The following is a 72,089-nucleotide window of genomic DNA, read 5'->3' on the forward strand; positions in this document are numbered from 1 at the left end:
CACATTAACACCTGCTTACAATGGTTATTATGTAAATCATTCCCAAAGGGTGTTTAAAACAGCACAGCGCACTTTGGCCTCAGTTTTTGGATTGCAACAAAAGCTGGTCGAACAATAAATGTTGAACTCTTTGTTTGGAATTCTTACTTTGAGCAAAGCTATTACTGTTTTGGCTTTCCTTTTTTTTGTTGAGATTCGACATTTTCATTCACTCATTGCTGGTGCACACATACACACACAGGCACTCATGCCATATGTATGCATGGCCTTTATGAAGCATTTTGAGTACTAAATGAACGCACTTACCCAATCTTCAGGCACCTCCGAATGCCACCGCCCATCCCGGCCATTTACATTGAGTAATGATTTACCCATAAACGTTAGCATTTCAATTTCTCACTTTACAGGATATTCATAGACACAAAGGTACAGGATAACAATCACACACACACACATACATATTCTAATGCATACATACTCGTCTGTTTTGTATATGTAAGCCTTTGTTGTTTTTCTTGTTGTTTTTGTTGTTGGGTTTTTATTGTGGCGGAAATTGTGTGTTTTTTAATTCATCAGGAAATTGCCAACATTTTTATTGTTTTTGTATTCGGTCGGTGTTTGCTGTGGCTGTTCTTGTCTTTGTTGTTACCTCGGCTGTGGTGCCAATGGTTGGTTTTTGTTGCTGCTGTTTTTGTTGTTGTTGTTGTGGTTGGCAATTCATGAGTTGTTGGCCTTATTGTAGCTGCTGCCATTGTTCTTTCCTTTGCATGCAACACACCACATTCATCAGGATTTTCATGTGGGACCCCATGCCCGTGTGTGTGTGCGGGAGAGTGTTTGTTTTTCTTATTGCTCTGAGTGTAATGCGAAATACAAAACGTTGTTGTTATTATTTAAGTTGTTTTGCTTCAACTCTCTAATCGAGGCAATAGGTGTGAATATATGCAAGCATATTTTTTGAACGTGGAGTGTTCAACATAGGGGGGAACGAAATGTGGGTGATTTTGGAAGTTTAAGTTTATTTAGTTAGACAATATCGGCGCAAACGTTAAACTTAAATCGGAAATTATGAACATAAACAAATTTTGTTATTTTTATAAATATTATAATTCTAAAAAAATTATATTTCTTGAGGTCAATTGAAAAGTTGGGCGGGGCCGACTATATGATACCCTACACCACTATGCATATTTAGTAGAGCTCCCGTAACAAAAGAATTTATTTGACTTAGATCATACCACCTATCAACATTTGGCTTTAGAGCAGTTATAGTTTGATTTCAGAGAGATCTAATATATAGGAGACATATCCAATTCTGAATCGATTTTCACTAAATTTGACGGAGACATTTTAATCTTTTATACCAAATAACTATAGAGTGCATGATATCAATTCGAGGAGGATTATATTAAAAAATATATTTCCGAGCCGAATTCCACAAAATGGAAACGTAAACGTACGTCACTCTATTTGGGCTGATATTAGCCATTATTTGCATAATAAACCTGAAATAGGATTACGGATATATATGGGAGGTAAATCCAAATCTGAGGTGTTCTAGATAAAATTTGGCAAAGGTATTTCTGAGCTCTAAAAGATATCATGCACCAAATATCATTGTTTTCGAATGCATATGACGAATATGAGGGACTTAAAGACAAATCGGATGAAACATATATATGGAGCTATAGCTATATCTAAACCGATTTTCAACAATTCTGATTAACTTGCTTCTAGACTGAATTCGTTCGGATCTGAAAAAATTCAGGTCATTTTGACTGATATTGGCCACTTGGTGCCCAATTAACCCGAAATCGGTTGAAGATATATATGAGAGCTATATCGAAATCTGAGCCGATCTTGATAAAATTTGGCAGAGGTATTTCTGGGCTGTATCTGAATTTTGGTATTTTGGTCATTGTTGTTGAATGCATATTACGAATGTGAGGGACTTAAAAACCAAATTATATGAAACATATATATGAGAGCTATAACTATATTCTAAATGATTTTCACCAAATTAAAGGTACTTGCTGGTCGGATATGCCGAAATTCATGCCATTTGAACAGATATTGCCTATTTGGCGCACAATTAACCCGAAATCGGTTGAATATGGGAGCTATATCCACATCTAAACCGATCTTGACAAAACAACTTATTTATTGAATAAAAGCAAAAAATGTCGGAAATAGCATCACATTTTAGAATAAGTATAGATTTGTTCGAATTGGTCACCTTTGTCACGGATTATGGCCTTCAAACGGCCAATGAAACAGTCATACGCTGCCCGAATGTTACTCTGCGGTATTTCGGCCCAATCCCCCCGAAGCGCTTGCTTGAGGTGATCAACACTTTGGTATTTTTTAGTGCCAACCTTGCATTCCAAAATACTCCAGACACAGTAGTCCAACGGATTGGTATCCGGAGATTTTGGTGGCCATTGTGCGCTGGAAGTGAAGCGAGGAACCTCATTTTGTAAAAATTTTTAGTGGTGCGTGCTGAGTGCGATTGTGCTGAGTCCTATTGGAATGTCCAAGGTCCGCGCCCAAAATGTTTACGTGCCCAAGGCATTAATACACCCTCCAGAATATTTTCACAATAATATTCGGCATTTATTCTGATGCCTCTGTCGATAAATACGAGCGGAGGGCGACCATCAGCTGTTAGGGCGGCCCACACTATCACCATGGCCGGTGCTTAGGTTCTGGTGGCCAACCGGAGGTGCACTTTTTCAGCTGACCTCTTTGGCAAGTAAACACGATCATTTTGTTTGTTTACAAACTGCTGGACAATGAGTGTTTTCTCATCGGAGAAAACTAAATTCGACAGTTCACCAATTTCGGTCAAGCGAAGCAACTATTTAGGTCTTTTGAGTCTTTTTTCTTTCTGTTGCGGTGTATGTTCTTGCACTCTTTGGAATTTCAATGGTTTTACCCCGAGCACATTTTTCAATATTTGCCGAATGGAATATTGCGATATGTTTTAGCTCACGAACCATTTTTCGGTTACTGCGATGTGGGTTTCGATCATGTCGCCTCTTTACTTTTTGAACCATTTCTGCTGATGTTGCTGTTTTCTTCCGTCCACTTCCTTGGCGTCGGGCTACGCTTCCAGTATCACGGTCAGCCAAATATAAAGAAATCACACAATCACGCTTGAATTCCATCATGAATAATTTTTTTCTGGAAAACTCTCACCAAAATGCTTTTTACGCTTGTAAACAATATAATGAGCTGTCACTGGAATAATTTTAAAAGCTGTAGGACGAGTGGCTTAGAAATGACAGCAGTCTGAATTACTTGCAGTTTTTTCATCTCACCCTCTATATGCAAAGTTGTGTAGGGTATCAAAAATCGGTCTCGTCCGACTTTTGGCCTTTCTTTATTGGTTTTATATATGTTCATTTACCTTATCACTAGTCTTCCTATAAAATTTCAGTTTCCAAACCGTTCATGAAATGTTTCTGACCCCTTCACACCACAATAACTCTTGCACAAAATTAAAAAAATAAACACCTGTTCAATGATCCATCAATCGTATATTATTTCGAACTGTTAAGTGCTTTTCGTATCTTTGTCAAACAAAATTCCAGATATCCTCAAAAATTATGATATTTAGTACTATCCCGTCATCGAATGTCAATCACACTTATTTAGTTTCTTTAACACAAACATTTCGAAAAGTCCACTTCTTCTGATCTCTCAAAGAAAAAGTCAGTTTTTTTGCAAAAGTCTTCTATTTAATATTTCTCGTGTCCAAGAATTAATATCCGAAAATACAAAAATTTAAAATTTTGTTGTTGATCTTCCTACAAATATCAGCTTCTAGTTCTATCCGTTCATTGAATGACAAAAGTGTTATATTTTTAGTAGTATATATCTCGTCATATAACATCCCTGTAATAACAGCGATCCTCATGCATTAAGTCGTCCACACCCTATTACACCATATGCTTCAATTTATTTTTCGTATATTCTCCTATCTGAGCTGTCCATATGTGTCTTCCCCCCAACCCCTACGTTTTATTGTCACAAAAGGTTTTAATACCAGCAAAAATACAAAAACACACGCCCACAACAACACAAATAAAGCTACAATGCGCTGGATTGCGTTTACATACGACAAGGATTTATTGTCTTGTTTAGAAAAAATTTTAACGACCAATATTTTGGACCTAAAATAATAAAAAAAAAATACGAAGAAAAAACAAAGCCGAAATGGCAGCAGCAACAACAATAAACACTGTAGCCGATGTCGGCGATTCTTGCTGGGAAAGCGTATTTTTTTTTGTTTCCTCGGAATTTGGCTTAATGTTTCATCTGCCTGTTGAAATTGAAAGTTGTCAAGTGGTTAAAAAGTAAAAGCAAAAAAAAAACCAAAACAAAAAATATGAACAATAGCATTTTTACATAAAAGTGTCACTCACTGGTGACATTAACGAGGCATGTAACATGTGTGTTAATGGATATAAATTTTGGACTAAAATCACAAACACTCACAACACACATATATGTACGTAAGTGAAGATACATGAAAACGTTTTCCAATATGTTTAACTTTTTCCCGGGAAATACAATTTCTATTGTCGATCACGGTCAATGGTCTGGGGGGAATGTTTAAAGCTTAGAATGTCTATTGATGTGGACAATGGGGATTTAATGGTTGCCTAAATTTTCATATAAATTCAAATAAAAATGACTTTTGGAATTGTTTTTCCTGGAATTTAGAATAAAATTGAAATAAATTTTTTAATAAAAAAAATCAATTCATAAAACATTTGACAGACATTTGGGGTATGTATATATATAAAAAATTCTCTTTAAGGAATAGGTTCCAGGAAATTAAACAATAATGTACAAAATGTTCCCATTTTGTAGAAGCCACCAAAATAATGTTCTATGCTACAAGAGGAGTTAAGCGACCTTATCACCGTTAAAAGGACACATGGTCCAAAATTAAAGCCGTAGCACATAAGAATATATAATGCATAAAATAGATAAAAAAAAAACAGCAACAAATTCAAACGCCAAAATTTTTATACCCTCCACCATACATTGTATGGAGGGTATATTAAGTTAGTCATTCCATTTGTAACTCATCGAAATAATCATTTTAGACCCAACAAAGCATATATATTCTTGATCAGCGTAAAATTCTAAGACGATTTAACACTGTCCGTCCGTCCGTCTGTTGTAATCACGCTAAAGTCTAAACGAATTAAGATAGGAAGCTAAAATTTTGCACAGATCTCTCTTTTGTCTGCAGGCAGGTCCAGTTCGAAGATGGGCTATATCGATCCACAATATCGTATATCCTTCACAAAATGGTACCACCGATATTCGGTATTTTGATAACTTTACCCACATTTTTCAACGGAATTGTCTGAAAATCCACACAAGGAGTTCCATGTGGGTACTTTATACCTCGGCAGAGAATCATTTATATAGGTCCACGATATCGTATAAATTTACACACATTTTTTAGCGGAATTGTCTGAAAATCCACATAAGGAGTTCCTTGTGGGTACTTCATACCTCGGCAGAGAATCATTTATATAGGTCCACGATATCGTATAGCCCCCATAAAACGGTACCCTCGATATTCGGTATTTTGATGATTTTAGCCATATTTTTCAACGGAAATTGTACACAAGGGGTTTTTTGTGAAAGCAAAAAATGTCGGAGACAGCATCAAATTTTAGAATAAGTTTAGATTTGTTCGAATTGGTCACCTTTGGCACGAATTGTGGCCTTCAAACGGCCAATGAAACCGTCACACGCTCCCCGAATGTTGCTCTGCAGTATTTTGCGCTTGCTTGGGGTGATCGACGCTTTGGTATTTTTTAATGCCGACCTTGCGTCTATTTTCTTTCTGTTGTGGTGTAAGTTCCTGCACTTTTTGGAATTTCAATGGCTTTACCCCGAGCTCATTTTTTCAATATTTGCCGAACGTAATACTGGAATATGCTGGAGTGCTCTAACGATAGCCACTTGGGGTTTTCAAGCCAGATATAAAGAAATTGCACTATCACGCTGGAATTCCACCACGAATATCTTTTTTTTCTGAAAAAATCTCACCAAAATGTTTTTGAACCCTTGTAAATAATATAATGAGCTGACACTATAATAATGTTAACAGCTGTCGGAGGAGTGGCATAGAAATGACAGCAGTCTGAAGTTGGTTGCAGTTTTTTCATCTCACCGTGTATAGTACTCAAAGTCATCAAGTAATCCATGGAAAATGTAGGCGAAAATTATCAAAATAATGAATATCTAAAGATGATTAATATATAGACAAAACGTAGATCATATTTTGCAAATTTTCTTTCAAATACCACATTTTGAAGATCTTGATTGAAAAATTTGTCTTAAATCACTACAAAATAAGTTAAAAAGTTTCAGTCGGTTTTCCCGACAGATTTTTACCCTCAGCAAATGTTCGATTATTTAAATATATTTTAAATTCTGATAAGATTATTCAAATTGTTGATGGTAATGTTGAGTAGGTACTTAATTCATTTTATATCAGCTATGTGATAATTTTAAGGTAAGGTTAAAATGTGCGTGAAGTACCAGATATAGTCGAGCGAAGTGTTCCATTTTTATACCATCCCCTATACATAATATGGAGGGTATATTACGTTCGTCATTCCGTCTGTAACTCATCGAAATAATAATTTTAGACCCAACAAAGTACATATATTCTTGATCAGCGTAAATTTCTAAGATGGTTTAGCCCTATCCGTCCGTCCGTATGTCCGTCGGTTGTAATCACGCTACAGTCAAAACAAATTAAGATAAGAAGCTAAAATTTTGCACAGATCTGTCTTTTGTCTACAGACAGGTTAAGTTCGAAGATGGTCTATATCGGTCTACGATATCGTACAGCCAACATGTAACGGCACCTCCCGATATTCGGTATTTTGATAATTTTAGCCACATTTTCAATGGGATTGTCAGGGAGTTCTTTGTGAGTGCTTTACCCTTGACAGAGAATTGTCTATATAGGTCCACGATATCGTATATCCCCCATACAACGGTTCCCCCGATATTCGGTATTTTGTTGATTTCAACAAAGTTTTTCAATGAAATTGTCTGAAATTATACACAAGGAGTTCCCTCTGAGTACTTTATCGCTTGGAATAGAATTATTTTTATAGGACCACCCTTTCGTATGGCCACCATATAACGGTACCCCCGATATTCGGTATTTTTATGATTTCAACAAAGTTTTTCAATGGAATTGTCTTAAAATCCATACAAGGGGTTGCTTCTGAGTACTTTACTCCTCACAAGAGAATTGTCTAAAGTTCGAAACCGTTACTACAGCCTATGACACAAATTACATATGCCGGTCCACGTGTTCGTATAGCCCCCCACATAGCGGTTTTCATTTGAGTGGTATTTTTCGTTATTTTTTTTTTGTTTTGAAAATATAATACAATTTGGTGTTTTTCGTACAATTATTCCTTACAATGGCAAGCTCAATATCATATTTTAAACTGCAAACACTTCACTTCGCCCTATACCATATTGTAGCAAATATAGTACTGTTTAGTAATTTTCGAGCACTTACAAAACGAATTCTTTATTACAAACCTACAATCAAGAGGGACCTTAATACAAAATTTCAACATTTAATTTTTACCCTTAACGTATAGTTCTTTTCGTGCACTTGTAGTACACATTTCCAAAACCAACTTAATATATCAAATTTACCCGCCAACCTTTTCATACCAAATTTAAAATTTTTGCTCCATCCGTTCAAATAATAATGATACCATCATAGAAGTTAAGTACTATTGTAGAACTTAACCCTAAAGTTCCAATATCCAAAAACCCTTTGGCACATCTATCCTTCACCCCAGCCAGTGACTCTCATTTCAAATTGCAGAATTTTAGCTCGTTCCGTTTGTCCAACTCAAGGTATTAAGTTTTCAGTGCACTTCGTTCCCTTTTACTACGAATTTCCAATAACCCGGCATCATCATACGCCTGCGCTCCAAGACTGGCTCTTTTGCAAAATTTCAAAATTTTAGTATTAGTGAGTTGATTTAGGTACTTTTAAAAAGTTTGAAGGGTTTACCCCATATTTCAAAGGAATTTTCCGCCATGAGGTTTTAGTTGATAAACCTAATTTGATTTGTCAGAAAATAGTCGATCTATTTCGACCGCATACAACAATCCTTGACAAATTGGAAGATTTCCTATACAGAAAATAGTATATATTGATCCACGTTTTGTATAGACCCCATACAACGGTACCTCCCGGTATTTGATGTTTTGATGGTATTTATCACATTTTTCCACGGATTTATTTGAAAATTGTAGGTCCACGGACCATCCCATATACCCACCGATTTTCTGCATTTTTATAATCCTAGTCACATATACCCTCGAAACTGTTTCAAATTTGGTATTTAAGAAAATTTGGTAGGAGACAATCCATGAGGTATAATATTGTCTACAGAGGTTCCCGTTTTGGTATGGCCCCCATATAACGGGCTCACCCACCTTTCTTTGAAAAGTTTAAAAGTATTATTCAAACGATCTTACTGGTATTTGTAGTTTAAATAGAAATACTTTAATATAATGTTTTCTTTACCCAGCAGGCTGGGCCGAACTTAATGTTTTAGTACTTGTTGTCTATATCTACGAAATCTGACTATATATGTAAACGAAATAAGCATCAATGTGGGCATTGTGTTTGCAGTTTTAGCAAGAAGTGATCATCAACATGAAAAAATACTCGCATTTGGTCCATTTCACCCTCTTAATATTTCCCAAATATTATGGAAAATTGTAGATTATACCCAGTCAAAATATATAACTCAACGAAAATTTCCAAATTAAAAAAACGGCCTTAGATTATAGGTCACTTAACGACATGTGTAGTCGATCTAGCAGTGTACGTCCGCCAGTTTCTCTTTATCTCTTTAGTATCTGATTCCGTGCAAACTTGGTACATGTTTGTTTGTAATTTATAGACTCGAAAACCGCTGAACAGATGTTCCTGAAAATTTCCCAGTATACTACAACATCGCCCGAAAGTAACATAGGCTATATACATTTTTGAAATTCCACTTGGAACTGGAGATATAGCATCAGAATCGGAGATACCTCCCAAAAATGTAGATTTTATATGCACATATCTATTGATCGATTGTAGATATAGTCTCCAAATTTGGAACTCGTAACGGAATTTGAAACAAAAATAAATTTGCCAAATTATATTGAAATCGGTTCAGTTTTATATATAGCTCCCATATATATTTCCGATCGAATTCTCTTATTTGACGCACCAAACACGATTCTAATGACATTTGGAATGATTAACGGGATTTTGATCCGAAATAAACCAGTCAAGTTATATTGAAATAGGCTCAGATTTGGATATAGCTCCCTTATATATTTTCAGCCGATTTCACATATTTGATGCACAAAACACGATACTTATGTCCAAGTCAAATGAAATTTGGCATGGGTGCCTAAATTTGGTAAACAAATAAATTTGTCTAATAATATTGAAATGGGTTCAGATTTGGATATGGCTCCCATATATATTTTCGACCGATTTCGTTTATTTGATGCAGCAAACATGATATGTATGTTCGATTCCAATCAAATTTGGAATATGTGATGGAATTTTGATCAGAAAATAAAATTGTCAAATAAATTTGAAATCGGATTAGACTTGGAAATAGGTCGCATATATATTTTCGGCCGATTTCATATATTTGATACACCAAACACTATACAAATGTCCGATTCCAATGAAATTCGGCATGAGTGACCAAATTTGGTACAAAAATAAATTTGTCAAATTATATTCAAATCGGTTCAGATTGGATATAACATATATTTGTTTATAAAATTTTGAATGCATATAATATCAAAAGCTATAGCGAAGCGCACCGGGTTCAGCTAGTATTATTATATAAACTTAAAAATGACGAAATTTTCAAGAAAATAATTTACCACATGAGAAGACAAAAAGTTATTCGGTTTTGATCACACTTTTGAAATCCTCATATTTGTATCAGCCCACTCCTTCTAATACCTTCTCCACAAAATTATATAAACTCTTATGATATTTCATTCTTAGATATTTCAAAATTTTTGTTAATCAATTTCTTAAGGCTGAGATTTTTCAATTTCTAAAACTGAAAATTAAGTATTTCATTTATCAAGAGTCACAATAAATTATTCCATACAAATAACAAGTCAATTTTTCCTCGATGCTCTCTTTCGTCTACCAAAGAAGATATCTAATCATGTGTATAATAGTGTGGCACTACACAAAAAAGAATGCTTCCCAACCATTTTTATCAACACAATTCCTCAAATTGACATTCCCTCCCACCTGAGGTGCTGTCAATTGTCTATTAATACTGAAAGCGATTAAGTCAATTTAATTTCCACTCCTCCACATTAATACCATTATCGACGGCAAACCGCCAATACATATCGTCAATATTACTCCTGCTTTTCGTGGAAAAACCTCCCACAAACAGACAAAATCCATTACTAGTGCTAATAGTAAAAACCCAACAAACTTCCCCTACTCATCCACACACACAGACACACTTTTTTCCATGAATACAACCAAATAGAGAAAATATCGTCATTCATGAACCGAATAACATACAACCGAACCAATATACAGAGGACTGTCAAGCACAATATCGAGTGCAACTAACTGTTATGGAGGTATTCCCTTTTTGCAACAAACACTGGACCAACTAATCCCAACAAACCATGATGACAATTCTTATAGTACTCCAAAAGGCCAGGGAGGGAATTCACCTGATATAAACTCAGAGGGTTGTATGTAACAAATGGTATACCCTACAAATGAGATGTGATAAAAAACGTTTGGCCGCCATAACAGCCGATGGTCGCTTTCCACTCGTATTAATCCACCGTGGCATCAGAATAAATGCCGAATATTATCGCGAAAATATTCTGAAGGGTGTTTTAAAGCCTTGGCCACGCAAACATTTTGGCCGCAGACGTTGGACATTCCAACAGGACCCAGCAACACCGCACGTGTCACCCAAGAATGGTTACAAAATGAGATTCCTCGCTTCATTGCCAGCGCATAATGGCCATCAAAATCTCCGGATACCAATCCGCTGGACTATTGTGTCTGAAGTATTTTCGAAAGCAAGGTTGGCACTGAAAGAAACCAAAGTGTCGATCACCTCAAGCAAGCGCTTCGCCGGGAATGGGCCAAAATACTGCAGAGCAGCATTTGGGCGGCATGTGACGGTTTCAATGCCCGTTTGAAGGCCATAATTCGTGCCAAAGGTGATCAATTCGAACAAATCTAAACTTATTCTAAAATTTGATGCTATTTCCGACATTTCTTGCTCTGATTCAATAAAATTAAAAAAAAAAAATTAAAAATGATGGCGATTGGCTTTGTTGTTGATGTACTGGACTTTCGGACTGATATTGGCCATTAAGTGCACAATTGAACAATTGGTGCATATTACGAATGTGAGGACTTAAACACCAAATCGGAGGAAACCTATATGTAGGAACTAAAGCTGTATCTGAACCGACTTTTCACAAATTTGATGTACTTGCTTCTAGACAGTATTGGATCGGATGTGGAAGAATTAAGGTCATTTGCATATTATACATATTACGCATGTGAGGTACTTAAAACCCCAAATCGGATGAAACATATATATGGGAGCTATAGCTATATCTGAACCGATCTTCACTAAATTTGGCATACTACCTTCTAGGCTCAATTCGGTCGTATATGCCAAATTCCATTCCATTTGGGCAAATATTAGACGTTTGGTGCACGATAAAAGGTAAATCGGACAAAGTTATATATGAGGGAGCTATATCCAAATCTGAACCGATCTCGATAAAATTTAGCAAAGGTATTTCTGAGCTGCATTTGATATATTTCCCCAAATATTGTTGTTACAGAGTGCATATAACGGCTGCGGAGGACAAAAATAACAAATCGGATGAACAATATATATGGGAGCTATAGCTATATCTGAATCGATTTCGATCAAATTTGGCATACTTATTTTCAGGCCTAATTTGTTGTATGTGCAAAATTCCATACTATTCGGACGTTTGGTGCACAGTAAAAGGCAAATAGGGTTCAATAGGTCCTTGGCCCAAATGTTGTTTGGAAAATTTCATCTCAATCGGATAATAAATGCGACATGCATTTTGTTTACAAGAATACATGGACAGACGGACGGACGGACGGACTGAGATGCATAAATCAACTCAGAAAGTGATCGTGGACCGATATAGCTCATCTTGTAACTTGATCTGCCTACAGACAAAAGACTTATCTGTGCAAAATTTTATCTTAATCTATCTTTTATGTTATCTTAATTCATTTTTGTCAAGGAATTGGACAGAAATGGTTGAAAGGTAAAGAAGCGACTTGATCGCTTCGCTTGGCCGAAAGTGGTGAACTGAAGAATTTGGTTTTTTCCGATGAGAAAATATTCTTTGTCCAGCAGTTTGTAAACAAACAAAATTATCGTGTTTTCTTGCAAAAGAGGTCAGCTGAAAATGTGCACCTTCGCTTGGCCAACAGAACTCAAGCGCCGGCCTTGGAGATGTTGTGGGCCACCATAACAGCCGATGGTCACTCTCCGCTCGTATTAATCGACCGTGGCATCGGAATATCGGAAATCGACTATTATCGCAAAAATATTCTGAAGGGTGTATTAAAGCCTTAGGCATGCAAACATTTTGGCCGCAGACCTTGGACATTCCACCATCGCACTCAGTACGCGCCACCCGCTTAATTTTTAGCGCACAATGATCACCAAAATCTCCGGATATCAATAAGTTGGACTTTTGTGTCTGGAGTATTTTGGAAAGCGAGGTGGGCACTAAAAAATACCAAAATGTCGATAAACTCAAGCAAGCGCTTCGCCGGGAATGGGCCAAAATACCGCAGAGCAACATTCGGGCAGCGTGTGACGGTTTCATTGGTGACTTACAAGCCATAATTCTTGCCAAAGGTGACCAATTCCAACAAATCTAAACTTATTCTAAAATTTGATGCTATTTCCGACATTTTTTACTTTTATTCAATAAAATTAAAAAAAAATTGAAAATTATTTGTCGGACTTTGTTGCAGTTTTTAATCTCACCCTGTATATATTTTGTCGGGTCTAAAATGATTATTTCAATGTGTTACGAGCTTAAGAGACCCTCCATGTTATGGTAAAAAAATCACCCTACATATCATCGATTCAAATTTTATTGTTCGTAATATATGGAATAATATGGAACATTCAAAATTGGTGAAAAATGGATCACATATAGTCCAAATAAGCCCAACGCAGTTATAATATTCACTCCGTAACAACGATATTCGGTGAAAGCTGTCAAATATAACTGTGATATACCTCGGATGAGATTTGGAAATAATTCCCATATATATCTCAATTGGATATCAGTTTTTGTGTACACCAAATGTTCAATATCAGCCCAATGTGAATAGATCTTGGGACATTCGACCGAATTCAATTTAGAAGTCGGTATGTCAAATTTGTTGAAAATCGGTTTAGATATAGCTAAAGCTTCATATGGGTGTTTCATCTGATTTTGTGTTAAAGTCCCTTACATTCGTAATATGCAATCCACAACACTGATATTTGCTTCAAGATATCAAATCATGGTCAAAAATACATCTGGTTCAGCATTTGCTAAGGATATAGCTTCCATATATACCTGCATATTCTTTGTTGAGAACTTTTATAGATTGTGTTCAAAAGAACATATTTTACTAACACATTTTTTAATTTTGTTTTTCTTATTATTTTATTCTATGTCAGCATATAACTGACCTATATAATTATTGTTTGCCTTATGCAGGCCAATAGCCTAAATAAAGAAACACCTCGATTGGTTTCACATTGCATGGGTTATTGGCCGAAGTAATTTATTGCTTAGTTAACTTTAAATGCTAGTTTTAATGAATTCAAAAATGTATAAATAGAAGGCAAAAATAAATATTCTTGGTAGATTACAAGAAATTGTAAACATACCAAGGTTACACAATTCAAGTGTTGTGTATATCTGCTTTAATTAATATTAATAAACATTTTTTGGTGACCCCGACGTGATCCTGACAAGGATTACTTGATTCACTCATAAATTTCGAATTTCCCCCCACCAGTGGTAAGGAATTGGAAATATTTATTTGTGAAAGGAGCTAGTTACGTACAACTAGTAGCACCATCTAAGAGCCAGAAACATCTGGAGAAGAAGCCAGTACCTACATCAAGAATCTGAATCAACTGATAGCTAATCACCGTAAGGCGGATACAGGATGGATCTAGCTACAGTAATCGAGCAACAACAAGCAGCAATTGCCGAGTTGAGGAAGGCAATTGCGAACGTAAAAAAGGCTCCATTGGAAAGAAGAACGGTGGAGTTCTACAGCAAAAAGCTCAAGGAAATGGAAGCACTCTGGGCAGAGATCGATCGCAATGAAAACAAAATTCGTGCAGATCCTGCGGCAGAGTCACATCTCCATATCACCAATAACGAATACCAAGTCATTGGTGAAGAGTACAGAGCTGCAATCGACAACATCGAGGCAGACATCAAAAGGGGCAAAGAACAAATGCCTCAGAAACCGCTTCCCGCAACAAGGGAGGGGGTGCAAAAACAATCAGGCCAGTTTACTGCAACCAGCAGCGTGACTGCATTAGTGAGACGTCAGAGGGCTCTAATGCAGTCCATACAAACGTTAATAAGGGGCAATTCAGGCCAAGCTGCTCCCTGTCAGACAGTGGCTGCAATTGAAAAACTGTGGACACACGTGGAAGATATCCACTTCAAAATGTTCGAGGACTTTGATGACCCAACGTTGGTGGGGTACGATGCATCAGCCTACGTTCTCTTAGAGGAAGAGACGTTAAAGTTCAAAGAAAAAATATCGACGCTAACACAGGTCGATCATTCGTCGTCTCAGCAGAGATCAGGCGGAAACTTGGCAAATCAAGTTAATCTGCCAAAAATTACAATCCCTCAATTTAATGGGGATTATTCGAAGTGGCAGACGTTTGCTGACATTTTTGGGAAAATGATCAACGAGCAAGCCTTGCCACAAGTGCAAAAAATGTGGTATCTCAAGGCCAACGTGACTGGGGAAGCCGAGAAACTCATAAGGCACCTCGAGTTGACCGAGGCGAATTACGACATTGCCTGGAAGACACTCCAAGACAGGTACAATAACAAGAGAGCTCAAGTGTCAACTATACTTGAGAGAATGCTAAACCTGCCCAACATGTCTGGCGATAGCAGATCAGTGAAGGACTTTCATGATAGTCTTCATGAATCGTTATTGGCATTGGAGGGTCTTGGAGTAAGGCCAAAGGAATGGGATCCACTCTTAATCCACATCCTAACAAAGAGGATGGACAAGACTACTCATGTGTTGTATGAGCAGTCGATTGTAGATTCGAAAGAACTCCAAACGATGGATCATTTCATGAAATGTTTGAGGAGTCGTTTCGAATCATTAGAAGCTGTCAATGGGATTCAGAAGAGCAAACCGTCAGCAACGACTGCTTCCACCACGATCCGTAGATGTCACATGTGCAAAGGTGACCACCCCCTATATTACTGCAAACAGTTCTTGGCAATGACAGTGTCCGAAAGACAGAAATGGGTTGCTAGACACAAGATGTGTCTAAATTGCTTCAAGGATGACCATCAGGCAAAAACGTGTACAAGTGGGAAGTGCAGGAAGTGTCAACAAAAACACAATACACTTTTGCATTTTTCAACGAGGCCACAAGTAGAGAACAAGTCAGCAGATTTGTCGGTTCAACAGCCGCCAACAGTAGCATCGGCGAATAGATCCCAATCATACGTACTCCTTGCAACCGCACGTGTTGCGATCAAGGCAAATAATGGAAGAAGCTATGAGTTTAAGGCGATTCTGGATTCCGGTTCACAAATTAATCTGGTGTCAGAGCGACTAGTGCAGAGGTTGGGTATCGAACCCATTCAAACATCTCTCTGTATCGAAGGTGTTGGAGGTAGATCAAGAACCGCAAACCACAGGGTCAACGTGGAGCTTAAGTCACTCACCAGCAAATTCAGAACACGCCTAGAAGCCTTTGTGTTACCAAATATAGTGCCACCCCAACCAAGCACTGAGATCGACATCACATCATGGCCTATTCCAGAAAACATAAAACTAGCAGATCCCTATTTTTATCAAACGACCAGGATTGACGTACTACTTGGAGCAGAGTTCTACTTCAACCTGATTCTCTCACAAGAACTTCGAATGTCCAAAGAGCTTCCTATATTGAAGAACTCAAAACTAGGATGGATTGCTAGTGGAAGAGTTCAGGCTGAATCAGAAACTGTGACATGCGCCGTTTTCGGAGAAGATGAACATGCTTTAGAAGATTTATTAAAGATGTTCTGGGAACAAGACGATGTTTGTGAAGACCAGAACTTGACAATAGCAGAGGAACAGTGTGAAAATCACTTCAACCAAAATACAACAGTGAATGAGAATGGTCGGTTTGTGGTGCGATTACCGTTTGCAGACGGCCCTGAGAAAATTTCTGAATCCTTGAATATTGCAGCATCAAGATTCTTTGCGTTGGAACGTCGCTTATCTAAGGATGCAAGTCTTCACGAGCAGTATGCTAAATTTATGAAGGAGTATGAGGATCTGGGACATATGACGAAAATACAATCAAGAGAGGTGCGTGGTAATCATTACTATATCCCGCATCATTGTGTCCTACGCCCAAATAGCAGCACAACAAAACTGAGGGTTGTGTTCGATGCGTCTTGCAAGTCATCATCTGGATGGTCACTCAATGATATTTTGCATTCAGGTCCCAGGGTTCAAGGAGATCTGTTTGGAATGCTGTTGCGGTTTAGACTGCCGAGATTTGTGTTTACAACAGACATTGAAAAGATGTACAGACAAGTGCTAGTCGACAAAAGAGATCGCAAATATCAACTAATCGTATGGAGAAACACTCCAGACAAGGAACTCGAACATTACATGTTGAATACGTTAACATATGGTACGACGTGTGCCCCATATCTTGCTACAAGATGTCTGAAAAGGCTAGCAGATACGAACATACAAAGATATCCATTGGGGGCGATGGTATTGCAAAAGAATTTTTACGTTGACGATTGCATGTGCGGGTCTGACAGTTTAACAACGGCAATTGAGATGCAGAAACAAGTTAATATGTTACTACTGGAAGCTGGATTTAGACTACGAAAATGGTGTGCTAACCACTTAAAACTGCTGCATGGAATTCCTCCAGAAGATAGAGAAGTAGATCTCAATTTTGACAAATCATCAACCAAGGTTTTGGGATTAACATGGATTCCTCAAGCAGACCGATTTTGTTTGAAGAGTGATGTGAACGAATGCACCAAGGTCACCAAGCGGAAGGTCACATCTGATTTGGCAAGATTGTTTGACCCCTTAGGAATTGCGGGTCCTGTGGTGTCAGCAGCTAAGATCTTTATTCAGCAACTGTGGAAGAATAAACTTGGCTGGGACGAGGAACTGCCAGCAGAAAGGGCAGCATATTGGCTATCGTTCCGAGAAGGTCTGAAGATGTTAAATGATTTCAGGTTACCCAGACACATGTTTGATGGAGAGAAACCAACAAAAATTGAGATACATACTTTCGTGGACGCGTCAGAAAAGGCATATGGTGCTGTGGTGTATCTTCGAGCTATGCTGCCAGACGGCAGGCATATAGTCAGACTTCTTTGTTCAAAATCAAAAATAGCACCAATAAAGGAGATCACGCTGCCACGGTTAGAGCTTTGTGCCGCTGAATTGGGAACAAAACTTACTGCTAAGGTCAAAGCCGAATTGGGTTACGAAGATCTAAGGACTATTTATTGGTCAGACTCAGAGATTACATTGTACTGGATCAATTCAGAACCATCAGCTCTAAAGACGTTCGTTGCCAACAAAGTAAAAAATATACAAGGCAGATCGATAAACACTCAATGGCGACATGTGGGGACGAAGGATAATCCTGCCGATTATATATCCAGAGGTATGAAACCAGATCGTCTGTCGGGATGTCTGATGTGGTTCTATGGACCCACGTATCTACATGGAAATGAATCTCTCTGGCCGGGGCCCTTCTCAAAGAATAGAGAAAATCAATCCGATCTTGAATTCAAGACAAAATCTACAGTATCAGCAATTGCCTCACAGAGTGGGTTACAGGATATGATCTATGGAATCAACCACAAGGGTTCATTTAGACGATTACAACGTATTGTCGGTTATGTCCTGCGATTTTCAGAAAGGATAAAGGGACGCAAGCATGGAAGTTCGACAGATGTATTGACACCTATGGAGTTGAATCAGGCGATGCAACTAATAGTCAAGACCGTACAGGTGGCAGATTTTGCGAAAGAAATTCAGCAATTGAGGAAACATGGAGCATTGGACAAATCAAGCTCCATACATAGTTTAACTCCGTTTCTTGATGACAGAGGAATACTTAGAGTCGGTGGCAGGTTGGAAGAGGCAACCTTAGCATACGACACAAAACACCCGATGTTGTTACCATACAACGATCCAATTGTGAAACTCATTCTTAGCATGATCCATTTAGAGAATAGCCACTGTGGCTCACAACTATTACTGGCAACATCAAGACAAAAATATTGGATAATCAAGGGGAAGGCTATGGCTCGCAACATTGTGCAAAATTGCGTAAGGTGCACCCGGGCGAAGCCAAAGTTATACAACCAAATCATGGGAAATCTCCCACCGAGCAGAGTCACACCAGCAAGGCCGTTTATTGTCTCCGGCGTTGACTATTGCGGACCGTTATGGGTCCACTACAAAATACGAGGCAAGAGACCACACAAGGTTTACATTGCTGTCTTTGTCTGCTTCGCAACAAAGGCTGTACATTTGGAAATAGTTACAGACCTAACAACGGAAGCATTTATTGGAGCATTGAAGAGATTTATCTCTCGGCGAGGAAAATGTCAAACCCTATATTCAGACAACGCGACTAACTTTGTAGGTGCTAAAAATCAGCTCGATGAATTCAATAAGGCTGTCTTTGGGGAGAAAGGCAAAAAAATAATAGCGGAGACGTGTTCAAGAGAAGGGATCGATTTCCAGTTTATTCCCCCAAGAGCACCACATTTTGGTGGCTTATGGGAAGCCGCGGTGAAGTCAGCCAAGCAACTGTTGCTTCGCACCACTAATAGTGCATCATTAACCCACGAAGAGTTGGAAACAGTTGTTATTGAAATAGAAGCAATCCTGAATTCCAGACCGTTGACTCCTATTTCTGACGATCCAAATGATCTAGCTGCATTAACACCTGGTCATTTTCTTGTGGGAGAACCGTTAACGGCACAGGTTGACCCATCAGCGAACCAATGGTCAACATCATTGACAAGCAGATGGAAGGTCGTATCTCAAATTAGGCATGAGTTCTGGAAACGTTGGTCCACGGAGTACTTAAATACTCTGCAAGAAAGAAGGAAATGGAGTACACCATCTCCAAACGTGGAACCTGGTCAATTGGTCATTATTAAGGAAGATAACATGCCTGTAATGCAGTGGCCGCTAGGCAGAATAACCCGAACATATAAGGGCAACGATGGAGCCGTTCGTGTAGTCGACGTAAAGACACAAAACGGCGAAATTAAAAGAGCTATAACCAGATTAGCTCCTTTATGGAAAAAGGAAAAGGAACCTCTTCCGCCTATAGAGACCAAGAGTAGGAGTGAAGAGCCATCTCCAAAGCGATTGAAGACGTCAAGCAGCATGCTAGTATCGATGATGCTTGTGGCTTTACTATTTTTACCTCTATGCTTGTGTCATTCGTTCAACATACACAAGTTTGAGAATAAGCCCGGCATCTATTTTGAAGGAATTGGAATCACAAAAGTAGTAACAGCAGAGTGGAAACTGATCACTTATTATGATCTTTCCCCATTTTGGGCAGATATGGATGGCTTTTCTACCGGGATAGGAACCCTTCAGAAGTTGTGTAAGATAGCAGTTGAGAACAGAAGCTGTGAGATACTTTCAGAAAATCTTATTCAAGTACAAAAGCAGTTGGAATCAAATACACTGAACATATTCCCCAGGCGCATCAGGAGAGGAGCTCTAAACATAGTCGGGAACCTCGCACACTCGTTATTTGGTGTCTTGGATTCGGAATATGCGGAGCAAATGACTGTGACAATTGAGAAGGCAAATGAAGATAAGCAACATTTGTTGGATCTTCTAAAAAATCAGACATCTATTATTGATTCAACAATCAACATAATTAGAAAGGACGAAGATACGAGCCAAAGGAACTTCGGCAACATGCAAGTGGAGATGAACCTTTTGGCAAATAAGGTGAAGAAAGAAGAAGATGTTGTAAAGACAACACAATCAATTATGTTTCTCACTTCACAGCTCATGCTACTTTCATCAAGGTTGAAACATATAGAAGATAACTTAATCGACGTTTTAACGGATGCTCATCATGGTCGGATAAGTCCGTTGCTACTTACGCCACATCAATTGCTACAAGAGCTCCAAACCATCAAGGCTCACATTCCTCCATCTCGTGCTCTACCCGTTCGCGAAGATAATGTTTCGGATTTCTTCAAATTAATGAAGAGTAAGGGAAGGGTTATTAAGAACCATATCATATTCGAGATTCGCCTTCCATTAGTGGATCTCCAGCAGTATGATTTATTCAAAATGATCCCCGTACCTATGCTACGATCCGGTCGATTTATTTCAATAGCTTTGAAATCAACATTATTGGCAGCTAACGTCCATCGGGATGAGTTCATATCGCTAACCGCAGAAGAAATGAACAGCTGCATACATACCACAAATGACGTGTTTATTTGCGACAACCAAGCGAAATTTAGCAAAGGCGATCGATCACATTTATGCGAGGTGACTTTCTTATTGAACAAATCGTCAGAAGCGTGCGACTTGCAATCGACCATGCACCACCAAACTTGGAGACAAATGGAACAAAAGAATAAATGGATGTTTACTCTAGCCAATTTAACAGAATTGTCCTTTGTTTGTGGTACAAAAATGACACACCTGGAGGTGCAAGGAGCTGGAACTTTAGAAATTGGGCCAGGCTGCATTTTCAAAGACAACACATTTACAATATACGGTCACTACGAAAACAAAACAACAGTGCACACATCATATCTGAGACTTAAGCCACTGGATTCCATAATCTCAAGCAGTAAGCTTGTCTTGCTCAACAAAACATTAAACAGCACCTATGAAACACATGCTGCTGAACTCGTCACCTTACACCAACAGCTAAAAACTATTGAAATCGGACGCCTTCCACAATTAATGAAATCGACGGCCATTCACCATCATACCATCAGCTATCTAGCTCTTTGCATTGGAATTGGAGTAGCCATATACGTCATTGTCAAGTTTCGCCACCACAGAACTTCCAACAATAACATGAACCCAACACCTACCCCTCGGCAGTCAGTCTCATCATCATACGTCATTGACCAGACAGTTTCTTGAACGTTCCTCGTTCAACGTGGGGGAGAATGTTCAAAAGAACATATTTTACTAACACATTTTTTAATTTTGTTTTTCTTATTATTTTATTCTATGTCAGCATATAACTGACCTATATAATTATTGTTTGCCTTATGCAGGCCAATAGCCTAAATAAAGAAACACCTCGATTGGTTTCACATTGCATGGGTTATTGGCCGAAGTAATTTATTGCTTAGTTAACTTTAAATGCTAGTTTTAATGAATTCAAAAATGTATAAATAGAAAGCAAAAATAAATATTCTTGGTAGATTACAAGAAATTGTAAACATACCAAGGTTACACAATTCAAGTGTTGTGTATATCTGCTTTAATTAATATTAATAAACAGATTGAATTGAATCAATCCTGGAAGCAAATATGGCATTAAGTGAAACTTGGTTCCCATATATCTACAGCTCAGATATATAGTTTTACACCCACAACACCAACACCTCATCACACTGCCCTCATAATAATTTATCACTCATAGGATAACTCCTGCAGTCACATTGCAAGCCACTCGACATTTTTTGTCTCAAAACATAGGCACTCCATTTTACACACACACACGCCAACCCACCTTGCCCCATTCTCATTTAGTCAGAGGTACCCCCAAAAAGAGTGCATCGAAACCACGATGATGCGAAAATGTGAACTTTATTGAAAACAAATCGAACGAACATTGATTGAATGTAAAGCCAAAGCAATCAGCGACTGCCAGCCACTAAAAATCCATGCAAGAGGGGCGAAGAATGATGGAGGGTTGGGGGAAGAGGCCAACCTTCCCAATGGACTGATGTAAAGGCAAAATACCATAATTCCCCCTAAATAACCCTTCGTTCAGAAAACATCCAACAGTTAGGATTTATATTAAGCAAAGGCCTAAAACAACTACAATGGAACGGAACAACGGACGAACGGATGGATGCACAGACGGAGGCTATCTGCAATTAACTTAGCCCGCATTGTGCGAGTAAAGGCAAACAACGACCGACGGAACAACCGCCCGACCGACCGGCCGGACTAGTAATGCTCAATTGAAGCTGCACGACAGAAGTGGTGGTTGGTCGTTTGCTGATAGTAGACCAACCGAATTGTAGCCACAGACTAATGGTTTTTGGGTGGAAATTTGTTTAGGACTTTTTAAGGATCTGCGATAATCACAAGCCATTAATGTGTGACAAAAGAAGTAGCAGCAGCAACAGCAAACACAACGGTGGAATGAGGCTGCAGTGCTAAATGATGGAGTGAATGCAATATTTTGATGTCAAAGGGAAGAAATTGAAAGTGGATACAATAAATTGTTAAAAATATTCAATAAGTGTTTTTTTTTTTGTTCAAAAAAAAAAAAAAAAAAAAAAAATAACCTCCACCCTAATATGTGGGTATATTATGTTTTTAACACCTCGAAATATAAATTTTAGACCCACAAATGTTATGCTTAAACAGTATAAAATTCTATGTCGATTTAGCGATGTCTATCCGTACGTGGAAATCACTCTGGCTTCCGAACGAAATGAAGTAGTTTCATAACATGTTATCAAATGTCTGCAGGACTTTAGGTATTGAAAATCGGTCATGTAGGTCCATATAAAGGTACCTCCCGATATTCGGTATTTTGATGATATAAGCGACGTTATTCACCGTAAATGTTTCAAATTTGGCATTTGAAGTTCGTAATAGATAGTAGAGTCTATTACAGAAAACTGTCTGTGCAGGTCCACGTTTTCGTATAGCCCCCATACGGTTCCCCCTGATATTCGGTATTTTGATGATTTTAGCGACATTATTTACCGGAACTATTAAGCATTTGAAGTTCGTCCTGAATACTACAGGCTATGCCAGAAAAATATCTGTGCAGCCTTATGTCGAAAGTTGCGTATGCAGGTCCACGTCGTCGTATAGACCCTAATATACGGCTACATTCGGTATTTTTAAGATTTTAACAGCATTTTTAATGGATTTTAATTTTTTGAAAATTGACAAATTTGTACCAAATGGTGGAGGGTATTCAAAGTTAGGCCCGGCCGAACTTACAGCTTTTTTACTTGTTATATCTCATATATTTTTACCCTACAACATTATTTGTGGGGGTATTATAAGTTTGATTGGGCCAAAAATTATGTAACACCTCGGTCCCCGACATAGGAAATTATAATTGATCTACCTATCTCGCCGAGCTGAGTCGATCTAGCTAAGTTCGCCCGCCCGTCTGTCTATGTTAATTTGTAATCACGCTACATGTCGCAATTGTGGTCCGGACATCACGAAATTGAAAACGAAGGTGGGGTTAAGGTGAGAATAGAAGCCTATTGCTTTTGGAGATGATTGCTAAATATTTAGGGGTTGAAATGGACCAAAAATAAAAAAATATCCTGATTTTTCTATTGCTCTACAGGTCACCATTATGAACTTATCGACCTGGAATTTATCATGGAATTAGAGTTCCGGGTTGGGCAGAAGCCTACTAATTTAAAGACCATTCGACAATATTTAGCTGGTAAAATAAACCATAACTTTAATGTCAAAAATACGAAAAATATCCCTAAACCGCGAATATTTTCTATCTCGGCCAAACACAAAACGTTCACTTCCGACCATTACAGTGATGGTGATCATCAAGATATGGGATATATAGCAAAATAGATAAAATATACATACATATTTAAAATGTATACCCTTGACGTCTTGTAGGACCAATAGTAAAATTATTTGGCAAATAATTTTGTTGAATATTTTGACTTACTGCGAGCCCGTTTAAAGGGAGTCTTTAAGAATATTTTGAGAAAGTGGCCAAAAATACCCCATTGTCATTCGATTGAGGGTTAAAGTTTTCGATTGGAATAATAGTTGTGTTGTTATCAATTATACCGCCGAAAGCCCTATATACCAAAAATCCAAGGATTCCAAATAATCTTAATTCGAAGAATTCAAAAAAAAAATTAGAAAAAGGAGAAACTTGTCCTATGGATTTAGGATACTTCGTGCCAATACAGGAGTACTTTATATTTAGGTCTACTTTCATAATCTGCTCGATTTTTTCTGAAATAATTTTTTAAGTTTCACAGTGTAATATACGGGACGTATATTTTGTCTCACCACAATTAAAAAGTCGATCTACCTCTGCCTACCTCTCGTGGAGAGGTACAATATTTGGAGTAAGTTCTCCTTCTGCTACCTCTCCCACAAACAGCATATATTTTCAATCCTTTAAAAGCTAATGTAAGAAACCGTATTTATACCAATTTAAAATGTCATAATATTTTTTATCAGATTAACAAGTAAAAAAGATTAACAGGTAAAAAAGCTGGGCCGAACTTTGAATACCCTCCACCATTTGGAACGAATTAGAAAATTTTCAAAAAAATAAAATCCAATAAAAATTCTTTTAAAATCTTTAAAATCTATATATATAAATGTAAGTTGTGTTAGTTACTACGCTTATAACTCAAGATCCGCTGATCTGATTTTAACGATTCATAGAAATTCGGAATTGTCTGTTTTCCGAAAAGGATAATATTCAAAAAAATCGCGTAAAAATGTGATATATTAACATTTCAATTTTGACTTTTGAAATGTACAATAGTAATGTTTTATTTTGCATGATTTTTTTCCATTTTGACTTACTTTTTTCTAATGTACATTTGTTGTGTTTTTTTATATATTTTTTTTTAATTCGAATATTAAAAACAATTTATTTAATTGACTTGATTTCTTGAGAACTGAAATTGATAGCGGGTTGCATGGAATTCAGTCAGATGATATCGAAATAACTTAACGCAGTTAGACCAAAGTTAAAAGATCGCTAAAAAAAACACGAAAAAAGAGATCTCATGGCAAAAATTCTCAAATCGGGAAAAATCGAAAAAAAATTCAATGGAAATTGACTAGATATGGAAATAATCCATCCAATGAGAACTTAAAATGCAAAATTCATTGGGACTGCAACCAGTGAAATACCGAATATGAAGAGCACTGTTATATGCGAACTATACAAAATAGTGGAGCAAATTGAAAATTTAGAAAGAAAAGGATTCATATCCTCGGGATATTCTTCCGATACCTTAAAAGTAACCTTAACTCCCATGTAACGTTATACGGTGACTATGCACTATAATCAGTAATTACACTGCGGGAAATTACACTTGGAAAATTGTTTGGTTGGTACATAAAAATCCCAAAAAGGGGTTTCGGATCAAACGTTTTTAGGGTCCATTTTATATAGCTTAACCAAACACAAAGGGTCGGTCTAAATTGATGTAGTCCCTCAAATGATGTAGCCCCTTTCAATTTCCTCAAATGTTGGTAATTTGAGATTTTAGGAAGAACAACACATTTTTTCAAATAATTATAAGAATAGGACAATGCTTTGGTATAACCCTTATATGTGGACCTATTTCTTTCATATTACAATAATCCGCCCAATGAGAACTCAAAACGCAATTCATTGGAACGGCAATCAGTGAAATACCGAATATAAAGGGTTCAAAATGGTAGAGCGAATTGGACATTTAGGAAAAAAAGAAAAAAACTTCCTAAACTTTCAAGATATCTTAAATCGCTTTTGCAGGTCATGATATATGACCCCCGGATAAGGGTACAATCCTTTTTCAAGTATAGTTTACATTTTAACCATATTTTACTCATACGCATTTTAGCAAAAGTTGGTAATTTGAGAAGAAACCATCCTCGCAAAAAATTATCACGTTTTGGCATAACCATCATATAATTTAAGCTATATACGGGGTTTTGGACATTTTTTTCATTTTTCAGGCCTTTATTTGGCATCTTTGTTTCTACGGGTGTAAAAAACCTCTTCTCATAATATTTTGACTTTTGGAGTGGAGCCCATCTTGCTCTTGATCACATTCATCAATTGATTTGGCTAAAAAATTGTATTTAGGCTACTCTGGGTTGGAGAATCGTCTTACAGATAATTGTCCTCATAGGCATTTATTTGAGTATAGTTCCCACATTAGTGTACCCGCAAATCCACTTTCCTAACCAAGGTTTGGTCAGAAAAGAAAATTTGGTATACTATTGAATTTTTAACTAGAATATTGGTTTGGAACGTAGATGTGGGATGTACGTCTACATGCCATAAACTCCGAAATATCAAATTGTGGCAGAAACATGAAAAAATTACGAATATTATTTTTTTGGATCGTTATTGAATTATACTATGAAGAAAAATATGGACTTTATGGGTTCTCCAACGCACAATTTTAATGACAAAAATAAATTAATTCCTATATTACGGTAATGAGTGTAAAAGACCAATTATCTTTGACTACTTTGAAATCATTCAGATCAGTGTTCTATAATGCTTTAAAAAATATGCATTAAAAACTAAAAGTAGGGGCCGGCAACGCGGACCGGGCCAGCTAGTATCTAATATAGGAAGGTGCCGATATATGGGGGGATATACGATATTGTGGACCTATAAAGACAAATCTATGTCTGCGTATAAAGTACTCACAAGGAACTCCGTGTGTGGATTTTCAGACAATACGATTGGAAAATGTGGCTAAAATCATCAAAATACCGAATATCGCGGGGTACCGTTATATGGGAGCTATACGTTATCGTTAACCTATATAGAGAATTCTCTGTCGGTGGGTAAAGTGCTCACAAAGAACCCCTTGTGTACAAAGAACCCCTTGTGACCATTCCGTTGAAAAATATGGCTAAAAACATCAAAATACCGAATATCGGGGGTACCGTTATATGAGGGCTATACAATATCGTGGATCTATATAGATAATTCTCTGCCGACGTATAATGTACCCACAAGGAACTCCTTGTGTGGATTTTCAGACAATTCCGTTGAAAATGTGGGTAAAATCAGCAAAATACCGAATATCGGGGGGTACCGTTATATGGGGGCTATACGATATTGTAGACCTATATGAATAATTCTCTGCCGAGGTATAAAGTACCCACAAGGAACGCCTTGTGTGGATTTTCAGACAATTCCGTTGAAAAATGTGGGTAAAATCATCAAAATACCGAATATCGGGGGGTACCGTTATATGGGGGTTATACGATATTGTGGACCTATATAGATAATTCTCTGCCGAGGTATAAAGTACCCACAAGGAACTCCTTGTGTGGATTTTCAGACAATTCCGTTGAAAAATGTGGGTAAAATCATCAAAATACCGAATATCGGGAGTACGGTTACATGGGGGCTACACGATATCGTGGACCTATATGGACAATTCTCTGCCGAGGTATAAAGTACCCACTTTGTTGGGTCTAAAATGATTATTTCGATGAGTTACAAACGGAATGACGAACTTAATATACCCTCCATACCTTTTTTGGTGGAGGGTATAAAAAAAAGCAAGTTAAAAAAGGAGTAAGTTCGGCCGGTCCGAACTCTGAATTCCCTCCACCATTTGGAACGAATTAGAAAATTTTCAAAAAATAAAATCTATTAAAAATTCTGTTAAAATCTTTAAAATATCGAATATCGGAAGGTGCCGATATATGGGAACCTATTTAGACAATTACCTTTCAGGGGTTAAAGTGCTCACAAAGAACTCCTTGTGTGGATTTTCAGACAATACCATAGGAAAATATGGCTAAAATCATCAAAATACCGAATATCGGGGGTACCGTTATATGTGGGATATGCGATATCGTTAACCTATATAGAGAATTCTTCGTCAGGGGGTAAACTGCTCACAAAGCACCTCTTGTGTACAATTTCAGACAATTCCATTGAAAAATGTGGCTGAAATCATAAATAAACCGAATATAGGGGGGTACCGTTATATTGGGGCTATACGATATCGTAGACCTATATAGACAATTCTCTCCCGATTTATAAAGTACCCACAAGGTACTTCTTGTGTGGATTTTCAGACAATTCCGTGGAAAAGTGTGGGTAAAATCATCAAAATACCGAATATCGGGGGATACCGTTATATGGGGGCTATACGATATCGTGCACCTCTTCCAAGGGATAAAGGACATACAAGGAACTCCTTGTGTGGATTATCAGACAATTCAATTGAAACATGTGGCTAAAATCATCAAAATACCGAATATCGGAGAGTACCGTTATATGGGGGCTATACGATAAAATGGACCTATATAGATAATTCTCATCCGAGGTATAAAGTACCCACAATGTATTCCTTGTATGGATTTCAGACAATTCCGTTGAAAAATGTGGTAAAATCATCGTATATCGGGGGATACCGTTATATGGGGGCTATACGATATCGTGGACCTATATAGATATTTCTCTTTCAAGGGATAAAGTACCTACAAGGAACTTCTTGTGTGGATTATCAGACAATTTCGTTGAAAAATGTGGCTAAAATTATCAAAATACCGAATATCGGGCATACCGTTATATGGGGGCTACACGATATCGTGGACCGATATAGCCCATCTTCGAACTTGACTTGCCTGCAGACAAAAGAGAGATGTGTGTAATATTTTAGCTTTCTATCTTAATTTGTTTAGAATGTATCGTGATTACAACAGACGGACGGACAGAGCTAAATCGTCCTAGAATTTTATTTTCAAGAATATATATATACTTTGTTGGGTCTAAAATGATTATTTCGATTAGTTACAAACGGAATGACGAACTTAATATACGCTCCATGCTATGCATGATGGAGGGTATAAAAATTTAAAATTATGGCGTTTGACTTTGTTGCAGTTTTTTATCTCACCCTGTATATCTTTACTCGATCTTAAGTTCATTGTGCATGAAATGGTTGTTATAAGCCTGAATTGTATGGATTTTGGCACATATGAACGAATTTAGCCTGGAAGAAAGTGGAAAAAATTTGATGCAAATCTGTTAGGATATATTTCAAGGTCCCATATACGAGTAAATGTTTCACCCGATCTTGCATTTTACTCCCTCACACCCGTAAAACACACTCCACAACAACGATATTTGGTGCCAACTATCAGATACCTCTGCTAAATTTTATAGAGTTCGGTTCATATTTGGATATAGCTCCTACATACATCTTCATCCGATTTCACGTTTATTGTGCCTAAAACGGGTAATACAAGCTGAAATAGGATGGGTTTTAATATATATCGGTTCAGACACAAATACCTCCGTAAAAATGAAGTATAAATCGATCGGATATAACTCCGATATATTATTTTTTTTCGGTTTTAAATTATAACTGATTTAAAACCATATGCATTCAAAAACAATCATATGTGATCATAAGATCGTATGATTTAATTCTCATAAATTCAACACACTAAATATGCAAAGTGATGTAGGGTACCATAAAGTCGGTTCCGTCCGGCTTTTAGACTTTCTTTACTGGTTTCATTTTGACTTACAACACTATGTGTTTGGATTATTTTATTCGGGTCGCAATTATCATCCGATCTTCACGAAAGGACATGGGCAGGTTTAGGATCAGAATAGAAGACTATTTTTTTAAAGATGTTCGAAAAATATTTTAAAGTTTAAAATGGGTCAAAAATTTAAAAATTGTCTTGATTTTGTAGTCGCCCTACAGTTCTCAACTAAGGAATTTTTAATGAGATAAGAGTTTAGGACAGCGCTGAAATAGGGACTACTAGTGGGAGAGGGTACAAAGGTCAGAAGGATTTGGAAAGGCAATGCGAAATCCACACAAGATTCGGATAGAAGTCGATCGAAATTACAAAAAAAAAAAAAATGCGTAAATCGCTATTATTTCGCTCTGTAACAATCTCCACACGTCAAATCAAGAATGGGTATTTTTAGTTCGGCATCCGAATTGAAGTACTCACATTTCTAGAGTTCAAATTTTAAAAATTTGTAGAAGTAATATACAATTTTCATTTTCCATTTCAGTCCCTTGACTGCAACCCTTAATACAGTGTACATTTAGAATTTATATCCTCGAAAAGATATGTCAGTTACAGCACCCATTACCAAATTCTTTTATTTCTTTTCATTTCAATATCCACTTCATAAGTCTTATACATTTATGTATGGATACCCATATGTGCAAGTAAATTGCCTTCTTTGATACAAATCCTTTTACTTTTCATATTTGAACCATTTTCAAAGCTTTTGAACCAAGTCATACTTCAGTTATCCAGCCCAAACTTCCCGTTCCGTTTTGTTACAATATGCTTTTCTATGGTGCTGTGTTTTTTTTATGTTCGGGATATTTCATCATTGACTTCCGCTATCATATGCCATCTCTCAAATCGAAACCAATACATATACACACACAGACGTACATAGCTTTTTACTTTGTCCTTTGGAACGAAACAAAAATATTCAAAACTATAAAAATCAAATAGCATTCAAACGTGAACTCAGACTAACTTTGAGTATGTGCGACCACAAGAGCAGCTAGCTAGTCAAGCGTTCTAAAAAGAGAACCATTGAAGTTGTTGCAATGACTGGCTGACTGTATTGACTAATAAAAAAACTAAAATTGAATTTCTAACAAAATATTCGAAAAAAAAGAAGGAATCACACAGAGTAATCAAACAAATCAAAAGTAACTGAGGACTCATTTTTTTCATTTTTGCTTCCAACCCAAAAAAAGAAAATTTAGATAAATGTTAAAATTCAAACAAATTGATTGATTGAAAATCCACAAAAATAAAAAGTGAAAAGGATACTTTTGTAAAATTTAAATTCTAACTTTGCACAAAATTGCTGCAATTAAAAGAGAATGTTGAAAACTAAAATTTCAATTGAAATATTTGTTGGTGAATAATGAAAAAGCAAACGAAATGCTTCAACTTCCATCCATAGACATCTCCTCCATATTTTCTTTATTCCCTTATTTAAAATTCCAAGGATACCACTTGCATTCCGAAATATGATTTTTTGGAAATGTCAAATGCATTTCTTGAAAATGTGAAAATTAATCGATGGATTACAAGATTTTATTTCCTCGGTTGCTGTGATGGCATTGCATTTTCCATTTGCACTTCTAGTTTTCGTTTGGCTTTTATATTAAGATTATTTAAGTCAGAAAAATAGGAAGAGAATAGCGAGATTGACGCCAACTATGTGACACTCTATAGTTAGGGGAAACACGTTCACGAAAATGTTGTTAATTGTCAGACGAAATATTATCGATAAGCTACACACTCATCCTAAACCCCAAAACTTATATTCCAGATCTATTATTACGCTTCCTACGAAATTTGATGCTTTTTGTACACTGATAGTCGCTTCCAAAACCATTGCATTTAACTCATATTTACCCATGTAACGTGATTTTCCTATATGCTGAGGTAAGCTCAGCTGTACCCAAAATCTCCATAGACCAACTAAACCTGGAGTGCAAATCAGATGATTTATTATACCCTCCACCATACTATGGAGCGTATATTAAGTTTGTTATTTCATTTTTAAGACCCCACAAATTATATACTGGGTGAGATAAAAAAGCAACAAAGTCAAACGCCATAATTTTTACATTTCTCAAAATTTGGAATAAGTTTAGATTTGTTCGAATTGGTCACCTTTGGGACGAATTATGGCCGTCAAACGGTCAATGAAACCGTCACACGCTGCCCGAATGTTTCTCTGCGGTATTTTGGCTCATTCCCGGAGAATCGCTTGCTTGCCAAGCAAAATTTCAAAAATTCTCCAGACACAATAGTCCAGCGGATTGGTATCCGGAGATTTTGGTGGCCATTGTGCGCTGGAAATGCACTGGAAATGAAGCGAGAAACCTCATTTTGTAACCATTCTAGGGTGCGCGTGCTGAGTGCGATGGTGCTGAGTGCTGTTGGAATGTCCAAGGTCTGCGCCCAAAATGTTTGCGCGTTCAAGGATTTCATATACCCTCCAGAATATTATCGCGATAATATTCTCTTCCAGATTTCACCACATCAGCAACGTCGAAGTGTTCAGAGCATACAGAAGACGTTGCTTTAAATTCTAACTGGCAAACTTTACACCATTCTGCCTTCGACACTTCAACCTTTTGAACCGAAGAAATTGTACCCCTTCCTGGAACCTCTTTCTTTATGCATATTTGGCAAATTCTCATGGAACCTCTTTCTTTATGCATATTTGGCAAATTCTCATTTTCAAAATTCACAAATTTACTCCATTCTGCCTTCGAAACTTCAACCTTTGAACCGAAGAAATTGTACCCCTTCCTGGAACCTCTTTCTTTATGCATATTTGGCAAATTCTCATGGAACCTCTTTCTTTATGCATATTTGGAAAATTCTCATTTTCAAAATTCACAAATTTTTCTGTTTATTTATAATTTATATAGATTTGTCTTCAAAAATCCTTTAATAATTTAGATTATTTCGATATTTTTTGACAAGAACGTCACAATTTTGTTTTTGTTTTTATAGGACGAATTCAGAATATATTTTGACGGAAAACTTGGTCGTCAGATGGTCTTACTGGCCGACCTTATATAGGCCTTGTTCTAGTCAAAATTTTAAATTGGTAGAATATGTCCCCATCCTTGCAAAACACTGTCAATATAGGTCTTAGATTTGGTATAGCCCCCAAACTGCGACCAACTTCAGACGGCTGTCATTTCTAGACCACCCGCCCGACAGCTGTTAAAATTGTTCCAGTGACAGCTCATTATATTGTTTACAAGCGCACAAAAGCATTTTCGTGAGAACTTTCCAGAAAAAAAGTTATTCGTGATGGAATTTAAGCGTGATAGCGCGATTACTTTATATTTGGCTGGAAAACCACAAGAGGACCAAGAGGCATGTGAGCTGAACATATCCCATATTCCTTTCGGAAAATATTGAAAAATGAGCTCGGGATAAAACCATTGATATTCCAAAAAGTGCAAGAATTTACACCTCAACAGAAAGAAAGGAAAGCTAAAGGGTTGCTTCGCTTGTTCAAAAGTGGTGAACTGTCGAATTTGGTTTTCTCCGATGAGAAAACATTCGTTGTCCAGCAGTTTGTAAACAAACAAAATTATCGTGTTTACTTGCCAAAAAGGTCAGCTGAAAATGTGTACCTTCGGTTGGCCACCAGAACTCAAGCGCCGGCCATGGTGATGGTGTGGGCCGACATAACAGCCGATGGTCGCTCTCCGCTCATATTAATCGACCGTGGCATCAGAATATGTGCCGAAAATATTCTGGAGGGTGTATTGAAGCCTTGAGCACGCGAACATTCTGGCCGCAGACCTTGGACATTCCAACAGTACTCAGCACCATCGCACTCAGCACGCGCCACCCAAGAATGGTTACAAAAGGAGATTCCTTCATCGCTTCATTTTCAGCGCACAATGGCCACCAAAATCTCCTGATATCAATCCATTGTGGACTATTGTGTCTGGAGTATTTTAGAAAGCAAGATTTGCACTAAAAAATCAAAGTGGCGATCGGCTCAAGCAAGCGCTTCGCCGGGAATTTGCCAAAATACCGGAGAGCAACATTCGGGCAGCGTGTGACTGTTTCATTGACCATTCGAAGGTCATCAAATCTAAACTTATTCTAAAATTTGAAGCTATTGCCAACATTTTTTTCTTACATTCAATAAAATTTAAAAAAATATACAAATTATGTTGCAGTTTTTTATCTCACCCTGTACAGGCTCACGTCTTCATATAGGCCTTTATAAAATGACAATTATGGTGTTCAATCAATCTAATCATGTTCAAATGCAATAAGATGGATATGGAATATAAGTTGGCGAATGGACTTCAGAGCTCCTCGGGAATTCGAAGTAGAGTTGTTCAGTTGACAATCGAGAATTCGACATTTACGAGTCTCGTAGGCAAGAGGATGATTTGAAGGTAATCGGGTACTTCAATGAATGGTAATCGTGCTGACGAATGGTTGATAATCAGGGTTTATGAAGTAGGTAGTTGGTATGTTAATGTCCAGGTCTTCCGTGACGGGTTGGGAAGAGAGTTCCCTGTTGGGATACAAGGAAGAAAATGCTCAGGCCGCCTTAGGTTGTTCGGATTCGACGGCTCCACGTCTGTTCGGCAAGCAACTGTCCAGGCCTTCTGAGATGAATCAGGGGTCGGCAGCTCAGTGATGGTATGTTCGACAACCGATGTATAGGCCTTCGCAGATGGATCGAAACGGATGGACTTGGAATTTTGAAATACTGATTCCGGTTTCACTTTTAGTATAAAGGGTTGAGATTTGAAGGTGGATTTGGAAATAGGCACTAAAAAAAGTATAAAAAATACTAAATGCTGTTAAAGAGTAGGAAGAAATAGAGCTGGAAATCTGAAACTTGGAATGAGGCCACTGATGCTGTGTAGGAGATACGGACCAAACGGTTTTAAAAGTACTAAAAACCACTAATTTGATTTGATATTATGTCAACGGATATAGAAAATCTTGAAATTTAATCAGGTTTGGGAAGTTGGTTTTGTTTGTGAAAATCTAGGAAAATGTACTCAATAACTATATTAAAGGACTGTACTAAATAGTACTAAATTTCGGTGTCCTTTAAGTTTGGATGAAAAAATGAATGGGAACAAATAAAAAAGCTGTAAGTTCGGCCGGGCCGAACTTTTAATACCCTCCACCATTCGGTACAAATTTGGCAATTTCCAAAAAAAAAAAAAATAAATAAATAAATAAATAAAATCCGTTAAAAATTCTGTTAAAATCTTAAAAATACCGAATGCCTATACGACGACGTCGACCTGCATAGGCAACTTTTATCAAAAGTTATTACAATATTTAAATGCGAAACTTGAAGAAAAATCTATTTATAATGTAGCTAATAACATCAAAATACCGAATATGGGGGGTGCCGTTATATGGGAGCTATACGAAGACGTGGACCTACATGACCCATTTTCAGTTCTATGCTAAAGTATCTATTACGAACTTCAAATAAGACAAACTTGGAACGATTCCGTTAAATAATGTCGCTAAAATCATCAAAATACCGAATATCGGGAGATACCGTTATATGGGGGCTATATGAAGACGTGGACCTACATGATTCATTTTTGACTTAGGATGTAGTATCTATTGCGAACTTCAAATACCAAAATTGGAACGATTCCGTTAAATAATGTCGCTAAAATCATCAAAATACCGAATATCGGGGGGTACCGTTATATGGGGCCTATACGAAGACGTGGACCTGCACAGATAATTTTCTGTCTTAGGCTGTAGTATCTATTCTTAACTTGAAATACCAAATTTGAAACAATTCCGGTGAATAATGTCGCTAAAATCATCAAAATACCGAATGTCGGGAGGTACCGTTATATGGGGGTTATATGATAACTTGAACCTACATGGCCCATTTTCGAACTTAACCTGCCCACTGGCAAAATATACACGTGTGCCAAATTTTAGCGTTCTATCTCAATTTATGCGAAATATAGCGTGATTACAACAGACAGACGGACAGACAGACAGACAGACGGACATAGCTGAATCGTCTTACAATTTTACGCTGATCTAGAATATATATACTTTGTTGGGTCTGACATGAGTATTTCGAGGAGTTACAAACGGAATGACAAAATTAATATACCCTCCATAGTATGGTGGAGGGTATAAAAATGGAAATAGAGGGTTTTGAAGAGAAGGTAGGTCAACTTTGAAAAAATTGCAAGTATAGAGGTCTACCTGTTTGGCTTGTAATGTCAGAATTACTATCAAAACAATAAAAAAGCAAACAACTTGTTGCATTGATTTTGAATAAATAATTTAAAACCGCGAAAACTGAATGAATGGTCAAAATTTATTTTCAATATCATGTTCTATATATCTCTTATGGTTTATTTCGCGACAAAAACTGTAGATTTTGTCGATGCATTCGTTGCAATAAGCATTTTGAAAACACCCGAATTTGAATGTTTTCTGAACAATTTTTATTTTTTTTTTTTTTTTATTATTGAAAAGAAGACACACACATAAGCAAATGAAGTTGACATATTAAGCCAGAAAAATAAAAAAATTTAAATCATATGGTAGTTCTGCCCTATCTTAAATTCATTGTACCATGGGTACTACCTTGTGTATAGGGTGAACGGATAGTGCTAGAAATCTGAAATTTGTCATTCGTATGTGTGTAGGGTTGGTATTTAGAGGTGGCTTGGAAAAAAGTACTAACTAGTACGACAAGTACTAAATGGTACCAAATTTAGCGTAGTGTATTGGAATAAAGCTGGAGTAATGGAGATTTCTGGTTAAGAGAAATATTTAGATATAGCAAGTTGTAAAGAATCGCCGACTTGTTTCTCAAGTTATGACAAATATAAGTATTGGAAATTGTGATCCTTTGTGAGGTATCAGAAGGAGTTTGCAGATATATATCATCTTCACTTCTTAGCAAAAATATTTGGATGTTTGAAATTTGAAGAGAGTTGGATGCTTAATTCGCTTTCTTTCAGCGTTTTGCTTTTCAAAATTCTTTTACCTCTATGGGGGAGGTACCAGAAGAACGGTACCAGTGCAGCGGAGTTCGAACTCAATCTAATCTTGACAATATTATTCCGATGTACCAAGTTTAGATCAAATCGGATACACTCTTGGAGAGTTATCGTGCGCACCAGCCAGTCAGACAGACAGACGGAAGGACAGACATCGCTAGATCGACTTCAAATATCCTGAAACGGATTTGGTTCAAAGAGACATGGGGTCTAAAATAGTTATTTTGAAGAGGCACGTTTTGGCCGTATCAAATACCCAGGGGGCTGGGGTATAAAAATGTTTACATAAAAGTTTTGGTAAATTTACCCCGCTAAATATTATCTTATGGCTATCTAAAATGCTATGTTTCTACCCTGTCCTATATGCGAACCTCATGCGAAATTCCACGTCGATTGGTATTAAGTTGTGACCTGTAGCGCTACTGCAAAATCATCTTGAAAACCTGTAGGCCTTTGTTTTGTTCTAACCAAACCACGTGCAAAATTCCGTTTGGATAATACGATCTATCAGCATCAATATTATGAACAGAATTCACATTTTCATATATTTGTTATTTCGCCGGGTTTAAACATATTCGCGGTTCAATGCAAATTTTGCTATTTTTTAAACAAAGTTAGGGTACATTTAATCCTTTAAACTTTATCCGGTGACCATCCATCTGCATGCAAAACTTTTTCCCGCCGAGTGGCCTATAATTGTGACCCTTAAATATTTTGCGATCATATCCCCCAACAATGAGATTCTATTCTGACACTAACCCCAACTCCACGCCGAATTTTCTGAAAATTGGGACAAAATTACGTTTACAAATTAAAATGGATAGACGGATGAACACACATAGCTTGAGCTCGGCGAGATGGGAATATCGATATGTAATATGGTGGAATAAACGACCAATATTTCGTGATGTTACAAAAAAGTATGACCCAATCAAACTTATAATACCCCCAACACATAGTATTGTAGAATTTAACTATTATCACCCATTTTAATTTTTCCCAAATAATAATTTGAGTATATTTTGAAAAAGCCTACTGTGGCCTACAACGATTTTTATATAAAAGGCTTAATCTTAAATTTTCTGATATAGCGTACCATATGGTCGGCTACGTCCTACAATATACGTTTCTTGGGTGTTATTATTCCTCAATGGTATTGACTTTAGTATTTGCACTATGCACATTTTCCATTTAATCTAAACAAACAGCCACCAACATTCGCAAAAAAAAAACCAACAAACAAAACAAACAAAGAAAAAATACTAATTAAAATACCACAAAAAATTGCTATAAATATTTATGGAATAAATCAATGTTCACAGTAGAAAATAAAAACTGAAAGGAATTGCAATCAAATGAAATGGACGAGAAGAGGAATAACTTAAATCATGGAAAATTGATTTTATCAGCACCTATTTAACGCCTCTGCTTCAATAACTCCAGCAACCAGAAGCAAATTTCTTCTTTCATTCGCATACATCAATGTGGATGAACAGAACTTGAAATGAAGAAAGTTATCAGACATTTAATTTGAATTTAAAAATAAAGTGATTTAAAGGGGAAATACAATTTCTCATACTTTATCTGGGCATTGTTTTTGTTGAAATCGAGTAGTTGGGGCATTATGGTTCAAAAATATAATATTAAGATTATATTTGGATAGCAGTACCAAGGATAGTCTTAGAAAGAATACAGTTTGATGGTGAAAACGTGATATTATACGTCAGGAAAATATTTTAATTTGTCATTATGTTTGAGTAATATATTGTAATTTGAACTCAAATTTCATTGTTTATTGATATATTTCGAACCAATTTAAATATAGAAAAAAACTGGGTGAAACAGCTGCAACCAACATCAGACTGCTGTCATTTTGAAGTCACTCGTCCGACAGTGACAGCTCATTATATTGACTACGAGCGTACAACAGCATTTTGGTGAGAATTTTCCAGAAAAAAACCAGTAAGGAAAGCTCAAAAGTCGGGCGGGGCCGACTATATGATACCCTACACCACTATGCATATTTAGTAGAGCTCTCGTAAAAAGGTTTATACAGGACATTTCAGAGCTCTATGAGATAGTTGGTACAAAATAAAAATCTATCTAATTCTATCGTGCATTTTACGAACTATAGCTATCTCTGAACCGGGTTTCTCCAAATTTGACGTATTAGCTTCTAGAATGAATTCGGTCTTATGTACGAAAATTCAGGTGATTTGGGCTGATATTGGCCATTTGATGCACAATTAACACGAACTCGGATGAAGATATATATGGGAGGCATATCCAAATCGGAACAGATTTTAATAAATCAACTATTTTTGGGCTTTATCTGATATCTGGTACCAAATATCATTCCTGTGGAGTGCATATTACGAATGTGAGGGACTTAAAGTCCAAATCGGATGAAAGATATATATGGGAGCTATAGCTATATCTGAACCGATTTTTACTAAAATTTGTGTACTTGCTTCTAAGCTGGTTTCGGTCGGATTTACCAAAATTGATGCTATTACGGCCATTTGGTGGTCAATCACCCGAAATCGAATGAAGATATATATGGGAGCTATATCCAAATCTGAACCGATTTCGATAAAATTTAAAACAGCTTTTCCTGTGCTCCATCTAATACCTGGCACCAAATACCACGGTTGTGGAGCGAATATTACGAATGTAAGGGACTAAAACACTAAATCGGATGAAACATATATATAGTTGCTATATCTATATCTGAACCGATTTTCACTAAATTTGATATACTTGCTTCTAGGCTGAATTTGGTCCGATGTACTAAAATTCAGTCCATTTGGACTTATATCGGCCATTTGGTGCACAATTAACCCGAAATCGGATGAAGATATTTATGGGAGCTATATCCAAATCTGAGCCGATTTCGATAAAATTACAAACAGCTATTTCTGGGCTGTATCTTATATCTGGTACCAAAAACATTCTTGTGAAGTGCATATTACGAATGTGAGAGGCTTATACACCAAATCGGATAAAACATATATATGGGAGCTATAGCTGTTTCTGAACCGATTTTCTCCAAACTTGTTGTATTCGCTTTAAGGCTAATCTCGGTCACATGTGCCAAAATTCGGGCCATTTGGGCTGATATTGGCCATATGGTGGTCAATTAACCCGAAATCGGATGAAGATATATATGGGAGCTATATCCAAATCTGAACCGATTTCGATAAAATTTAAAACACCTAATTCTGTGCTCCATATAATACCTGGTACCAAATATCACGGTTGTGGAGTGCATAGTAGGAATATGAGGGACTTAGAGATCAAATCGGATGAAAGATATATATGGGAGCTATAGCTATATCTGAACCGATTTTCTCCAAATTTGATATACTTGCTTCTAGGCCGAACTCGGTTGGGTGTGCCAAAATTCACGTAATTTGGACTGATAGTGGACATTTAACCCGAAATCGGATGAGCATATATATGGGAGCTATATCTAAATTTGATCCGATTCTCACCAATTTCAATAGGGTTCGTCCTTGGGCCAAACATACATTGTTTGGAAAATTTCATCTCAATCGGATAATAAATGCGACCTTCAATTTGTTCACAAGAATACATGGACAGACGGACGGACGAACGGACAGACGGACTGACATGCATAAATCGACTCAGAAAGTGATTCTATGAAGGTTCTCAAAAGTATCTATGGGTCTATCTCGTTTCCTTCTCCATGTTACAAACAAATGCACAAAGACATAATACCCTTACCACTATGTGGTGTAGGGTATAAAAAATATTTGTGACGGAATTCAAGCGTGATAGTGCGATTTCTTTATATTTGGCTGGAAAACCACAAGTGGCTATCATTAGAGCACTCCAGCATCACATTTAAATGTGAATAAATCTTTTGCGTCAAAGAAGTGGACGGAAGAAAACAGCAAAATCAGCGGAAATGGTTCGAAAAGTGTAAAGAAGCGACTTGATCGAAACCCGCGTAGCAGTGACCGAAACATGGCTCGTGAGCTGAACATATCGCAATATTCCTTTCGGCAAATATTGAAAAATGACCTCGGGGTAAGGCCATTGAAATTCCAAAAAGTGCAAGAACTTACACTGCAACAGAAAGAAAATAGACTCAAAAGAGCTATAAATCTTTCTTGTATAAAGGGTTTCTTTGCTTGGCCGAATGTGATGAACTGCCGAATTTGGTTTTCCTCCGATGAGAAAACATTCGTTGTCTAGCAGTTTGTAAACGAAAAAAAATGATGTTGTTTACTTGCCAAAGAGCTCAGCGGAAAATGTGCACCTTCAGTTGGCCACCAGAATTCAAGTGCCGGCCATGGTGATGGTTCGTATTAATCGACCGTGGCATTAGAATAAATGCCGAATATTATCGCGAAAATATTCTGGAGGGTGTGTTAAAGCCTTGGGTACTCAAACATTTTGGCCGCAGACCTTGGACATTCCAACAGGACTTAGCACCATCGCACTCAGCACGCGCCACACAAGGATGGTTACAACATGAAGTTCATTTCCAGCTCACAATGGCCACCAAAATCTCCGGATACCAATCCGTTGGACTATTGTGTCTGGAATATTGTGTAAAGCAAGGTTGGCGCTAAAAAATTCCAAAGTGTCGATCACCTCAAGCAAGCGCTTCGCCGGGAATGGTCCAAAATACCTCAGAGCAACATTCGGACAGCGTGTGACGGTTTCATTGGCCGTTTGAAGGTCATAATTCGTGCCAAAGGTCACCAATTCGAACAAATCTAAGCTAATTCTAAAATTTGATGCCATTTCCGGAATTTGTTGCTTTCACTCAATAAAATTTAAAAAAATGTAAAAATTATGACGTTTGACCTTGTTGTAGTTTTTTTTATTTCACCCTGTATATGACCTAATAAAACTGAAATAAGCTTTGATAAACCAGCTATGAAGTGATTACTGAATGGAAATGTTAAATGGAATAACCCTTTGAAGAAAATAAAATAACAAATTTATATTATATGAAGTTCTGGTGTGCCATCCGCCCTACCCCACAAAATGTTCGTGTTATTGGTTAATTATTGCTCCTCATGACAATCCAAGACCTGCATTTGCTTTACAATTTTAGAGTATTTTATTAATTTTGTTTACATATCGGAATATATTCCATTAATTCGAACATTTGTAGTCTTAAGTTTGCAATCTGAAATTTCATTAAAATCTCTTAAATAAATATGAAATTAATTGTTTTTCTTTAAATTCCTATCATTTCCGTTACATGTAATCTAATGGAGCTTATTTGCTCTGAAAGTAAATTTTATGAAATCGACTGTTATTGACTTTCATTGAAGTTGTTACATTTTTGTAATATCAATTAAGTTTAGAGATTACATCTGATTATGACAGCAAGTCAAATATTTATCATTGCCTAATGGAAGGATTTCGAAATGTTTTTCCCCGTAGATAAACAATATGGTCAGTTTAATGGTTGACGAGGGAGGGGAATTGAAGTTCCAGAAGCCAACAACAAAGATGAATGGTATAATAAGCAAACACAAGAATACTTCAGGTCCTTTTACCTATGGAAGACCATTCTAGTGATCTCTAACGATAGAAGATCCGTGAAGGGCTTCTTATCTATAGAAGACCCTAAAAGAGTAGTTTAAAGAAAACAAAAGAGTATTTTATGTATAGATGACCCTTAAATGTTCTACCATCCATGGAAAATCCATGAAGGTTCCACTATCTATAGAATACTCTTAACTATTTATAAAAGACCCTTAAAGTAGACCATGAAAGACTCTACTATCTACATAAGACCATAAAATGGTCTACTTTCTATAGAACACCCAAAAAGGGTCTACTGTCTATAGAACACCCATATATAGAAGATCTTTACAGGGTCTACTAATTTCTTCTATGTATAGAAGACCCTTAAAGGGTCTACTATCTATGGAAGACCCTTCATGGGTTTACTATCTATAGAAGACCCTTAAAGGGTTTACTATCTATAGAAGATTCTTAAAAGGGTCTACTATCTATAGAAGACCCTTAAAGGGTCTACTATCTATAGAAGACCCTTAAAGGGTCTACTATCTATAGAAGACCCTTAAAGGGTCTACTATCTATGGAAGACCCTTAATGGGTTTACTATCTATAGAAGACCCTTAAAGGGTCTACTATCTATAGAAGACCCTTAAAAGGTCTACTATCTATAGAATACCTTTAAAGGGTCTACTATCTATAGAAGACCTTTAAAGGGTCTACTATCTATAGAAGACCCTTAAAAGGTCTACTATATATAGGAGACCCTTAAAGGGTCTACTATTTATAGAAAACCCTTAAAAGGTCTTCTGTCTATAGTGGACCCTTAGAGGGTCGTCTGTTTATAGAACACCCTTAAAGGGTCTGCTGTCTCTAAGGGACTTTAAAGGGTCGGCTGTATACAGAAAACCCTTAAAGGGACTTCTATCTACAGAAGATCTTTAAAAGGTTCTACTATCTATAGAAGACCCTTAAAGTCTCTAAGGGACCCTTAAAGGGTCGGCTGTCTATAAAAGACCCTTAAAGGGTCTACTATCTACAGAAGATCTTTAAAAGGTTCTACTATCTATAGAAGACCCTTAAAGTCTCTAAGGGACCCTTAAAGGGTCGGCTGTCTATAAAAGACCCTTAAAGGGACTTCTATATATAGTGGACCCGTAAAGGGTCTTCTGTCTATAGAAGACCCTTAAAAGTTCTTCTGTCTATAGAAGACCCTTAAAGGGTCGTCTGTCTATAGAAGACCCTTAAAGGGTCTACTATCTACAGAAGATCTTTAAAAGGTTCTACTATCTATAGAAGACCCTTAAAGTCTCTAAGGGACCCTTAAAGGGTCGGCTGTCTATAAAAGACCCTTAAAGGGACTTCTATATATAGTGGACCCGTAAAGGGTCTTCTGTCTATAGAAGACCCTTAAAAGTTATTCTGTCTATAGAGGACCCTTAAAGGGTCGTCTGTCCATAGAAGACCTTTAAAGGGTCTACTATCTACAGAAGACCTTTAAAACGTTCTACTATCTATAGAAGACCCTTAAATGGTCTTTGGTCTATAGAAGACCCGTAAAGGGTATTCTGTTTATAGACTTCCCTTAATGAGCTTGCTATCTATGTAAGGGTTTCCTATCTGTAGAAGATAGATATATGTCCTGTTTCCCTTCCTCCCCTCCCTCGTTGCAATCTAAAAACGAATTTCACTTGCCACATAAAATCCAAACGTGCAACAAAAACAATTGCTAAATTATCAACAAACAAAGATATACAAAGGTAAATACAAACAGCGGGGGAAAAAAATAACAACAAAAACCGCTCAATGTTAAAATGTTGCAAATATCACCATCCCACCGACAAGTCAACCCCCCCGAACAAATGTCGAAATCAAATGAACCAAAAAAGTGCACCATATACATAAACACACACACACTTCTTTATATCACACAATCACAACATCGGCAAATAACAAATCAATGAAAGCAATGATGCATAACATTGATGTGTATTTATTATATTTGAAAATCGACACAGACACACGAACACACATACATAGGTGTATACGTAAAAATAAAATAAATAGCAAATCTACAATACAAGCATGTTTGATAAGACAAACGATAGGTAATTTTTGGAACAAAAGGGTTAATATTATTGCGGAGCATCGAATATGAGAGATTTTACAGCAAAAGGAGGTATAGTATATTTGTGTTATTAAATGCTCTAAAGTAGTACTAGCCAGGACATGGGTGCGTATGACTACTATACAAACATTATTACAAATATTCATACGCCACGTGTTACAACGAGAATCGGTGAGCGATCGTTCTATAGCACTGTAAAACCTTCACTTGTAACAACACTTATTTTAAGGTATAAATTATATGGTAGAACTATAGAAATATTCAGAGTATTACCCGCAAATATGAATTAAGATAGTTGCACATTTTTTGAATTTTCACAGTGATGCCAAATTTTATTTTCCAATCAAAATCCACAGTATTGGTTATCACTGAGTTTGGAAAGATTTAGGAAATACAATGGTACATAAATTAAAATAAAAGCTGCTAAACAATCAGGTCGAAACCTTGAAAGAAATAAATATGTGATCAATAGTTTTAGAGTTAAGTCAATTTTTTTCTGAAATTAACTAACTTTAAAATATCAAAACTTAAACGTTGGCCGAATTCTACTGCACATGATACATTTTATTAATAATAAATTGAAGGTATGTTATTGACATTACCCAATTAAAAATATTTTCATTCTTTCCAAAGATACGGACTTTTGGTAATAATGAGGTAAAAACGCAGGTCCGTTCGAAGATGTCCACCAGTTCAGGCAGATTTCTGTCATTGTAAGTAATACCCATCACGAATTCCAAGTACCAGATATAAAAAAACTGTGGTTTATAAGGGGTTAAATCATGAAAACAAAGAATATCGGAAGGTCCAGTTATATACGGATAAAACGACATAGAACAAGAATATGTGGGTTCTAAAATGTATATTTCGAGGAATTAATAACGAAATGACAACTACTGACGAACTACAAATACCAATTTTTGGACAAATCCATGAAAAAATGCGGCGAAGTAATCAAAACACCGAATATCTGCATGTACCGTTATATGGGGTCTTTGCAAAAAACGTGAACCTATACATAAAATGTTTCATCACTGGAGCTGAAAGCCATTATGACCTAAAAATACCAATTCCAATCCTTACAAATACGTGGAAAAAACAAAATACAGAATATCTCACAATTTAAGTTTTTGTACCCTCCACCATAGTATGTGGGGTATATTAGGCCTGTCATTCCATTTATGACACCTCGAAATATACATTTTAGATCCCACAAAGTATATATATTCTAAATCAGCATAAAATTCTATGTCGTCTGTGGAAGTCGCTATAGCATCCGAACGAAATGTAAATGTAATGTAATGTAAATGTAGGTCCACTTTTTGATATAGCCCCCATATAATGGTACCTCATTTTTTTCGGTATTTTGGTATTTTAAGCGACATTATTCACCGGAAAAATTTCAAATTTGTTATTTGAAGTTCGTAACAGATACTACAGTCTATAACAGAAAACTGTTTGAGCAGGTCCACGTCTTCATATAGCCCCCATATAACGATACATCCCGATATTCGGTACTTTGTAGATTTTAGCGACATTATTCACCGGAATTGTTTCAAATTTGGTGTTTGAAGTTCATAATGGATACTACAGCCTAAGACAGAAAATTGTCTGTGCAGGTCCACGTCTTCGGATAGCGCCCATAAAACTGTACCTTCCTAAATTCGGTTTATTTATGACCCTTTTTTCAAGCTTTGCATTGGAATATTTTAATTGCTTATAACAAAAGTTGCCTATGTAGGTCCACGCCATGGTATAGAGTCTAATATAACGTATTTTTACGGTATTTTTAAGATTTTAACAGAAGTTTTAACTGATTTTTTTTTGTTTGTTTGTTTTTTTTTTTTTTTTGAAAATTGAATACCCTCCGCAATTTGGAACGGATTCCAAATTGTGGAGGGTATTCAAAGTTCGGGCTGGCCGAACTTACAACTTTTTTGCTTGTTTCGATTGTTTATGCCATATATTTCAAATTAATTAGCTGCAATATGACTTTAGCTGTATTCCAGAGTCGAAATATCGTGGAAAAACACCGTCAAAGTCGGTGCAAGTTTTGACTTCTTCGAAGCGTGAACTTGGTATTGTGACCAGTACTGAAAGGCCCAAAGTCGGGCGGGTAGACTTTATTATACCCTACAGCAGTTTGCACATTTAGTAGAGCTAACCATAACAAATAAATGTTTTTAAAAGGAGTTTATGAACGTTTTGGAATGTATATAACGGTTTTAAAGCAGATATAATTAAAAGCAGAAAGGAACTAATGTATGGCTGCATATCCTCCTCTCAATCGAACCAAACTATATAATATTTATTTTTAATTTAATTAAGCAAAAGAATTTCTACGCTATATCTTATAGCTAGGACAAAATATTTTTCTTTTCGAGACCATTTTGCAGGCGTGGTGCACATACATACAAAATCGGATGGGACACATATATGGAACCCATAGCTATTATATAACCGATTTGTTGATAAATTTGTTAGTTTTAAGGCTAAACAAATGCACAGTGTAGTGTAGAGTATACAAATCAAGTTTTATCATTGTGTTGAGTCTAATCCAAAATACAACACGTAAGCTAAGGCTATGGTCATCCGGGGCCGACCATGTGATACCCTACAACACGACAATATAGTAGAAGTCTCCTTGTGTCCAAACACACCCCGTTTGTTTTATTAATTATTTATTATTTATTCTTGGGTCAAATTTAGTAATTCAAATTTCACTATCTTCCTGACAACCGATTAATCTGAAATTTTGTATACAATTTGGATTTTGGTGACAATACAATTATGTTTATTCATTATCATTATAAATCCAAGATGGCGGCCGCTACGCAGGTTTTATCAATCCCACCAATATGGGTATCAAATAAAAGGGCATGACAAGAAGAATACAATATACTATAAAAATTGAAATCCACGATGGCGATCGCTACCAAATGGCTGATGACAATTTTTTATCAATTCCACCAATATGGGTATCAAATAAAAGGGCATGACAAGAAGTTCAATATTTAAGATGGCGCAGCCACTAAATGGCGTATAATAATAAGATTAAAATTTAGAAATTGCATCTGTAATTCTGGTATCTGATTAATTTAGCCTGATTCCACCCCTCAAGTCAAGATTTTGTATCATGTTAAGGATTGTGTGGCGTTAGGGTGGCTAAAATGGTCAACTGTTTAAATGTCCATTACTCGTGGGAACAAAATGCTACAAAAATATAAAATATGAATTAAACAGAATGCGAAATAAAACTTAAAAATAAAAAAAAATAGGTAAAAAATTTTAAGTTAAAGGATTTTATGTAAAACATACATTGCAATTATTAAGATAAATGTACTAAAAACCAAAAATAATAAAAAATAGATACAGCCGTGGGAATTATAAAAATATGCATAGACTTGACTAAAATAAAACCGAGGGGCACCTCAAGTGCATATGCATATTGTAGAGAATTGACGTGCCCCACGGTTTTATTTTAGTCAAGTCTATGCGTATGTTTATAATTCCCACGGCTGTATCTATTTTTAAGTTTTTAGTACATTTATCTTAAACATTGCAATGTATGTTTAACATAAAACCTTTTAACTTAAAAAGTTTTTACCTATTTTTTATTTTTTATAAAACAATTATAAAGGGATTAAGCCTGACCATTTTGCAACAAAAAACAAGTAAGCAAAGGCTATAGTCGTGCGGGGCCAACTATGTTATACCCTACAACACTACAATATGTTAGAAGCCCCCTTATGTCCAAATCCATATTTGAAGATTTCGCTTCGACTAGGGGCATTTGCCCAACATTTCTGCACTCCGTCGGGCTGTTAGTTGTTGTAATCCATTTTACAACTAAATATAATCCAATGGTCATCCAAAATGCTAGAATTCTTCCCTGTCCTTAACTCTCTTCACAGGCGTGTCGATTGGCTTCAATTGTGTGATCTGAAAAACATTTCAGGTTTTGGTTAATTTGTACCCCTAAATATATTGCAATCATCTCCAAAAGCAAGAAGCCCCTCTGTATCTCCAAATTTAGACTAATCTATATGATTTGCTTGTCTACCATATTTGTCCATATTCGTCAACGAAATCAGCATAAAAAGCCAGAAGTTCGCCTTTTGTGTATTTCGGATATCGCCTGTCAGTAATGCTGGTATTTTTTCACACAAAATTAGTGGTCCATTCTACCCGCTGTCCTAAACGTAAACTTTATGCGAGATTTCGTGTCCTTTGGTTTCTATTTGTGACTTTTATAACGGCTTCAAAATCGGGAACATTTTTAGTTGTTGGTCCATTTCAACCCTTAATATATTGCGGACATCTTTGAAATCAATAGGCCTAGCCCTTCTGAGCCCAACCCTACCCTTGTGAAAATTTTCGTGAGGATCGGGCGATATTTGCAATACTTATATAATATCCCCAATCTGTGTTCTAAGGTGAAAAAATATTACAAAATATTATAAGTCAAATTGAAAAAATCGCATGCGATAAAAAATATGAAAAAATAAAAATATGTCACAAATTACTACAAAATCTATATTAACATCATTATTGGCATATTTTTCTGCGATTTTTTTAGATTTTATACTTTTATGTCAAGAGGGCATTCTGAATTGACAAAATTTGTCAAAATCGGTCTAGCCATTCTTGAGATACAAGCATTCTAACTAACATCCTCTTCCTTTGTATATACACATTGTATATATTTCGTTATATATAACCGATATATTTACTATTGGTATCTACGTAACGGTCAAAATTGACATGTTCGTCTATTTGTGATTTCGCCGGGATTAAAAATATTCGCGGTTTAGTGGAAAATTTGACTTTTGTTTAACACAAATGTTGTGGAATATTTTACCCACTAAATATTACCCGATGACCATCAAAATTGGAAAGCTTCTGCCCAGCCCGAAGCTCTAGCCCCATGCTAACTTCCGCTTTGATTGGTCTATAATTGCGACCTGTAGAGCAACTGCAAAATCATTAAAATTTTCAGTTTTTGGTCCATTTCAACCCCTAAATATTATGCGATCATCTCCAAAAGAAATAGGGTTCTATTCTGACCCTAGCCCACCTCCGTTCTAAATTTCGTAAAGATCGGGCCATAATTGCGACATGTAGAGTGATTACAAATTAACATGGACATACTGACGGGCAGACATACATAGCTAGATCGACTCAGCTCGGCGTGATAGGAAGATCCATATATACTTTCCTATGTGGGAAACCAATATTTCGTGGTGTTACATAATTTTTGGCCCAATCAAACTTATAATACCCCCAACACATAGTGTTGTAGGGTATAAAATAGAATAAATTTCTATCAATTTATGTGAATTGCCTCATATAAATACCTTATTGTGACAGAGGAGTTTCAATTACATTCCCCTGCCCAATTTACAATGCAACAACAAATCACAATTTTTGGTTTCACTCGATACAAAACCGTTGAATAGACAGATGGACAATTGTCCAGACCGATGCGGTTGAAACTGTCTGGCCAACTCAGTGAACTTAATGAACAAAATTGTTGAAATAAATTTTCAATGGCGAAAATGTGGAGTTGGAAAGCAAGGCCTGGCTAATAACTCAAATTTAATTCTTGGGCAAAGAAAAAACTCTTTAAAATACAAACAAAAATTACGCCTCAAATTTAAATTTTTGGATTTTTTAAATTTTGATTTGAATTTTCTGTATTTAAATTCAAGGAAAATAGAAGATATTTATTTTCATTTTGTCTTCACAATAATTGGTTTATTCTTCTCTCCTCCAGCAATTTTTTTTTTCCTAGATTATGCAATAGACTCAGTATGGACTGCTACCTTTAAGGCTGAGAGTGGGGAAGGTACCACCTGAAATATTTTTCATTCTTCGTTTATTAGCTATTCATTGAATTTCCACAGCTATGTTGCCGTTTTTTTTTTTTTTTGGTATTTTATTTTATCCGAGTCAAGGGCAGACAAACAGCAGGAAATGATAAAACTTTTTTCATGGTTACAAGCCATATTATTGGAAAAATTATTATGATTGATTTTTAGCTTTTTTCCGTCTGTTTGTTTCCTTCTATATTGGTATTCTGTCTTCCGGTGTTTTTTGCTGTGTTTAGCAATAGAATGGTTTTATTTATTCACATCGATTTATATTTGCGTAAAATTTTATTTATTTGTTTTCCTTTGGGGTACGGATTTCACCAAGGTTGGTAGCAGCAGTAGCAGCAAAAATAGAACAAAAAGAGAAGGAAAATGAAATGAAATATTTATTCATTACTAAGGTGAAAATTGACCTGATTATTTTCCATTGAAATTTCTATGAAATATATAGGTTAATAGCAGCAAAAACTTCAATATTTCCGCTTTGCTTGCAATTCCAATTTCAAAACAATAACAATTTGCTTTCAGCATTACCATGGCAGCAGGGCGGCTATGGGAGGGAAGGAGCGTTTGTTGGTTGGTTTGCTTCTAATAAAAAAAAGTTAAATTGAAATCTATTTCTAGAACAAAAATCAATCATTTTAATTTCAAAACAATTGACGATGAGCGTTCTGTGGAAAGGTTGCAAGGCATGAAAACAAAACAAAAAAATAGATATCCTTGAAATTTATGGATCACGGCATAATAAAACCATTTGGGAAAATTATTTTGCCGGATTAAATTCACCAGAGAGTTTATCTGCAATAGTACTTTTCAATATAATAAATAATTCGTAGGTGTAAATGAAAAACAAAATCTTTAATTAAGACAAGAGCTTTTCATGATATACAATAGCACTAGAAGAGATTTTGGATTGTTTTGGATATAAAATACATAATTATTTTCATTGTGAGGAATAAATACTTTTTATATTGATATTAATTAATAGAATTTTTTTTGAATACCCTCCACCATTTGGAAGGAATAAGGAAATTAAAAAAAAACAAGTAAGCAAAGGCTATATTCGTACGTGGCCGACCATATCATACCCTACAACACTACAATATGCTAGAAGCCCGCTGTCCACATCCATTTTGGAAGATTTCGCTTTTGAAATTATATCATAGAACACTGCCCAGATATTACTCTTAGTTTTTGACCAGGGACATTTGCCCAATATTTACGCACTCCGCCGACCTGTAAATTGTTGTGGTCCATTTTGCAGCTAAATATAATCCGATGGTCATCCAAAACACTAGACTTCTTTCCTGTCCTTAACTTTAATCTCACCCAAAATTCCATGTAGAATACTTTCTATTGTGTGATCAAGAAAATGTTTCTGTTTTCGATTCATTTAAACCCCTAACATATTTTGTGATCATCTCCAAAAGCGAGAAACCTATCTCTATCTCCATATTGAGACTCCTCTATATGATTTGCTCGTCTACTATATTTGGCTATATTCGGCAACGAAATCATAAAAAAGTCAGAATTTTGTAATTTGTGTATTTTGGATTTCGCCTGTGTTTCGGTAGAATGGGCATGTTGATATTTTTTCACACAAAAGTAGTGGTTAATTCTACTCGCTGTACTAAACTCTTATTTCAAATTTCGTGTCCATTCGTTTTTATTTGTGACATTTATAATGGCTAAAAAATCAGGAACATTTTTAGTTGTTGGTCCATTTCAACCCCTAAATATATTGCCAACATCTTTGAAAACAATTGGCCTAGCCCTTCTAAGCCTAAGCCTACCCTTATGAAAATTTTCGTGACGATGGACATTATTGGCATCTTTTGTGCGATTTTTTAGATTTTATTCTTCTATGGCAAGAGGACATTCTGAATTGACAAAATTTGTCGAAATCGTTCTACAATCGGAATATCCTGCTCAGCCATAAGCCCTAGCCAAATGCTAATTTCATATTTTGTCGATTGGTTTATCAGGGTGAGATGACAAAACTGCAACCAACTTCAGACTTCAGTCATTTCTAACCCACTAGTCCGACAACTGTTAAAATTATTCCAGTGACAGCTCATTATATTGTTTAAAGCACTTTGTTGAAAATTTTCCTGAAAAAAAGTTATTCGTGATGGAATTCAAGCGTGATAGTGTGATTTCTTTATATTTGGCTGGAGAACCACAAGTGGTTATCGTTAGAGCGCTCCAGCATTTAAATGTGAATAACTCTTTTCTGTCTCGTACCATCGCTCGTTACCGTGATACTGGTAGCGTAGCCCGACTTCAAGGAAGTGGACGGAAGAAAACAGCACCATCAGCAGAAATGGTCCGAAAAGTGTAAATAAGCGACTTGATCGAAACCCGCGTAGCAGTGGCCGAAAAATGGATCGTGAGCTGAACATATCGCAATATTCCATTAGGCAAATATTGAAAAATGAGCTCGGTGTAAAGCCGTTGAAATTGAATAATGTGAATAAAGTCGCTTAAATCATAGAATTACCGAATATCTGGGGGTACCGTTATATCGGTGCTGTACTAAAACGTGGACCTATATAGACAATTCTCTTCCTGGGGGTACAGTACTCAACGGGAACTCTGTGGAATTTCAGACACTTCCATTGAAAAATTTGACGATTATTATCAAAATACTGAATGTCGGGATGCACCATTATATGGGGGATATCCAATATTGTGGACCTATATAGACAATTCTCTTTCAGTGGGTAAAGTATATGGGGGCTATACGATATCGTGCGTGTATATGTATATGTATATTCACAAAAAGCGCCTTGTTGAAAAATTGCAAAATGTGACTAAAATCATAAAAATACCGAATGTCGGGAGGTATGGAGGCTATACCATATCGTGGTTCTATACAGATAATTCTCTTCCATGGGATAAATAACTCACAAGGAACTCCTTGTGTGGATTTCCAGACAATTCAATTGAAAATGTGGCTAAATTCATCAAATTACGCAATATCGGTGGCACCATTGTAGGGGGGGCTATACGGTATCGTAAACCTATATAGAGGAACTCCTTGTGAAGAATTTCACACAATTCCATTGAAATAAGTGGCTAAAATCACCAAATGCTGAATATCGAAGGTTACGTTATATGGGGGTTATACGATGTCGTGCCTGCTGACAAAAGACAGATCGGTGCAAAATTTTAGCTTCTTATTTTTATTCGTTTTGACCCTGGTGTGAGTACAACAGACGGACAGGCGGACGGACAGACAGGGCTCAATGGTCTTAGAATTTTACGCTGTTGGGTCTAAAATTATTATTTCGATGTGTTACAAACGGAGGGAGGGGAAAAAATTCTACTAAATGGAAAAGTACGTCCGAAATTCACTCCATGGGCTGATATTAGCCATTATTTGCACAATGAACCGGAAATCAAATTAAATATATATGGGATCTATATCGAAATCTGATCAGATGTCGATAAAATTTAACAAAGGTACTTTCGACCTCTATGTTCATATACTTCCGAGTGCATATCATGAATTTTATGGACTTAAACACCAAATCGAATGAAATATGGGAGCTAAGGCTATATCTGAACCGATTTTCAAAAAAATTTGATGTACTTGCTTCTAGACTGCATTCTGTCGGAAGTGCCGAACCGAAATCGGGTGAAGTTACATATGGGAGATATACTTAAAATTAAACCGATTCTCACCAATTTCAATGGGGTTCGTCCTTGAGCCAAACAAATGTTATTTGCAAAATTGCATCTCAATCGGAAAATAAATGCGATACAATATGTGTTGTAGGGTATGAAAGCCGGCGGCGAACTTTTAGGCCTTAAAGTATTACATAATGTAATTTAGGACTCTTTAGCATGAATATGATGAGGAATTTACTAAGTCTTATTCAACAAGTTTAAATATCGATGTGTTAGCAGAATAAAATTCATTTCGTTTCAGTTCCATTTAAACTCCTCCCAGGCATATCCTAATTAAGTGGATTATTTTTTACTGCCCCGTTAATTTACCAATTTCTTCAAACGGTAACCAATTTCAAAAAAATTACGACAATTTCTGCATTCTTCTTTGATCATCAATATCCTTCCACCATCACTCATCGCTACAGGTGTAGACCGCGGAAAGTCTGCCAACAACTGGTCGATATTTTTCACCACCACTACCCTGTCCATTTTTTGAGTGACGGCGAAAACTCCACTTTCTTTTATTTTACTTTCCTTATGGCTGTCACCATAGTTTAACGTAAGAGAAACATCAGCAGTAGCGCCAGCAACTCAAAACTTTTGCTGTTGCTCCTTTTTTTTGCCTTTTGCTTGCATTGCCTTTATTTCATTATCCTTGTACATCATTCAACTTTTGACTTTATTACATGCTTATAATCTTGTTGGCAAATGTTCTTTTGGCCTATTGAGTTGTGGCACAATGATAAACTACATCGGCACAAAATACGACAGGACGACAGCAACAGCAGCAGCAGCAGCAGCTCGAACAGCAAAGGCAATGAAAGGAAAGTAAGAATTATGAATGGAATAAAATACAAAAACTACGGTGAAGGATCGTTATACCCAACACAACTATATGAGCACGTTCGTTTTCCTCCAATTTTTTGAAACATAAAGATTTCTAAAGAAATTCTGAGTATTGGCCCTGAGCCCATTTCTTACTTTGTGATCACTCTAGAGGTTGGAACCAGACCAGGTTGATGACCAGATATTTAGAGGTCACTAAGGAATATTGTATGAATATGAGAGAAATTTTTATTCATTGGGTTATATCTTCGACCATTTGCAGAATGAACAGAAAATTCGTAACATTCGGCAATATTATCTGAAAGCTATAATGTGTGTATCATCAGGAATTTTTTGTGAAGTGACTTGATTCTGAAAGCATGAATATTTTGCCTCATTTCAAAAAAAAACTTCCACAAAATTAAAAAAAAATAAATATTTTGAGTCCCCGAAATTTTCCTAGATTATAAATACGGTGTAGGTTCAACTAATATGGTCACATTTTCGAAATCTGGTAAAATTTTGAGGTGAAATATATTTAAACATAATTTTTTTCCTGATGTTTCTGTCATAATTATAGACCGATCGCGAGAAATTTTGAATGAAAACAGGGGCTAGAACATGCCTACGATTTTGGATGGTCATCAACAAATATTTGAAGGGGGAATGAAACTTAAATTTCTGTTTAAAAAATTCCAAAATTTCCGTACAACCGCTAATATTTTTAATGCTGAAAGTCACATTCCGACGAAGTTACAAAAAACATGAAAGGAGCACTACCGCTCCCTACAGGCTGATATGAAAAAACTACAACAAACTTAGGACCGTTGTCATTTCTAAGCCACTCGTCCGACAGCTGCTAAAATTATTCCAGTGACAGCTCATTATATTGTTTACAAGCGTACAAAAGCATTTTGGTGAGAATTTTCCAGAAAAAAAAATTATTCGTGATGGAATTCAAGCGTGAGAGTGTGATTTATTTATATTTGGCTGGAAAACCACGAGTGGCTATCGTTAGAGCACTTCAGCATTTAAATGTGAATAAATCTTTTTCGAACAAATCTTTTTCTTCTGGTTATCGTAATACTGGTAGCGTAGCCCGACGTCAAGGAAGTGGATGGAAAAAAACAGCAACATCAGCAGAAATGGTTCGAAAAGTAAAGAAGCGACTTGCTCGGAACCCGAGTCACAGTAGTCCAAAAATGGCTCCTGAGCTGAACATATTGCAATGTTCCATTCGGCAAATATTAAAAAATGAGCTCGGGGTAAAGCCATTAAATTTCCAAAAAGTGCAAGAACTTACACCACAACAGTAAGAAAATAGACTCAAAAGAGCTAAAGAGTTGTTTCGCTTGGCCGAAAGTGCTGAACTACCAAATTTAGTTTTCTCCGATGAGAAAACATTCTTTGACCAGCAGTTTGTAAACAAATAAAATTATCGTGTTTACTTGGCAGAGGGGTCAGCTGAAAATGTGCACCTTCGATTGGCCACCAGAACTCAAGCGCCGGCCATGATGACGGTGTGGACCGCCATAACAGCCGTTGGTCGCTATATTTTCTTATTAATCGACCGTGGCATCAGAATAAAATATTCTGGAGGGTGTATTAAATCCTTGGGCAAGCAAACATTTTGGCCGCAGACTTTAGACATTCCAAAAGGACTCAGCACCATCACACTCAGCATGTTACAAAATAACATTCCTCGCTTCATTAAAAAAATAAAAAAAAAGTAAAAATTATGGCATTTGACTTTGTTGCTTTTTTATCTCACCCTGTATTATGGCTCCAGCAACAATAAATCGAGTTGTTACTAATTTTTTTAGACCAAATCCATATAAATAAAAGATAATAACGCTAGAATCTTGAAAATTTTCACGAGCGTCAGGCTGGATTTTGGAAGTTCCAACTAAAAGGGTACAAAAAGTACTAAAAATTCAATACATTGTGTCGGACAAACAGAATGACCTAGAACTTTAAGTCTACGAAATGTTGTAAAATAGAACTAAACTTCTGTGGTATTAGGAGAACGGATATAACTAAAAACTTAAAATTTGGTATGAGAAACAAAGTTGTAAGTAAGTTTGATATATGAAGATGGTTTTGGAGTTGTGTACTGAGTGTGCGAACTGTACTAAATGGTACTAAATTTGAAACAGTTTGGTTTAAGTTGGTGGTAGGTTTGTTTGGAGTCCCTGTTGGTTGTAGGTTTGTGCTGAGGAGTTGGTTTTGAAAATGTACTAAATAGTACATTTTGTACAATTTGTTCGAAAAGAATAAAAATGGTACTAAATTTGGTATCGGTTGAAGGGGTAGGGCTGCAATCTTCAAATTTGGTATTTAGGTGTCTGTTGGTATCTGGAATTGAGATATGGAGGTGGTTTTGAGAATGTGTACTATAATTGTATGAAAAGTACTAATTGTGTATTAGATGAAGGTATTGAATTGAAACCAAAAAATGTTATATTGCGATAACTGTTGATGTCTAGAATTGTGATGTGGAACGGTTTTTTAAATGAGTATTAAAATTAGAATAAATGTACTAAATGTTACTAATTTTTGGAAAAATTCAAAATTTCGAACATCAAGAGAAAGAAGACCAGAAAATTGGGTGGTCATGTATATCTTGCTCACGGTCGTATTGGCAAGCCTGATGGTATGCACCATCACCGCGTCATCTTCGACAAATCCCATCCAGGTAATTTCGGTAAGATTGGTAGGAGAAACTTCCAATTGCATCGTCAACACAAATTCTGCCCAACCCCTTAACTTGGACAAATTGTGGTCTATGGTCGGTGTCGACAAAGTAGCTGAATTTGAAAAGGAGAAGACTTCTAAAGCTTCTGTCATTGATTTGGTCAAATCCGGTTACTATAAATTGTGGGGACGTGGTCACCTCCATAACTTGTCCGTTATCGTTAGGGCCAAATACTTTACCAAAAGGGCTGAAAACAAAATCAAGATGACCGGTGGTGTCTGTTTGTTGGTCGCTTAAATTAAGCACAATTTTACCTCTTGAGTACTTAAATATTATTTGTTTCTCAATAAAAAAATAGTTTTGAGTGAATGGAATCCCAAGATTTGATATTGAGACATCTATTGTTGGTTTTGTTTTGGTTTTGCAAATACCTACTTTAATTGTTCGAAGAGTATGTCTAGGATGGAGAAACGTTGATTATTTGGATATGCGTACTATGTTACTAAATATTGTATTGGGTGAAAACGTTGGGTGAAATTCTGAAATTTTATGTTGAAAAAAATTATATTCTAAAATAATACGTACAATATTTTGTACTATCTATATCTATAAAAGAGGAAAATGTTTGTACGTTTGTTTGTTTGTTTGTTTGTTTGTTTGTAATTTATGGACTCGAAAACTGCTGAATAGATTTTTCTGAAAATTTCCATATATACTGCAACATCGCCTGAAAGTAACATAGGCTATATACATTTTGAATTTCCACTTGGAACTGGAGATATAGCATCAGAATCGGAGGTACCTCCCAAAAATTTAGATTTTATATGCACATATCTATTGATCGGTTAAAGATACAGTCTAAAAAATTTGGAATGTGTAACGGAATTTGGAACAAAAATAAGTTTGCCAAATTATATTGTAATCGGTTGAGATTTGGATATAGCTCCCATATATATTTTCGACCGATTTCGTTCATTTGATGCCTCAAACACAATATGAATGTTCGATTCCAATGAAATTTGGAATATGTGACGGGATTTGATCCGAAAATAAATTTGTCAAATTATATTGAAATCGGTTCAGATTTGGATATAGCTCCCATATATATTTTCGGCCGATTTCAAGCATTTGATGCACCAAACACGCTATGTATCCCCAATTTCAATGAAATTTGAAACGTGTGATAGATTTTATCTAAAAAAATTTATTTCCCAAATTATATTGAAATCGGTTGAGATTTGGATATAGCTCCCATATATATTTTCGACCGATTTCGTTCATTTGATGCCTCAAACACAATATGAATGTTCGATTCCAATGAAATTTGGAATATGTGACGGGATTTGATCCGAAAATAAATTTGTCAAATTATATTGAAATCGGTTCAGATTTGGATATAGCTCCCATATATATTTTCGACCGATTTCATGTATTTGATGCACCAAACACGCTATGTATCTCTAATTTCAATGAAATTTGGAATGTGTAGCGGAAATTAAAACAAATATACAATTGTCAAATTATATTTAAATCGATTCAGATTTGGATATAGCTCTCATATATATTTTCGACCGATTTCATGTATTTTAGGCACCATACACGATATGTATGTTCGATTCCAAAGAAATTTGGAATATGTAACGGGATTTTGATTAGAAAATAAATTAGTCAAATTATATTAAAATCGGTTCAGATTTGGATATAGCTCCCATATATATTTTCCGCCGATTTCACATATTTGATGCACAAAACACGATACGTATTTCCGATTCCAATGAAATTCGGCATGAGTGGCTAAACTTGGTACAAAAATAAATTTGACAAATTATATTCAAATACGCTCAGATTTAATTATAGCTCCCATATATATACTCAGCCGATTTCACATATTTGATGCACCCAAAGCGAGAAAGACGAAATCTGGCACCAGAAAAAATTGCCAAATTTTATTGAAATCAGTTGAGGTTTGGGTATAGCTAACATATGTGTGGTTACAATAATAAATGTGACAAATTAATTGGAAATTAGTTAAGATTTGGATATAGCTCCCATATATATATATATATTCTCGGCCGATTTCACGTATTTGACGCACCAATTTCAATGAAATATGAAAGGTGTGGCGGAATTTGGTAAAAGTAATTTTTTTAAAATTATATTTAAATCGGATCAGATTGGGATATGATTTTAATAAGAACCATTGACCCACAACGCCTTAGGCTAACACTAAAAAACAACACAACAATTTATTTGAAATACGCTTATTACGGCGAAGTATGTTGCTATCTCGAATTCATTAATTGCAACAGAAATGCCACTCAACTTCAAACGATTGCAGTTTACTGCACGCTTGGTATTTGCTATGAAATAAATAAATCCGAAGGACAAACCCTTCGTGTATGTATGTCATGTTACTGTTTTTCTAATGGTTTTGTATATTTACGCATTAAAGTAGTGCAATAATTATACCCTACAACACTATGTGTTGGGGGTATTATAAGTTTGATTGAGCCAGAATTTATGTAACACCTCGAAATATTGATTTCCCATATAGGAAAGTATATATGGATCTTCCTAGCTCGCCGAGCTGAGTCGATCTAGCTATGTATGTCCGTCCGTCCGTCTGTCCGTCTGTCCATGTTAATTTGTATTCACGCTACAGGTCGCAATTATGGCCCGATCCTTACGAAATTTTACACGAAGGTGGGGTTAGGGTCAAAATAGAAGCCTATTTCTTTTGGAGATGATCGCCAAGTGTTTAGGGGTTGAAATGGACCAAATACTGAAAAAATTTCGGATTTTGCAGTAGCTATACAGGTCGCAATTATAGTCCAATCGACGCGGAATTTCGCATGTAGCTAGAGTTTAGGGCGGGGAAGAAGCCTACCAATTTGGGCGGTCATCGGTTAATATTTAGCGGGTAAAATAGACCATATCTTTTGTGTTGAAAAAATTCAAAATTTTTCATTAAACCGTGAATATTTTAAATCCCGGCGAAATCACAAAGCCATGACAAGATCACTTCTGTCCTTTACATTGATGTTAAGATCCAACAAATCGGATATATAGCAAAATATGTGCGATATATATGTCTATCAAAGAAGATATGCTTGAAAGATCTCTTATATGTCGAGAACGGCTGAACTGATTTCGACAGTTCTCATTAATTCAAAATGGCCTCTTGGCAGGAAAGAAAAAACGTCTAAAAAAATTGCATAAAAATATATCTCTAAAGATGAAAATATTGATTTTGTAATATTTTCTCATATTTTTTCAATTTTGTCATATTTTTGGCATATTTTAATTTTGAATTAAACATTTGGTAATATTTCTACAGCTAACAAAACTAAGTAGTTAGGATATCAGGATATCATATACAGATCGTCTTTATGGTCCGATCCTTATGAAATTTTGCATGGGGATAAGATGAGGGTCAGAATAGAAGCATACTCTTTTTGGAGATAATCACCATATATTTAGTGGTTCAAATGGACAAAAAAACTGCAAAATTGTCAGCAAGTCGTAATTATTGCCCGATCCTCACGCGCAATGGAATGGAGGTTACCGGACATTGCAAAAGCCAAATAGTTTTGGATGGCCATCCAAAAATATTCAATGTGTGAAATAGTTTGCCAACTTTTGTAGACAAAATACGAAAATATCCATTCCAGTGGCTTTTTGGAGAATTCACAAATACAGGAAAGACGCACTTCTGACTATTTCGTTAAGGCTGATTTCTTTGAAGAATATAGTCAAATGTCTGTATCTCATATAGATGCGTTTTAGTCAAAAACCAATAATAAATGTTAATCTTTTGCCACTTCTGAGAGATTATAGGTCTTTGGGAAAAATTGGTTCCAGATCTAGGACGACCATTTACGTGCAACATCTAACAATAAATTGGAAACGAGCAAATTAGTTTAAGTTGCTATTATTCGAAAATTAGAGAACGAAACCTGATGGTTTGTCACAATATCTTGTGGAATTCTTTCGAGTATCTCGCCTATATAAACTGTATCATTTATTATAGTGTTGTAGGGTATTCAATGGTCGGCCCCGCTCGACTGTACCCTTTGCTTACTTGTTTTTTTTTTTAATTATAAAATTTGTTTTTTTTTAACCAACATATATTCGTAAATAAAATTTTGAATAAAATAAAATAAAATCAAAAGGGGTAGCGAAGCGCACCGGGTTCAGCTAGTTTAGTATAAATTTCTAAAAACTGCACCTTTTCACTTTTGTTGGCCTTCATGCTAAATTTCAAGACTTTTGTTCAGAAAATACAAAATTTAAATTTATGTGCTTTAGGTCCGAATTTACAGCAAACAAGAAAAAAGCTGTAAGTTCGGCCGGGCCGAACTTTGAATACCCTCCACCATTTGGTACAAATTTGGCAATTTTCAAAAAAATAAAATCCGTTAAAAATTCAGTTAATTTCTATACGACGACGTGGACCTGCATAGGCGAGTTTAGTCAATATTCAAATGCGAAACTTGAAAAAAATTTGTTTATAATGTAACTAAAATCATAAAAATAGGGAGGTACCATGGGGGTTTTAAAACGTGGACCTTTACAGACAATTTTCTGTCATAGGCTGTAGTATTCATACGAACTTCAAATACTAAATTTGAAATAGTTCCGGTAAATAATGTCTCTAAAATCATCAAAATACCGAATATCGGGAGGTACCGTTATATGGGGGCTATACGAAGACGTGGACCTACATGGCGCACTTTTTGTCTTAAACCGTAGTATCTATTACGAACTTTAAGTACCAATTTTGAAACAATTCCGGTGAATAATGTCGCTAAAATCATCAAAATAACGAATATCTGGAGGAACTGTTATTTGGGGGCTATACGTGGACCTACATGGCCCATTTTTAATACCAAAAATCCTGCAGACATAGTTCACATTTGAGTAAAATTTTATGAAGCTACTTCATTTCGTTCGCAAGCTAGAGTGATTTCCACTGACGGATAGACGGACGGACGGACATCGCTAAATTGACATAAAATTTTGTAGGATCTAAAATGTATATTTCGAGGTGTTACAAACGGAATGACAATCCTAATATACCCTCCATACTATGGTGAAGGGCATAAAAATGCAACCTTTGATGCAGACATAGTTCACATTTGAGTAAAATTGTATGAAGCTACTTCATTTCGTTCGCAAGCTAGAGTGATTTCCACTGACGGATAGAGGGACAGACGGACATCGCATAATTGACATAAAATGTTGTAGGATCTAAAATGTATACTTCGAGGTGTTACAAACGGAATGACAAACCTAATATACCCTCCATACTTTGGTGAAGGGCATAAAAATGCAACCTTTGTTTAAACATTTACAAAAATAATTTTCTTATTTTTGGTTGTAGAAATTTATACAAAACTCATCGTTATTTAAATTTATCTCAACAACAAGATTTGTTAATATCCGTATAATAATGCAAGGTGTCTTGCAGTCGCCCACTCCCTGCGCATTTTTTATACGCTATGTTATGTTTGATTTTATATTCGAAAAGGAGTCCCTTACTTGGCTTAATCTAACCACCATTCATATTCCGTTTCATTTTTTATTTCTTAGGTGCCACAAAACACACAAAGTATTAGCCGGGAACCAAGTTAATAGCCAAAAGGAAGAGAAGCCCACACACACACCCAAAACCAATGATATATTCTTTCCCTGTTGAATGGTGACTTTGAAGTGTTTGTTTTATAAATGTTTGAAGCAAAAGAAGAAAAGAAAATTTGAATTTTCTTTTGTGCGGCTGTCGACAACTGGGGTATAACCAGCTAGGCACTATACCCCCATAATCCTTCATAGGAAACGGAATACCGGCTAATAAAATGCCCAGGAAGGATTTGTTAAACATGTGCTGAGCCTTCATGAGCCTCCATTTAAAATATCGAATACATTATAATGTGCCGTTATGTTTTCATTTCTTGGGGGTTTCTTCACTGTTACCAATTTCATTGGGCTTTTGTTTGGGAGGGGGAAACTGCAGAAATGTTTGAACGATGGCCCAGCCGGAGATTGTTACTTTTGAAGAAGAGAGAGAGAGAGGATAACATGGAACAGTTAACAAAAGGTTAACTAAAGGAATTTCCTTTAAATCAACACAGGCTCCTTAAAAATTCAAAAAAAAAGTATGATGATGACGAAGAAAAAGGTTAAATGAAATAAGTCACTGGAAAAGAGCAGAAAAACGTTGCCTGGAAATACCATTGTTGGATGATATCTTCAAGGAACTACTGTATCAACATAAAAGTTTATTTTTCTTGTCCTTTTTTCGTTGTTGTTGTTCCTGACATTGGTTTGCCATGAGAGGAAATACATTGAACAAAGTAACATTCCCGTTTTATGAGCCACTCAATGGCTAAGTAAGAGAAAAAAAGAGAACGACAGCATCAACAGCATCTGAAAGAAAGAATTCATATTTCATTGTTAAGTGTTTGTTTCAAATCTTGAATGTTGCAAAGTATGTAAAGAGCAAAGAAGATGGAAAAATCAAGCTACCATAAAGCGAGAGAATGTCTTTCAATCACAAATCCTTTTAAATATTTCAGTTTGAAATATTGCTAAGGGATACTAACATTTTACAAAAAAAATTCATTTACCGTAAAGATTAGATTTCTTCTTTTCATTCGTGCAAGAAATACAGGAGGTGATATATTCAAACCTTTTGCTTGGTCAAAACTATTGTAAGCAATAACTGGCCAAAGATTTGTCCCTTTAGGTGAAGATACACTGGAATTGATATGACTATATTAATAGATCTGAAGAATTTATATTAAGTGTTAAAACCAGTGTCTAGTGAAGGATATATAAACCCGAGTCATTTTAAAGGTTCTTCAATCGTTCAATATTCAGTTGCAAAATTTTACAAACTTGTCTAACAAGCGGTTTTATCTAAGGCTTAGATAAGTCCAGTTGCAGCCATACTTACCAAAGGACCCAAAAAACAGTAAGATGAAACAGTGTGAATATAATTAACTATTTATTATCACCTCTTGGTGTCTAAATTATTATTATACCCTACAACACTATGTATTGGGGGTATTATAAGTTAGATTGGCCAAAAATTATGTAACACCTCCAAATATTGGTTTCCCACATAAGAAAGTATATATGGAACTTCCTATCTCGCCGAGCTGTGTCGATCTAGCTATGTATGTCCGTCCCTCCGTCTGTTCATGTTCATTTGTAATCACTCTACAGGTCGCAATTATGGCAATTCATGAAATTTAGAATGGAGGTGGGGCTAGAGCCAGAATATAAGCCTATTGCTTTTGGTGATCGCATAATATTTAGGGGTTGAAATAGAACAAAATTTTCCTGATTTTACAGTTGCTCTACAGGTCGCAATTATATACCAATCGAAACGGAAGTTAGCACGGGGCTAGAGCTTAGGGCTGAGCAGAAGCCTTCCAATTTTGATGGGTATCGGGTAATATTTATAGGGTGAAATATGTGTTAAATGAAAGTCAAATTTTCCATTAAACCGCTAATATTTTTAATCCCGGCGAAATCACAAATAGACGAACAGGTCAATTCTGACCGTTACTTAGATGCCGATAGTAAATATATCGGATACATATAGCGAAATACATACAATGGTATATACAAAGGAAAGGGATGTTAGGTAGAATGCTTATATATCAAGAGTGGCTGGACCGATTTCGGAATGGCTGGACCGATTTCGGAATGGCTGGACCGATTTCGGAATGGCTGGACTGAATTTGTCAATTCAGAATGACCTCTTGGCCAACAATGTCGTTAATATACAATTTGTTGTATTTTTGATATGTTTTTATTTTTTCATATTTTTTATCGCATGCAATTTTTATACCATCCACCAACAAAGTATATATATATATATATATATGCAATCTTTTGAAGTTGAGTGGCATTTCTATTGCAATTAGTGAATTTGAGATAACAACATACTTCGCCGTAATAAGCGTATTTCAAATCAATTGTTGTGGTGTTTTTTTGTGTTAGCCTAAGGCGTTGTGGGTCAATGGTTCTTATTAAAATCATATCCCAATCTGATCCGATTTAAATATAATTTTAAAAAAATTACTTTTACACGAAATTCCGCCACACCTTTCATATTTCATTGAAATTTGTGCGTCAAATACGTGAAATCGGCCGAGAATATATATATGGGAGCTATATCCAAATCTTTACTAATTTCCAATCAATTTGTCACTTTATTATTTTAACCAAATTCCGCCACACATTCTGAATTTCATTGGCATCGGTCATATATATCATGTTTGGTGCATAACATATATGAAATCGGCCGAAATATATATGTTAGCTATACCCAAACCTCAACTGATTTCAATATAATTTGGCAATTTTTTTCTGGTGCTAGATTTTGTCTCTCTCGCTTTGGGTTCATCAAATATGTGAAATCCGCTGAGTATATATATGGGAGCTATAATCAAATCTGAACCGATTTGAATATAATTTGACTTATTTATTTTCTAATCAAAATCCCGTTACATATTCCAAATTTCTTTGAAATTGAACATACATACCGTGTATACATGAAATCGGTCGAAAATATATATGAGAGCTATATCCAAATCTGAACCGATTTTAATATAATTTGACAAATGTATAATTGTTTTAATTTCCGCTACACATTCCAAATTTCATTGAAATTAGAGATACATAGCGTGTTTGGTGCATCAAATACATGAAATCGGTTGAAAATATATCCAAATCTGAACCGATTTCAATTTAATTTGACAAATTCATTTTGGCTCCCAATTCCGTTACTTATTTTAAATTTCATTACAATTGGAAATACATATCGTGTTTGGTCCACCAAATATATGAAATCGGCCGAAAATGTATATGGGAGCTATATCCAAATCTGAACCGATTTTAATATAATTTGACAAATTTATTTTCGGATTAAATCCCGTCACACATTCCAAATTTTATTAGAATTGAACATTCATATTGCGTTTGAGGCATAAATGAACAAAATCGGTCGAAAATATATATGGGAGCTATATCCAAATCTGAACCGATTACAATATAATTTTGCAAACTTATTTTTGTTCCAAATTCCGTTACGTATTCCAAATGTGGAGACCGTATATTCAACCAATCAATAGATATGTGCATATAAAATCTAAATTTTTGGGAGGTACCTCCGATTCTGATGCTATATCTCCAGTTCCAAGTGGAAATTCAAAAATGTATATAGCCTATGTTACTTTCAGGCGATGTTGCAGTATACATGGAAATTTTCAGGAAAATCTATTTAGCGGTTTTCGAGTCCATAAATTACAAACAAACAAACAAACAAACATACAAACACTTTCCTCTTTTATAGATATAGAAGAGGATATATATATATATATATATACATTTATATATATATATATATATATATATATATATATATATATATATATATATATATATATATATATATATATATCTATATCTATATCTTTATATATATATATATATATATATATATATATATATATATATATATATATATCTATATCTATAAAAGAGGAAAATGTTTGTATGTTTGTTTGTTTGTTTGTTTGTTTGTTTGTAATTTATGGACTCGAAAACCGCTGAATAGATTTTCCTGAAAATTTCCATATATACTGCAACATCGCCTGAAAGTAACATAGGCTATATACATTTTTGAATTTCCACTTGGAACTGGAGATATAGCATCAGAATCGGAGGTACCTCCCAAAAATTTAGATTTTATATGCACATATCTATTGATTGGTTGAATATACGGTCTCCACATTTGGAATACGTAACGGAATTTGGAACAAAAATAAGTTTGCAAAATTATATTGTAATCGGTTCAGATTTGGATATAGCTCCCATATATATTTTCGACCGATTTTGTTCATTTATGCCTCAAACGCAATATGAATGTTCAATTCTAATAAAATTTGGAATGTGTGACGGGATTTAATCCGAAAATAAATTTGTCAAATTATATTAAAATCGGTTCAGATTTGGATATAGCTCCCATATACATTTTCGGCCGATTTCATATATTTGGTGGACCAAACACGATATGTATTTCCAATTGTAATGAAATTTAAAATAAGTAACGGAATTGGGAGCCAAAATGAATTTGTCAAATTAAATTGAAATCGGTTCAGATTTGGATATAGCTTCCATATATATTTTCGACCGATTTCATGTATTTGATGCACCAAACACGCTATGTATCTCTAATTTCAATGAAATTTGGAATGTGTAGCGGAAATTAAAACAAATATACATTTGTCAAATTATATTAAAATCGGTTCAGATTTGGATATAGCTCTCATATATATTTTCGACCGATTTCATCTATTTTATGCACCATACACGATATGAATGTTCGATTCCAAAGAAATTTGGAATATGTAACGGGATTTTGATTAGAAAATAAATTAGTCAAATTATATTAAAATCGGTTCAGATTTGGATATAGCTCCCATATATATTTTCCCCGATTTCACATATTTGATGCACAAAACACGATACGTATTTCCGATTCCAATGAAATTCGGCATGAGTGGCTAAATTTGGTACAAAAATAAATTTGACAAATTATATTCAAATACGCTCAGATTTGATTATAGCTCCCATATATATACTCAGCCGATTTCACATATTTGATGCACCCAAAGCGAGAGAGACAAAATCTGGCACCAGAAAAAATTACCAAATTATTTTGAAATCAGTTGAGGTTTGGATATAGCTAACATATATATATTTCGGCCGATTTCATACATGTTATGCACCAAACATGATATATATGACCGATACCAATGAAATTCAGAATAAGTGGCGGAATTTGGTTACAATAATAAATGTGACAAATTAATTGGAAATTAGTTAAGATTTGGATATAGCTCCCATATATATATTATCGGCCGATTTCACATATTTGACGCACCAATTTCAATGAAATATGAAAGGTGTGGCGGAGTTTGGTGTAAAAGTATTTTTTTTAAATTATATTTAAATCGGATCAGATTGGGATATGATTTTAATAAGAACCATTGACCCACAACGCCTTAGGCTAACACTAAAAAACCACACTACAATTGATTTGAAATACGATTATTACGGGGAAGTATGTTGCTATCTCGAATTCACTAATTGCAATAGAAATGCCACTTAACTTCAAAAGATTGCAGTTTACTGCACGCTTGGTATTTGCTATGAAATAAATAAATCAGAGGGACAAACCCTTCGTGTATGTATGTCATGTTACTGCTTTTCTAATGGTTTTGGTTATTTACGCATTAAAGTAGTGCAATAATTTTTTTTTAATTTTTATTTTTTTTTTTAACCAACATATATTCGTAAATAAAATTTTGAATGCATATAAAATCAAAAGGGGTAGCGAAGCGCGCCGGGTTCAGCTAGTATATATATATATATATATATACATATATATATATATATATATATATATATATATATATATATATATTCTTGATCAGCGCAAAATTCTAAGACGATTTAGCCCTGCCAAAATTTTGCACAGATCTCTCTTCTGTCTGCAGGCAGATCAACGGTGTATAACGGTACCCCCCGATATTCGGTATTTTGATGATTTTACCCACATTTTTCAACGGAATTGTCTAAAAATCCACACAAGGATTTTGGGTACTTTATACCTCGGAAGAGAATTACCTATATAGGTCCAAGATTTCGTATAGCCCCCATATAACGGTAGCCACATTTTTCAATTGAACTGTCTGAAATTCCACAAAAGAGGTTCTTTGTGAACACTTTACCCCTGACACAAAGGTATCTATATAGGTAAACGATATCGTATAGCCCCCACATAACGGTACCCCCCGATATTAGGTATTTTAATGATTTTAGCTATATTTTCCAATGGTATTGTCTGAAAATCCACACAAATAGTTCTTTGTGAGCACTTTAGCCCCTGAAAGAGATTTGTCTATATAGGTCCACAATATCGTGTATCGCCCATATATCGGCACCTTCCGATATTAATTATTTTAATGATTTTAACAGAATTGTCAATGGATTTTATTGTTTTGAAAATTTTCTAATTCGTTTAAAATGGTGGAGGGTATTCAAAGATCGGCCCGGCGAAATTTACTGCTTTTTTATACCCTCCACCATACTATGGAGGATATATTAATTTTGTCATTCCGTTTGTAACTCCTCGTAATACTCATGTCAGACCCAACAAAGTATATATATTCTTGATCAGCGTAAAATTCCAAAACGATTTAGCAATGCCCGTCTGTCTTTGTGTCTGTCTGTCCGTCTCTCTGTCTGTCCGTCTGTCTGTTGTAATCACCCTATCCTTCGAACAAATTGAGATAGAAGGCTAAAATTTTGCACACATGTATATTTTGCCAGTAGGCAGGTTAAGTTCGTAAATGGGCCATGTAGGTCCAAGTTATCATATAGCCCTCATATAACGGTACCCCCCGATATTCGGTATTTTGATGATTATAGCGACATTATTTACCGGAGTCGTTTCAAATTTGGTATTTGAAGTTCGTAATAGATACTGCAGCATAAAACAGAAAATGGGCCCCCATATACCGTACCCCACGATATTCGGTATTTTGATGATATTAGCGACATTATTTACCGGGATTGTTTCAAATTTCGCATGTGAAGTTCGTAATGGATACTTCAGCCCATGCCAGAAAATTGTCTGTGCAGGTCCACGTCTTCGTATAGCCCCCATATAACAGTACCCCATTTATTCGGTATTTTGATGATTTTAGCTATATATAAACAGATTTTTCTTCAAGTTTCGCATTTAAATATTGTAATAACTTGTGACAAAAGTTGCCTATGCAGGTCCACGTCGTTGTAGAGGCATTCGGTATTTTTAAGATTTTAACAAAATTTGTAACGGATTTTATTTTTTCTTTTGGAAATTGCCAAATTTGTACCAAATGGCGGAGGGTGTTAAATGTTCGGCCCAGCCGAATTTTATAGCTTTTTTACTTGTTTCAATTTGACTTATAATATTGAAGTGCATATTTTGTAATATTAGGTTGGGGTTATTATATACAGATTGCAACAATCTCCCGATTCTCACGAAAATTTTTATAATTATAGGGTAAGGCTCAGAAGAGCTATTTTAAAAGATGTCCGCAAACTATTTATGAACTATTTATGGGTTGAAAATGCAGTCGTTATAAAGGGCACAAATAGAAACAATAGAAATGAACAAGAAAACTTGGATGAAGGTAGAGTTGAGGACAGCGAGTACAATAGAAAACTATTTTTTGTGAAAATATACCAATTTCAATTCTATCGAAATGACAAATTTCTGGCTTTTTTGTGTAGATTTCGTTGACGAATATAGCCAAATATCGTAGACAAACAAATCATATAGATGAGTCTAAATTTGGAAATACAGAGGGGACTCCTGCATTTGGAGATGATCGCAAACAATTTAGGGGTTCAAAATGAACCAAAAACAGAAAAATGTTTCTGATCACACAATGGAAAAGAATTGAGACGGTATTTTGCATGAGAAGGGAGTTAAGGACAGGGAAGAAGTCTATCATTTTGGATGACCATTTGATTATATTTAGCTGTAACCTACAGCACGACGGAGTGCGTAAATATTGGCCAAATGTCCCTGGTCAAAAAACTAAGGGTAATATCTTGGTAGTGCTCTATGACATAATTTCAAGAGCTAAATCTTCCAAAATGGGTTTGGGCATAAGGGGACTTCTACCATATTGTAGTGTTGTAGGGTACCACATGATCGGGGCGGCCTATAGCCTTTGCTTACTTGGTTTTTTTTATTTTGAAACAAAAGACTTTTGTCGGGATATGTGTTGTTTAAAAAACTAAGATTTTTCCTATTCAATTATGTTATTTGATCAAAAACTTTCTATGAAAATCAAAAATGTCTTTAATTCGGTTATACCTTTTGCCAAAGCAATATTATTGTATTTAATCTAACCATTACCGCAAATAAACTTTCAAATATTACTAAAACCAAATATCGTTCTAATGATTTTCGATATCATGGTAGCAACCTCGTTTCGGGCGATACGATGCAGAGGTACTTGGCATTTGCAATTAGCAATGGCAAAAATGGTTTTTGCTGCAACCAACCTGCACCCAGTTGTCTGTCTTTCTGCCGCTCTGTGGCTGTATTGTCGGTTCCTTTTTGCTATTGACATTTAGAAATGCTATTTGAATAGCTATTGATATTCTGGCATTAAGCATTCATTTGGATTATTGCTATTGGTATGGTGCTGACAATGGCTTTCAAATGACAACATTCGATTTTCGAAAGTACAGGATTATTGTTCGATCAAACGGTATGAGAGGCGATGTGGTAAATATAATAATGAACGAACAAGGTAATGGGAAACTGATGTTAAGTATAAAGCCAAATGGGAGGAGTAGAGGCTTA

The 72,089-nt window shown here is 35.9% G+C and overlaps 1 protein-coding gene across 1 annotated transcript; it reads left to right on the top strand.

Annotated features, from left to right (window-relative positions):
• The first annotated feature begins 14,332 nt into the window (after nt 1–14,332).
• On the top strand, nt 14,333–57,943 carry LOC101899726 (uncharacterized). Its single transcript, XM_059130236.1, is given in 4 exon segments — nt 14,333–19,769; nt 19,998–20,677; nt 57,529–57,708; nt 57,710–57,943. Coding segments are annotated over 4 exon segments (6,531 nt in total).
• The last annotated feature ends 14,146 nt before the right edge of the window (nt 57,944–72,089 follow it).

Source organism: Musca domestica, unplaced genomic scaffold, assembly GCF_030504385.1.
Source record: "Musca domestica strain aabys unplaced genomic scaffold, Musca_domestica.polishedcontigs.V.1.1 7, whole genome shotgun sequence".
NCBI classification, from domain to species: Eukaryota; Metazoa; Arthropoda; class Insecta; order Diptera; family Muscidae; genus Musca; species Musca domestica.